We start from the raw sequence: 72089 nt of genomic DNA, 5'->3' as shown, positions 1-72089 counted from the left end.
CAAGTCATGTCAAGTCAAAAGGCTCAAGTCCAAGTGAAGTCACAAGTCATTGATGTTAAAGTCTAAGTCGAGTTGCAAGTCTCTTTACATTTTGTCAAGTCGAGTCTAAAGTCATCAAATTCATGACTCGAGTCTGACTCGAGTCCAGGTCATGTGACTCGAGTCCACACCTCTGGTAAATGGTAAATAAAAAGAGAATACAACAAATCCTTTTCAACTTGTATATTCAATTGAATAGACTGCAAAGACAAGATATGTCATGTTCACACTCAGAAACTTCTTCTTTTATGTGCAAATAATCATGAACTTAGAATTTAATGGCAGCAACACATTGCAAAAAAGTTGTCAGAGGGGCATTTTTACCACTGTGTTACATGGCCTTTCCTTTTAACAACACTCAGTAAAGGTTTGGGAACTGAGAAGACACATTTTTGAAGTGGAATTATTTCCCATTCTTGCTTGATGTACAGCTTAAGTTGTTCAACAGTCTCCCTTCTCATATTTTAGCCTTCACACATTTTCAATGTCTGGACTACAAGCAGGCCAGTCTAGTACCCGCACTCTTTTACTATGAAGACACACTGTTATAACACGTGGCTTTGCATTGTCTTGCCCAAATAAGCAGGGGCGTCCATGATAACATTGTTTGGATGGCAACATTTGTTACTCCAAAACCTGTATGTACCTTTCAGCATTAATGGTGCCTTCACAGATGTGTAAGTTACCCATGCCTTGTGCACTAATACACCCCCATACCATCACACATGCTGCCTTTTACACTTTGCGCCTAGAACAATCCGGATGGTTCTTTTCCTCTTTGGTCCGGAGGTCACAAAATCCACAGTTTCCAAAAACTATTTGAAATGTGGACTCATCAGACCACAAAACACTTGTATACTTTGCATCAGTCCATCTTAGATGAACTCAGGCCCAGTGAAGCCGGCTGCGTTTCTGGGTGTTGTTGATAAATGGCTTTGGCTTTGCAGAGTAGAGTTTTAACTTGCACATACAGATGTAGCAACAAACTGTAGTTACTGACAGTGGTTTTCTGAAGTGTTCCTGAGCCCATGCGGTGATATCCTTTACACACTGATGTCACTTTTTGATGCAGTACTGCCTGAGGGATCGAAGGTCCATAATATCATGGCTTACGTGCAGTGATTTCTCCAGATTCTCTGAACCTTTTGATGATATTACGGAGCGTAGATGGTGAAATCCCTAAATTCCTTGCAATAGCTGGTTGAGAAATGTTGTTCTTAAACAATTTGCTCAGGCATTTGTTGTTTGTGAATGACTGAGCATTTCATGGAATCTACTTTTATCCCCAATCATGGCACCCACCTGTTCCCAATTAGCCTGTTCACCTGAGAGATGTTCCAAATAAGTGTTTGATGGGCATTCCTCAACTTTCTGTTATGGTTGCAGGAGGAGTTGTGACGGCACAGAACCACAAGGGGGTGATGTTGCTCTATGTTTTATTATATATATGTACAATATATATAATAATACACAATACTAAATATAAACTAGAGAATAGAGTGTGAATAATTCAAATGTGTGTGTGAGGCTGTGTGTGTGATTAGCTGTAGTGTTTTACCAAATGAGGAGAAGGAACAAGGCTGGAAGGCAGTCCGTGAGCAGGCGGAGATAGTCAGGGAGAATGGCGAGGCGTCAGAGGTCCGTGTCCAAGCGGAGGTCGAGGATGAAGGGAGGCAGTCCAGTATCCAGAGAGGAACAACAGGGGATCCCAGGAGAACTCGGGAAAGCACTGCGGGAGGACAACACGGACATCAGACACGGAAACAAGGAAGTCACAGGGGGAAAGCGAGTACGCAGGATAGAAGCCAGACAAGGGGTGCCTACTAGGTACAGAAGACTAAGTTCCGGCCAGGATCCTTGTGTCCAGTGGTCTTTTTACAGCTCCCCTTCATCAGTCCCAGGTGTGCAGATTGCTGATCGCCCACAGCCCTTGCCGGCATGTTGGCAAACCCAGCTGCCGGAGAAAAGCGGGTTCGAGCCCGCGCCGTGACACTTTCTCAGTCCTCTTTGCCACTTGTGCCAGCTTTTTTGAAACACGTTGCAGGCATCAAATTCCAAATGAGGTAATATTTGCAAAAAATAACAACGTTTACCAGTTCCAACATTAAGTATCTTGTCTTTGCAGTCAATTGAATATAAGTTGAAAAGGATTTGTTGTATTGTCTTTTTATTTACCATGTACACAACGTGACAACTTCACTGCTTTTGGGGTTTGTACATTAAACAGCAACAATTGAAAATATAGGATATATATAAATATATGTCTAAACTGATGAATAATAACGCAGATTTGTTTTTAAATGTGTGCGTACATATTTTGAGCCTTTTTACAGCAAATCATACATTGGCGTCATGGTGACCACGCCCCTAACCACGCGTATTTTGGGGTAAATCCCCGGACTCATTGTTATCATTTTGTACTGAGACAGAGGTGCATCTTTATTGCTTTTGTCTCTTGCACTTTTGATTCTATAGTCATTTAGTCACAAAAAAAGCCTAAGTAAAAGATGGCTAAAGTCACACGAGGACCTTCCCCCACCCCCCCTCCTTTCTTAGCCTCACCGCCTCCGATATGGTAAAATGTTTCCTGTCTTTCTCTCTCTCGCTTCTGCACAAGTAGGTCAGAGACTCCAGCAGGGCTGAAAGTCTGTTGTGTGCAGAGCAGCTCCTTTAAATAAATCACCGTGCAATCAGCACTCACGTCTGAAGCTGGCAGAGATGGACTGGAGGTGAAGTCAGGTGACTTCAATAGTCAAGCGAGCAGTGCAAAGGGTTAAGCGGACAAGGAATCATCTTTTTGTTCCTTACTTCTTTTGACCTGATTGACAGTTTGGTTTCAACCCTTGTGTTTTGTGTCTGAAGACGTAATACTGCCGGACTTTCCGACAATTATTATTATTGCCACCTAATTTCCCCACTTTAGAGCCATTAGCCGGCCTACTTATGTAATGCAGTAATGGAACACCATCTATTTCCATGTTTATAATTGAGTAGCAGCGCACACGTGTTGTACAAAACCCCAAAAGCAGTGAAGTTGTCACGTTGTGTAAATGGTAAATAAAAAGAGAATATAACAAATCCGTTTCAATTTATAGATATTAATGATATTTCATGTTCACACTGGTAAACTTTGTTATTTTTTGCAAATATTAGCTCATTTGGAATTTGATGCCTGCAACATGTTTAAAAAAAGCTGGCACAAGTGGCAAAAAAGACTGAGAAAGTGGAGGAATGCTCATCAAACTGTTACGGCTCAGGCTCCTGCCAACGCCGCTCATCCGTCTGTGCGCACCTCGGGACACGCCCACGGGTGCGCACATCCAGGGACGCGCCGCGCGCGTCCCCGCCCTGCTGCAGCCACCAGCTGCAATCACTCGCTGGCAATCTGCACACCTGCGACTGATCAGGGCGAGATCAATAAAGGACCAGTGGACCCAAGGATCGTCGCGGGAACTTAGCTTTCTCATGGTGTACCGTAAGCCTTATGCGCTCTTACTATATTCGTGTTTCCTCTCCGTGCCTTGATTTGTCCCTTGTCTTCTCCCGTGTCCCCGCAGTACCCTCCGTCGCCTGCGTCTCAATTTCCCCTGGATCTCCCTCTGGACTCCGACTGCTTCCTTCGTTCCTCGACCTCTTGCTCGCCCCTGGATTCTGACGCCTCGCTCTCGCCCCGGATCAGCTGCCTGCCCCCTGGACTTCCGCGTATCTCGTTCAACACGTTGGTAACACTCACTTCAGTTAAATTCTACACATAGTCTTACACCATTCCCTTTTGTATTCTAGTTCACACTCCATTTCCTTAGTTTAGTAATATTGTTTATTATTATTTATATATATATATATATATGTTGACTATATATATATAATAAATAATTGTATATACCGCCCCCTGGTGTCTGTTTGCCGTCACCCCCTCTCAGTAAACACAACAGTAAGTTCCCGCCAAAATTATTAAAGGACCTGACGGCACAGTTCCTTAGCCCCTCCCCAGTGACTTTAGTTCCGCCCCTGTGAATTTTTTTTTTTTTTTTCTGCCTCTTGCCCCATTCACCATGTCTTTTTCTTTTTTTTCGCTTCAAACCAGAGGATTTGTCTTGTCCTGCCAAGCAGTCTTGGAAAGGCATGTTCAGTAGCGAGATAAGCAAGGAGGAATTTTCTCGTCGCCTGGACACCCTCCTCCCACCCTTAGAGACTCAGTCTACTGGAAGCGTCTGGAATCCGTCTTTGGAGGGGGGGAATGGTACCGACAGCCGTGCTGGTGAGGTAGCACAGCTGCGGCCAGCAAGACCGCTACCATCTATCTTTCAGTTTGCCTGGCCGCACCCACCAACCACGCTACCAGCACTTGTCCCCGAGCTAGCGTCCGAGCTAGCACCTGTCCCTCGGCTAGCGTCCGAGCTAGCACCTGTCCCTCGGCTAGCGTCCGAGCTAGCACCTGTCCCTCGGCTAGCGTCCGAGCTAGCACCTGTCCCTCGGCTAGCGTCCGAGCTAGCACCTGTCCCTCGGCTAGCGTCCGAACTAGTACCTGTCCCTCGGCTAGCGTCCGAACTAGCACCTGTCCCTCGGCTAGCGTCCGAACTAGCACCTGTCCCTCGGCTAGCGTCCGAACTAGCACCTGTCCCTCGGCTAGCGTCCGAGCTAGCACCTGTCCCTCGGCTAGCGTCCGAGCTAGCACCTGTCCCTCGGCTAGCGTCCGAGCTAGCACCTGTCCCTCGGCTAGCGTCCGAGCTAGCACCTGTCCCTCGGCTAGCGTCCGAGCTAGCACCTGTCCCTCGGCTAGCGTCCGAGCTAGCACCTGCCCCTCGGCTAGCGTCCGAGCTAGCACCAGCCCCTCGGCTAGCGTCCGAGCTAGCACCAGCCCCTCGGCTAGCGTCCGAGCTAGCACCAGCCCCTCGGCTAGCGTCCGAGCTAGCACCAGCCCCTCGGCTAGCGTCCGAGCTAGCACCAGCCCCTCGGCTAGCGTCCGAGCTAGCACCAGCCCCTCGGCTAGCGTCCGAGCTAGCACCAGCCCCTCGGCTAGCGTCCGAGCTAGCACCAGCCCCTCGGCTAGCGTCCGAACTAGCACCAGTCCCCAGGCTAGCCTCCGAGCTAGCACCAGTCCCCAGGCTGGCCCCCACGTCTCCACCAGCTCCCAGGCTGGCCCCCACGTGTCCACCAGCTCCCAGGCTGGCCCCCACGTCTCCACCAGCTCCCAGGCTGGCCTCGACCTCAGCACCTCGGCCTGCTCCGCCGACTCCAGCACCTCGGCCTGCTCCGCCGACTCCAGCACCTCGGCCTGCTCCGCCGACTCCAGCACCTCGGCCTGCTCCGCCGACTCCAGCACCTCGGCCTGCTCCGCCGACTCCAGCACCTCGGCCTGCTCCGCCGACTCCAGCACCTCGACCTGTTCCGCCGACTCCAGCACCTCGGCCAGCTCCTCAGCTGCCCTCCTCTCCTCCGGCTTTGACGTCTGTCGCTTCCACGCCGCCGATGACGTCTGCCGCTTCCACGCCGCCGATGACGTCTTCCTCCACGCCTGCCTCGCCCATGATGTCTTCCTCCACGCCGCCGCCGACGTCTGCCGCTTCCACGCCGCCGACGACGTCATATCCTCGTTTCCGGCGAGACGCACCATGGCGCCAATCACGTCCGCCTTCCCGACGGCCAAGATGGTGGCCGTCCCTTGGTCGCCCGCCTCGCCGGCTTCAGCGGCGTTCTTCTCGCCGCCGCCATCAGACTCGTCCTCGGTGGATTCGGGGACACTGGGGCCGGCGACCCACCACCAGTTCTCCCCTCCACCCTCCCTTGTTTCGTGAGTATGTTGGACATCTGGAATCTGTCCATAGGGGGGGGATACTGTTACGGCTCAGGCTCCTGCCAACGCCGCTCATCCGTCTGTGCGCACCTCGGGACACGCCCACGGGTGCGCACATCCAGGGACGCGCCGCGCGCGTCCCCGCCCTGCTGCAGCCACCAGCTGCAATCACTCGCTGGCAATCTGCACACCTGCGACTGATCAGGGCGAGATCAATAAAGGACCAGTGGACCCAAGGATCGTCGCGGGAACTTAGCTTTCTCATGGTGTACCGTAAGCCTTATGCGCTCTTACTATATTCGTGTTTCCTCTCCGTGCCTTGATTTGTCCCTTGTCTTCTCCCGTGTCCCCGCAGTACCCTCCGTCGCCTGCGTCTCAATTTCCCCTGGATCTCCCTCTGGACTCCGACTGCTTCCTTCGTTCCTCGACCTCTTGCTCGCCCCTGGATTCTGACGCCTCGCTCTCGCCCCGGATCAGCTGCCTGCCCCCTGGACTTCCGCGTATCTCGTTCAACACGTTGGTAACACTCACTTCAGTTAAATTCTACACATAGTCTTACACCATTCCCTTTTGTATTCTAGTTCACACTCCATTTCCTTAGTTTAGTAACATTGTTTATTATTATTTATATATATATATATATATGTTGACTATATATATATAATAAATAATTGTATATACCGCCCCCTGGTGTCTGTTTGCCGTCACCCCCTCTCAGTAAACACAACACAAACACTTATTTGGAACATCCCACAGGTGAACAGGCTAATTGGGAACAGGTGGGTGCCATGATTGCGTATAAAAGCATCTTCCATGAAATGCTCAGTCATTCACAAACAAGGACGGGGCAAGGGTCACCACTTTGTCAACAAATGCCTGAGCAAATTGTTTAAGAACAACATTTCTCAACCAGCTATTGCAAGGAATTTAGGGATTTCAGCATCTACGCTCCGTAATATCATCAAAAGGTTCAGAGAATCTAGAGAAATCACTGCACTTCGATCTCTCAGGTGGTACTGCATCAAAAACCGACATCAGTGTGTAAAGGATATCACCACATGGGCTCAGGAACACTTCAGAAAACCACTGTCAGTAACTACAATTGGTCGCTACATCTGTAAGTGCAAGTTAAAACTCTTACTATGCAAAGCCAAAGCCATTTATCAACAACACCCAGAAACTCTGCCAACTTCGTTGGGCCCGAGCTCATCTAAAATGGACTGATGCAAAGTGGAAAAGTTTTCTGTGGTCTGACGAGTCCAAATTTCAAGAATTTTTTTGGAAACTGTGTACATTGTGTCCTCCGGATCGAATAGGAAAAGAACCATCCGGATTGTTCAAAGTTGAAAAAGGCAGCATGTGAGATGGTATGGGGGTGTATTAGTGCCCAAAGCATGGGTAACTTACACATCTGTGAAGGTTCATTAATGCTGAAAGGTACATACAGCTTTTGGAGCAACATATGCTGCCATCCAAGCAACGTTATCATGGACGCCCCTGCTTATTTCAGCAAGACGATGCCAAGCCACGTGTTACATCAACGTGGCTTCATAGTAAAAGAGTGCGGGTACTAGACTGGCCTGCCTGTAGTCCAGACATTGAAAATGTGTGGTGCAATATGAAGGCTAAAATATGAGAAGGGAGACTGTTGAACAACTTAAGCTGTATATCAAGCAAGAATGGGAAAGAATTCCACTTAAAAAATGTGTCTCCTCAGTTCCCAAACCTTTACTGAGTGTTGTTAAAAGTAAAGGCCATGTAACACAGTGGTAAAAGTGCCCCTCTGACAACTTTTTTCAATCAATCAATCAATGTTTATTTATATAGCCCTAAATCACAAGTGTCTCAAAGGGCTGCACAAGCCACAACGACATCCTCGGTACAAAGCCCACATAAGGGCAAGGAAAAACTCACCCCAGTGGGACGTCGATGTGAATGACTATGAGAAACCTTGGAGAGGACCGCATATGTGGGTAACCCCCCCCCCTCTCTCTAGGGGAGACCGAATGCAATGGATGTCGAGTGGGTCTGACATAATACTGTGAGAGTCCAGTCCATAGTGGATCCAACATAATAGTAAGAGTCCAGTCCATAGTGGGGCCAGTAGGACACCAACCCGAGCGGAGACGGGTCAGCAGCGCAGAGATGTTCCCAACCGATGCACAGGCGAGCGGTCCACCCCGGGTCCCGAGGCGGGTGCCATCCAAGCAACGCTATCATGGACGCCGCTGCTTATTTTAGCAAGACGATGCCAAGCTACATGTTACAACAGCGTGGCTTCATAGTAAAAGAGTGCGGGTACTACACTGGCCTGCCTGTAGTCCAGACATTGAAAATGTGTGAAGGCTAAAATATGAGAAGGGAGACTGTTGAACAACTTAAGCTGTACATCAAGCAAGAATGGGAAAGAATTCCACTTCAAAAATGTGTCTCCTCAGTTCCCAAACCTTTACTGAGTGTTGTTAAAAGTAAAGGCCATGTAACACAGTGGTAAAAGTGCCCCTCTGACAACTTTTTTCAATCAATCAATCAATGTTTATTTATATAGCCCTAAATCACAAGTGTCTCAAAGGGCTGCACAAGCCACAACGACATCCTCGGTACAAAGCCCACATAAGGGCAAGGAAAAACTCACCCCAGTGGGACGTCGATGTGAATGACTATGAGAAACCTTGGAGAGGACCGCATATGTGGGTAACCCCCCCCCCCCTCTCTCTAGGGGAGACCGAATGCAATGGATGTCGAGTGGGTCTGACATAATACTGTGAGAGTCCAGTCCATAGTGGATCCAACATAATAGTAAGAGTCCAGTCCATAGTGGGGCCAGTAGGACACCATCCCGAGCGGAGACGGGTCAGCAGCGCAGAGATGTTCCCAACCGATGCACAGGCGAGCGGTCCACCCCGGGTCCCGAGGTGGGTGCCATCCAAGCAACGCTATCATGGACGCCGCTGCTTATTTTAGCAAGACGATGCCAAGCTACATGTTACAACAGCGTGGCTTCATAGTAAAAGAGTGCGGGTACTACACTGGCCTGCCTGTAGTCCAGACATTGAAAATGTGTGAAGGCTAAAATATGAGAAGGGAGACTGTTGAACAACTTAAGCTGTACATCAAGCAAGAATGGGAAAGAATTCCACTTCAAAAATGTGTCTCCTCAGTTCCCAAACCTTTACTGAGTGTTGTTAAAAGTAAAGGCCATGTAACACAGTGGTAAAAGTGCCCCTCTGACAACTTTTTTCAATCAATCAATCAATGTTTATTTATATAGCCCTAAATCACAAGTGTCTCAAAGGGCTGCACAAGCCACAACGACATCCTCGGTACAAAGCCCACATAAGGGCAAGGAAAAACTCACCCCAGTGGGACGTCGATGTGAATGACAATGAGAAACCTTGGAGAGGACCGCATATGTGGGTAACCCCCCCCCTCTAGGGGAGACCGAATGCAATGGATGTCGAGTGGGTCTGACATAATATTGTGAGAGTCCAGTCCATAGTGGATCCAACATAATAGTAAGAGTCCAGTCCATAGTGGGGCCAGCAGGACACCATCCCGAGCGGAGACGGGTCAGCAGCGCAGAGATGTTCCCAGCCGATGCACAGGCGAGCGGTTCACCCCGGGTCCCGAGGTGGGTGCCATCCAAGCAACGTTATCATGGACGCCCCTGCTTATTTCAGCAAGACGATACCAAGCTACATGTTACAACGGCGTGGCTTCATAGTAAAAGAGTGCGGGTACTACACTGGCCTGCCTGTAGTCCAGACATTGAAAATGTGTGAAGGCTAAAATATGAGAAGGGAGACTGTTGAACAACTTAAGCTGTACATCAAGCAAGAATGGGAAAGAATTCCACTTCAAAAATGTGTCTCCTCAGTTCCCAAACCTTTACTGAGTGTTGTTAAAAGTAAAGGCCATGTAACACAGTGGTAAAAGTGCCCCTCTGACAACTTTTTTGCCATGTGTTCATGATTATTTGCCAAAAAAATATATATTTTCTCAGTTCAAACATGAAATATCTTGTCTTTGCAGTCTATTCAATTGAATATAAGTTGAAAAGGATTTGCAAATTATAGTATTCTGTTTTTATTTACCATTTACACAACGTGCCAACTTCACTGGTTTTGTACATTCATACTACATTCTGTCAGCATTGCAGTTCAACTTCAGCATTCCCATAATTCCTTCAGGAATTGCCTCATCTAGTTGACATGTGATTTGGTCATTTTGATCCAATGGGGACACTGTGTGGACAGAAGCTGCAATGCACTATGCAGAAATAGCACAACCTGGAGTGGGGACTAAAGATGTGTGCTGTACATCAAGGCAGGAATGTAAACAATGAATCAAGGCTTTGTGAAAAGATGATCATTTGGAAATTTGGCAGCCATTCTCAGTCTGGCGTGAGTCAGCAACACACGCAAGGTTTTCAAGGAGGCTTTCTGTGTCATTTGTGGGGGAAGAACCGGCACAATCCAATTAGTGTAATTAAAGAGGAGCCCTGAAAAGAAACTAGGACTACTAAATGAAGGATTAAAGACCTGCTGACCTCTGCTGTCAGGTCAGCCTCTTGGTGGTGCTTCTGTTAAAAAAGGACACAGTACTAAGAGTTTCATGTTTGTGTTCAGCCAATTATTGCAAATTCTTAAATGATCATTTGACACCGACAAAAAGCGGTTAATACCAGACTGAATGGTTTGTGTTCATCCGAATTCACAAACAAAATTCGCTACCGTTCTAGTCTTGGATTATCTAATACAAAAGTGTTATCTTCCATTTGATGCCGCTGAATTTCCAGTTGATTGATGGGTGGAAAAAATGTGTAGACATTGCACACTTTTAATTGGAAGACAATTAGACGGGTGGGGGGAACTCTGAACTCCGAAGAAAAACAATAGTTAATTATTCAACTTTAATGACTCATTTATGACTGATCTTTTTTTTTAAAATTTTTATATTTAGGCAAAGCAACCACAAAAGAACACAAACTAATTGTCCTTTCTTTGCGTTTAGTTCTGCCCTCAAACACTACTAATAAAGTAGAGAATAAACTGGATTGTATCACAGAAAGTTCCTCAAATAAGTTGATTTACAAATGTATCTTTATGACACTGATTTTTTTGTTGTTTTTTAGATATTTTTTCCAAAGCTCTTATCGCCTCTTTGGGCTGTATAGAGCAGTATGTGTTACAAAACAAGTTAATCATTTCCCGCTGATCAACCACTATCAATTTGTGGCATTAATCTGCTAACTTCACCCTGTGTGTCCTTTGATCCTTTTTGGTCCTTAAACTTGGGGATTTGTCTAAATGTTTGAAACTACTACACTTGAATTTAGCAATTAAAATGCTCCTAAAAATTCAATTCTAAAGTTGGCCTTCAGAGGTTGAACCAACTCAGAAGATCTCTTGAGTATCTCAAGGATCAAATCCATAGGGGCATATTGTTGTTTTGTTTTGTTCAAACCACCACATAAGGGTCAAGAGTGAAGAAATGGAACAAAGTTGGCCTTCAGAGGTTGAACCAATTTAGAAGATCTCTTGAATATCTGAAGGATCAAATTCATAGGGGCATTCTGTTGTTTTGTTTTGTTTAAACCACCACAGAAGGGTCAAGAGTGAAGACATTGAACAAAGTTGGCCTTCAGAGGTTGAACCAATTCATAAGATCTCTTGAATATCTCAAAGATCAAATCCATAGGGGCATTCTGTTGTTTTGTTGTGTTCAAACCACCACAGAAGAGTCAAGAGTCTAGAAATGAAAAAAAGTTGGCCTTCAGAGGTTGAACCAATTCAGAAGATCTCTTGACTACATACATACTACGTGTCCAAAGGATATACAGTCGTGGTCAAACGTTTACATACACATGACCACAGAACTTTTCTCCAGGTCTTATCTTTGTCCATGTGATGTCAGATGAAACAAAAATGGAGCTGTTTGGCCACAATACCCAGCAAAATGTTTGGAGGAGAAAAGATGAGGCCTTTAATCCCAGGAACACCAATTCCTACCATCAAGCATGGTGGTGGTAGTATTATGCTGTGGGCCTGTTTTTCTGCCAATGGAACTGCTGCTTTACAGAGAGTAAATGGGACAATGAAAAAGGAGGATTACCTCCAAATTCTTCAGGACAAGCTAAAATCATCAGCCCGGAGGTTGGGTCTTGGGCACAGTTGAGTGTTCCAACAGGACAATGACCCCAACACACGTCAAAAGTGGTAAAGGAATGGCTAAATCAGGCTCGAATGAAGGTTTTAGAATGGCTTTTCAAAGTCCTGACGTAAACGTGTGGACAATGCTGAAGAAACAAATCAAATCAAATCAAATCAACTTTATTTATAGAGCACATTTAAAATTTACCACATGGGTAGCCAAAGTGCTGTACAATGAGCAGGTTAAAAGATAAAACGAGTACCGAGCAAACACAACACAACACAAACAGAACACGATAAAAAATAAATAATTAAAATAGAATTAATAAAAACATAAAAACATAAAAACAGGATCACAGCAGGTGTATTATGGGGCGCCATTGCAGGATGGATATCACTCAGTGTTAAAAGCCATGGAATAAAAGTATGTTTTTAAGAGAGATTTAAAAACAGGAAGAGAGGAGGCTTGTCTAACACTCAGGGGTAGGTCGTTCCAGAGCTTGGGAGCAGCAACGGCGAAAGCTCTGTCACCTCTAAGCTTCAGCCTTGTGTCAGGGACCGTCAACAGCAGCTGATCGGCTGATCTTAAGGATCGGGTGGGGCAGTAAGGCTGAAGGAGGTCGGAGAGATAGGTTGGCGCGAGGTTGTTTAGACATTTAAAAACAAATAAAAGGAGTTTAAAATGTATTCGGTAACGCACAGGGAGCCAGTGAAGGGACGCTAAAATAGGGGTGATATGCTCACGTCTGCGGGTCTGTGTTAGCAGACGAGCAGCAGAGTTCTGCACGAGCTGCAGGCGGGCGAGGGAGGCCTGGCTAATGCCAACATACAGGGCATTACAATAATCAAGACGAGTCGAGATAAAAGCGTGGATTAATTTCTCATGATCATGTCTTGATAGAAGCGGTTTCACTATCGCTATTTGGCGTAATTGATAAAAGCTTTTTTGAACGACGCTGCTGATTTGTTTTTCGAATTTAAAATCTGAGTCAAACTTTACCCCCAGGTTTGTGACAGAGTCGCTGAGATACGGGGTCAGAGTGCCGAGGTCAACGTTGGGGGAGGGAGAGCGACTTGGACCGAACAACATAACTTCTGTTTTATCTTCATTTAGGCTCAGGAAGTTAGCTGAAAGCCAGACTTTGATGTCGTGCAGGCAGTCAATAAGACGTTGAACCGTGTTATTTTGTGCCATGGGAAAATAAATCTGGCAATCATCGGCATAAAAATGAAATGCAATACTGTACTTCCTAAAAATAGAACCAAGGGGGAGAAGGTAAAGCGCAAATAAAATTGGGGCAAGGATTGAGCCCTGGGGGACCCCATGTGGTAAAGGAGCTGTGGACGACATAAAACTGTCTACTTTTACACAAAAACTCCTGTCAAAAACCATGTCAGAAAAGCAACACATTTAGCTGAACTGCACCAATGTTGTCAAGAAGAGTGGTCAAAAATTCAAGCAGAAACTTGTGGATGGCTACCAAAAGCGCCTTATTGCAGGTAAACTTGCCAAGGGACATGTAAGCAAATATTAACATTGCTGCATGTATACTTTTGACCCAGCACATTTGCTCACATTTTCAGTAGACTCGTAATAAATTCATAAAAGAAGCAAACTTCATGAATGTTTTTTGTGACCAACAAGTGTGTGCTCCAATCACTCTATCACAAAAAAATAAGAGATGTAGAAATGATTGGAAACTCAAGACAGCCATGACATCATGTTCTTTACAAGTGTATGTACACTTTTGACCGTGACTGTATATCAGCTCGATGTTTGACTTAAGAACGTTAACATATTCCTAAACACCAGTGACGTGCGGTGAGGTTCATGACTGGTGAGGCACTGACTTCATCACAGTCAGATTTACAAACATATGAACCCTAAAGAGTATCTTATTCACCATTTGATTGGCAGCAGTTAACGGGTTATGTTTAAAAGCTCATACCAGCATTCTTCCCTGCTTGGCACTCAGCATCAAGGCTTGGAATTGGGGGTTAAATCACCAAAAATTATTCCAGGGCGCGGCGCCGCTGCTGCCCCCTGCTCCCCTCACCTCCCAGGGGGTGATCAAGGGGATGGGTCAAATGCAGAGGACAAATTTCACCACACCTAGTGTGTGTGTGACAATCATTGGTACTTTAACTTAACTTTAACTTTACACATACAAACTGTAGCACACAAAAAAGCACATTTAATAAAAAAACTTTATTATGGTCTTACCTTTACTTATAAATGAAGACCATGCGCCGCTGTTGTGCTGGATTAATACACCCCCGCCGTAGAATGCACCCCTGACGGATCAACTAAAGCCCTCACTTAAACTTTCCACGTGCAAGATTGAATCTATTTAAAAAAGTGTAACCGAGGGTTTATAAATGTCGCCTATACTGTATGAAACTACAAAATAACAAACACGGAGGCTCCAGTTTACACGAGGACCACTTTATTTACCTTCTTTCAAAAACCTCCGCTCCACTCCAACGTGTCATCACTTCCGCTCTTAGCGCCTTCAAAATAAGAGCTCAAGGCATATACTGTATAACAGCGCATAACAGGAACTTAACATCACAAAGAGGAAAGCCCATAAAAATAGGTTACAAAAGTTATTTAATAAGAAGCCAAAAAGTGCAAAAACAATAATGTTCGTGTTGGAGGAGTTGTGAATTAGGTACACCTGCAGTCTGCAGGTGTACCTAATGTTGTGGCCCTGCAGTCATTCACAACTCCTCTAACACGAACATTATTGTTTTTGCACTTTTTGGCTTCTTATGAAATAACTTTTTTAAATAGATTCAATCTTGCACATGGAAAGATTAAGTGTGGGCTTTAGTTGATATAACACTCCCGTCAGGGGGTGCATTCTACGGCGCGGGTGCAGGAGGCGGGATTACTGCGAGCCTCAGCCAGTGCGTCTTTTGGAGCCGTTTTATGATCGCTCAGCCAAAGAAACGCGTTACACACATACAGTTGTTGACAAAATACACTGTACATTATATACCTCAGCTAACTAAACTATGGAAATGTATAATATAATTCATATAGCAATACGGTCTCACTGCACAGCAGGCCAGCAGTTAGCCGAGTCCGCAATCCATGGTGAGGCACAACGCAGTGACGTGCCTCAACTGGCTGCTGTTCACCGCACCGTCTCTTCTCAGTATTTGAACGGCAAATGTGAAAATTCAGCGATTTTGAATAAAAATAATCTAAAACTGGTGAAGTTAAATGAAAAATAACTTTATAGTATAATCACTGGATACATATAACAATTTAATAAACATTTTTTCATTTTCCTTTTTTTTTTTCTTTCCATGATGGCAGGTGAGGCCCCGCCTCACCTGCCTCTAGTGACTGCACGTCACTGCTAAACACAGTTTGTACAGTTCATTGACCCTAATTCTTCTTGTTTCCATTAATTCCTTTGGGACACTTTTCTAAAATAAATCTAGACAAACTGGATTTTACTGGTGTCCCGGAATTGATTGTCCGCATTGGAAAAGCATGTCTATTTGCTCGGCATGAGAGCAAATACTGATAAATGAGCCTCATGATGGACATGTGGCCTCTTGAAGTTGGCTGCACAGTGTGTTCATTCGTTATACACGACGCTAATTTGTTTAGCCACAGCCTGCTACTGGCTACAAGCTTGTCCAAGGACAATGACTGGGTGATCTAATGGAATTAAGACGGATAGTCTTCATCTGAAATAGATCACCACCTTAGTCCTTCCTTGACTACCTATTTTTAAATCCCATTGACGCAGGAGAAGTGGCCTTCTAGAGGGATTAGACAAGAGCTAGGGGAGGTTATAAATGGATGTAGGAGGAGGATTCAGGATAGAAATCAGACAGGACACAACACATTAACCCCAGCAAGGTGTTGTCCTCCTGACTCAGAGCAGACATCTAACCCACCTGGGGAGGTTTGCCTTCGAGGAAAACAACCAACCATGGAACCTGTTGCTCAGACGGTGACCGCCACCGCGGCCTTAGACCGGGACTCATTCCCCAGGAAAGCCTTGCGAGCGGCCCCGAGAGGCGCGTCGTCTCATTTCGTGGGGAGCTCCATTATCATCCTGTCTTCGTTCGCAGTGTCCACGCTGGCCATGAACTGTGGGAAAAAGATGCAGGAGTCTCGACACAAAGCTGGTGACAACTAGCCGCAGTTTAGCGGACTGTAGCTCAAAGTGATGTGTCGTCATACGTTTGGTGTCTTCTGTGGCTCGTGTGGACACATGGCCAGGCAGACGGTCCACTTCAGATGGGTTCAGAAACGGCGACTGCACGAATTTGGCTACCATCTCAGGGACCAACGCCTTAAGACCGTGCAAAAAAAAGGGACAGTATGTCACATTTGCTTGCTGCTTATTTATGTTCTACATCTCAATTGTGAGATGTAGAACATAACAATGCTGAAAGTGTATTTTTTGTTGGATAAGTTTGAAATTGTGTCATATTTACAGCAAGGTTGAGGTCAAATCTCGCAAAGTGTCTATTGCATGAAATGTGTCTAACACATAAAAGCCAGAGGCTGGCATTTAATACCTGTATTTTTCTAATTATGAGGATGTTTCTGAATTAGATTTGTTTTTCTTATTGTCAGAATTATTGTATGTAAGTTATCTCAAAACGTTGTGTTCCCATGAGTTCCCGGCAAGGAGACAAAAGCTGTCTTTGATCTTACCAATCAAAAGGCTTGTAAAACTCCACTGTGTACAATGGGAAGTGACATGAACGTGTCGGTTTCTTTGATCTATTGTGATCCACAGGAAGATCTTGTCTTGACCCGAGATCTACAAAGCGGAGAGGAAGCAGGACCTGACGCAGCTCCTGGCACCTTTTCTTTGAACTATTTGTGACCGACGGCAACAGCGGTTTATGACCCCCCTCCCTTTAGAAACAGCTGATGATGCTATGTAATCAGGGAAAGTCCAAATAAAAGAGGAGGCGTAGAACTCTCTTGTCAGAGCGTGGTGGAAGACTGTACAAGTGTACAGCCCAGGCGTTTCTCCTCATGAACCAAATTGAATCCTGTCTGTTTAATTCCTTGCTTCTTGTCTGTTTAGTAGATGTCATCGGGGTTTGAACCTGACATTTATGTGTATCAGAATGTGAAGCTCTATTTTATTGAAGTGATGTGTTTACACCCACCAAAAAATTGTATTGTATTTGCAAACATGACTTAAAATACTATTCAATCAGTCTTGTTTTGTCAGCCATGTACAGAAACAACAGTATTCCTGAAACATCAAGGTCTGTCATATTGCCAATAGAGAGAGCATTAATGTAATTACAAACAACATATTTTTCAGTTTTCAAATGTTGGGAGACAAATATAAATATAAAAGGGTGGAGTGCCATCTCCGGGTTGGGGAGGAGATCTTGCCCCAAGTGGAGGAGTTCAAGTACCTCGGAGTCTTGTTCACGAGTGAGGGAAGAGTGGATCGTGAGATCGACAGGCGGATCGGTGCGGCGTCTTCAGTATTGCGGACGCTGTATCGATCCGTTGTGGTGAAGAAGGAGCTGAGCCGGAAGGCAAAGCTCTCAATTTACCGGTCGATCTACGTTCCCATCCTCACCTATGGTCATGAGCTTTGGGTTATGACCGAAAGGACAAGATCACGGGTACAAGCGGCCGAAATGAGTTTCCTCCGCCGGGTGGCGGGGCTCTCCCTTAGAGATAGGGTGAGAAGCTCTGTCATCCGGGAGGAGCTCAAAGTAAAGCCGCTGCTCCTCCACATGGAGAGGAGCCAGATGAGGTGGTTCGGGCATCTGGTCAGGATGCCACCCGAACGCCTCCCTAGGGAGGTGTTTAGGGCACGTCCGACCGGTAGGAGGCCGCGGAGAAGACCCAGGACACGTTGGGAAGACTATGTCTCCCGGCTGGCCTGGGAACGCCTCGGGGTCCCACAGGAAGAGCTGGACGAAGTGGCTGGGGAGAGGGAAGTCTGGGCTTCCCTGCTTAGGCTGCTGCCCCCGCGACCCGACCTCGGATAAGCGGAAGAAGATGGATGGATGGATGGATGGATACTGTACATACAAATACACACAATTATTCATACATGTGCACACACATAGGTACTTACCCACATACATAAGTACATACGCTCCAACATACATACACACTCAAGGTACTGTGGAGAATGCATATATGTTTAAGAGTTCTTTCTGTACTCATAGGTATGTTTAAAACAGCTAGTGTTTTTCTATTTGTGCTCTTTCTATTTTTTATCTTATGTCCGCAAGTAAACTATGTGTGTTACCTTGAAGGCTTGCACTGTCGGAGATGGAATACTTCCTTTTGTCTTATCTGTAGTAGAACAATGAGGCCGTGTTCCTTTCCGGCCGGACAGGTGGGGGCTTTCTTCATGTGCAAGAAGTTGGCTTTTCCGTTTGAGTGTCAGATCAACTAGAGTAGCCGATATGAATGTATTGGTTAAGCTGATCTCCTAAAGCTTTAGTAAAACTTGAAAATATTCCTATTCTGTCTTGATGGTCCTTCTTACTCAGCATATATGTCATCGAAAGAACTTGGGATTGACCAGTAATTTAGATTCCCTGGGAGGAAGAACTGGTCTGACGCAACAGTACATACATCCACAGGCACATTAACTGTACAGACATACATATACACATACAAGCACATGATATGCATACATACTCTTGCAAATAATCACGATTAATCAAACATATTTTACCCAGTTTCCCCTAGGGCAGACCTGGGCAAATTAAGGCCCGAGGGCCGGATGCGGCCCGTTAAGCTTTTCAATCTGGCCCGCCGGACATTCGGCAATTTTTTTTTTAGATCTTTAAGATGGAAACTGTAGCTGCCATTATGATGTGCAGCTGCATTTTTGTTGCGTTTCGCTTTAATATAAAACATGTGGATGGAGAGGGAGTGTGACGTTCATATGTTGTCAATACTCAGTGTTTTATCCTTCATAGTTAATATTGTAATTCCCACATTCTTTATGTTCATGTACATTCTGGGTGTCCTTCATAGTTAATATTGTAAATCCCACATTCTTTATTTTCATGTACATTCTGGGTGTCTCATTCAGTAAAAAAAATGTAAAATCCCATTCCGTTTTTTTAAGGCGGTCTGTCATAACGTTTTTAGCATTCGATCAGACATTATTGTGAGGTTTTGTATTAGTGCTCCTAAAAATAGATATATTGGCCTCCAGACAATTTTTTTTTTCTAAATTTGGCCCCTCGAGTCAAAATAATTGCATGATATACTAGTTACTGTGGTAATCCAATTAGTTACTATGGTAATCTAAGTCACAGCAGCTCAGACAAGGCACCAAGCAGTGTGGGTGGGGGGCGTTTCCACAGAGTGTTTCCAGAGCGGCCAGCCTGAAATGTGGGTGTCAGGGACAGACGCGGAAGGAGATTTTTACAAACCCCGTTTCCATATGAGTTGGGAAGTTGTGTTAGATGTAAATATAAACGGAATACAATGATTTGCAAATCATTTTCAACCCATATTCAGTTGAATATGCTAAAAAGACAACATATTTGATGTTCAAACTAATAAAAAAACTTTTTTTTTGCAAATAATCATTAACTTTAGAATTTGATCCCAGCAACACGTGACAAAGAAGTTGGGAAAGGTGGCAATAAATACTGATAAAGTTGAGGAATGCTCATCAAACACTTATTTGGAACATCCTGCAAGTCTGCAGGCTAATTGGGAACAGGTGGGTGCCATGATTGGGTATAAAAACAGCTTCCCAAAAAATGCTCAGTCTTTCACAAGAAAGGATAGGGGTGAGGTACACCCCTTTGTCCACAACTGCGTGAGCAAATAGTCAAACAGTTTAAGAACAACGTTTCTCAAAGTGCAATTGCAAGAAATTTAGGGATTTCAACATCTACGGTCCATAATATCATCAAAAGGTTCAGAGAATCTGGAGAAATCACTACACGTAAGCGGCATGGCCGGAAACCAACATTGAATGACCGTGACCTTCCATCCCTCAGACGGCACTGTATCAAAAACCGACATCAATCTCTAAAGGATATCACCACATGGGCTCAGGAACACTTCAGAAAACCACTGTCACTAAATACAGTTGGTCGCTACATCTGTAAGTGCAAGTTAAAGCTCTACTATGCAAAGCAAAAGCCATTTATCAACAACATCCAGAAACGCCGCCGGCTTCGATGGGCCCGAGATCATCTAAGATGGACTCATGCAAAGTGGAAAAGTGTTCTGTGGTCTGACGAGTCCACATTTCAAGTTGTTTTTGGAAATATTCGACATCGTGTCATTTGGACCAAAGGGGAAGCGAACCATCCAGACTGTTATCGACGCAAAGTGTAAAAGGCAGCATGTGTGATGGTATGGGGGTGCATTAGTGCCCAAGGCATGGGTAACTTACACATCTGTGAAGGCACCATTAATGCTGAAAGGCACATACAGGTTTTGGAACAACATATGCTGCCATCTAAGCGCCGTCTTTTTCATGGACGCCCCTGCTTATTTCAGCAAGACATTGCCAAGCCACATTCAGCACGTGTTACAACAAAGCGGCTTCGTAAAAAAAGAGTGCGGGTACTTTCCTGGCCCGCCTGCAGTCCAGACCTGTCTCCCATCGAAAATGTGTGGCGCATTATGAAGCGTAAAATACGACAGCGGAGACCCCGGACTGTTGAACGACTGAAGCTCTACATAAAACAAGAATGGGAAAGAATTCCACTTTCAAAGCTTCAACAATTAGTTTCCTCAGTTCCCAATCGTTTATTGAGTGTTGTTAAAAGAAAAGGCCATGTAACAGTGGTGAACATGCCCTTTCTCAACTACTTTGGCACGTGTTGCACCCATGAAATTCTAAGTTAATTATTATTTGCAAAAAAAAATAAAGTTCATGAGTTTGAACATCAAATATCTTGTCTTTGTTGTGCATTCAATTGAATATGGTTTGAAAAGGATTTGCAAATCATTGTATTCCGTTTATATTTACATTTCCCAACTCATATGGAAACGGGGTTTGTACATCAACAATCTAATTCGTCTGAGTGGCTTGACAGGACAAAAAAAAAAGGTTTTCCCCTTCAGAAAACAAGAGTCAAGTTCAAGCAAGGGTTCAAAACAGACTTTCTAAAACATGTTTATATAAGTAAAACAAATAAAGACATTCCAACATGTTTTGAGTGCTGGTGCAAAGACATTATTGCTCACAGTGTTTAATACACAAGGCATGCAAGACCTTCAAAGTCCTCAGAGAGTGTCAATGCTCTTCAGCCTGCGCTCGGTGAAGAAGCGGTGTGTCTGGGTCTGGTTGTTGCTGCCACCTGCTGCACTGAAGTAGGACAACATGGCTTGCCGCTGCGCTGTCTTCTCCCCGTCCTCGTCATCGTCCCTGAGGGATTGAACAGGGGATTGTGTGGTTAGGGCTGGACCATTGTGGCAGAAATACTAATCTCCGCTTTTTTTGATTGATATTAAAACTGCGATTAACAACACGATTATTCACTCTTTTGAAAACATGAGTAACAACTGCACTGCAAAAAGTGAAATCTAAGTAAGATGAAATATCTCAAATAAGGGTGATATTTGCTTATTTTCTGTCTAATAAGATACTTCTTCTAACTAAGCAGATTTTATGTTAAGAGTGTTTTACTTGTTTTAAGTGTTTTGCTCCTAAATGATCTCAGTAAGATATTACAGCTTGTTGCTGAGATTTGATGACCTATATTGAGTAAAACATGCTTGAAACTAGAATATCAACTGTTGCAAAGCTGTGTCATCAACACTCACAAGTATAAAACTACTTTTTTAAATAATAATTTCTTATTTCAAGCATGAAAAAAAATCTTGATTTTGACACAAATGTGTCTCATATTAAAACAGATGACAGCCAAATGGACTTTGCGGTTTTATTTTCAATGACACAAGAGAAAATAGGTACTCATATAGTAGTACATTTGGCACAGTACAGCAAACTGACAGTTAATATTTAAACATTTAACATGTGACATTTCTAACGATTTTGAACAGAAATAGTTTATGCACATTCAGATAAATTCTTCAAAATTACAATTAAAAAAAATTTGGCCGGGGGCTGGGCTGTATATATGCGCACTAATTGACTGGAAGAGCACGCACTTGGCGCGATGATGTCATGTTATCCATGGAAAAATGCATCTTTTGACCACATGATTTGCCTGAGCGGCTGGAGACCCCGAGAGTAACAAGCGCTTGCCTTGTTGCCTTTCCATTAAGAACAATAAATTAGTTTTTAGCGCATATCATTATGTCAAGATAATGGCACTAGCATTTACTTCATTTAAGAATATTTTTCAACATATTGAGCAAAAAGGTCTCTTTTTTTTTTCTACCAAGAAAAGTGCACTTGTTATTAGTGAGAATATTCTTATTTTAAGCTATTTTTGGGTTCATTGAGGTTAGCTAATTTTGCTTGTTTTGGAAAGTCTTGACAAGCCACATTTTCTTGTTCTATTGGCAGATAATTTTGCTTAGTTCAAATAAAATACCCCTAATTTTTGTATTTTTTTTTTCTTGTTTTTGAACACTGACTTTTTGCAGTGTGGATATAAATAGTAACAAATAAACAACAACAACTAAAGACATAATACAAACAACAATACATTTAAAGGCCTACTGAAATGCGATTTTCTTATTTAACCGGGATAGCAGGTCCATTCTATGTGTCATACTTGATCATTTCGCGATATTGCCATATTTTTGCTGAAAGGATTTAGTAGAGAACATCGACGATAAAGTTCGCAACGTTTGGTCGCTGATAAAAAAGCCTTGCCTGTACCGGAAGTAGCAGACGAGTAGCGTGACGTCACAGGTTGTGGAGCTCCTCACATCTGCACATTGTTTACAATCAAGGCCACCAGCAGCGAGAGCGATTCGGACCGATAAAGCGACGATTTCCCCATTACCGTATTTTCCGCACTATTAGCCGCACCTAAAAACCACAAATTTACTCAAAAGCTGACAGTGCGGCTTATAACCCGGTGCGCTTTATATATGGATTAATATTAAGATTCATTTTCATAAAGTTTCGGTCTCGCAACTACGGTAAACAGCCGCCATCTTTTTTCCCCGTAGAAGAGGAAGTGCTTCTTCTTCTACGCAAGCAACCGCCAAGGTAAGCACCCGCCTCCATAGAACAGGAAGCGCTTCTTCTTCTACTGTAAGCAACCACCCGCCCGCGTAGAAGAAGAAGAAGCGCGCGGATATTACGTTTCATTTCCTTTGTGTGATTACATCTGTAAAGACCACAAAATGGCTCCTACTAAGCGACAGGTTTCCAAGACGCAATCTCTCCATCCGCACACGGACTACTATTTCACAGCAACTGCCTAAAGACTTTCAAGAAAAGCTGGCTACTTTCCGTGCATATTGTAAAAACAAGATAGCTGAAAAAAAGATCCGGCCAGAGAACATTATCAACATGGACGAGGTTCCACTGACTTTTGATATTCCTGTGAACCGCACTGTGGATACAACGGGAGCACGTACGGTGAATATTCGCACCACAGGGAATGAGAAGTCATCCTTCACTGTGGTTCTAGCTTGCCATGCTAATGGCCAGAAACTTCCACCCATGGTGATATTCAAAAGGAAGACGTTGCCAAAAGAGACCTTTCCAGCCGGCGTCATCATAAAAGCTAACTCGAAAGGATGGATGGATGAAGAAAAGATGAGCGAGTGGTTAAGGTAAGTTTACGCGAAGAGGCCGGGTGGCTTTTTTCACGCAGCTCCGTCCATGTTGATATACGACTCCATGCGCGCCCACATCACGCTGGTTTTTAATATATTATTAAAGTTTGACTGACCTATCTGACTGTTTTTTTGACATTCCTTTAGCGCAGTTAGATGCGGCTTATAACACGGGGCGGCTTATAGGTGGACAAAGTTTTGAAATATGCCGTTCATTGAAGGCGCGGCTTATAACCCAGGGCGCCTTATGGTGCGGAAAATACAGTAATTTGAGCGAGGATGAAAGATTTGTGGATGAGGAAAGTGAGAGTGAAGGACTAGAGGGCAGTGGGAGCGATTCAGATAGGGAAGATGCTGTGAGAGGCGGGTGGGACCTGATATTCAGCTGGGAATGACTAAAACAGTAAATAAACACCAGACATATATATACTCTATTAGCCACAACACAACCAGGCTTATATTTAATATGCCACAAATTAATCCCGCATAACAAACACCTCCCCCCTCCCGTCCATATAACCCGCCAATACAACTCAAACACCTGCACAACACACTCAATCCCACAGCCCAAAGTACCGTTCACCTCTCCAAAGTTCATACAGCACATATATTTCCCCAAAGTCCCCAAAGTTACGTACGTGACATGCACATAGCGGCACGCACGTACGGGCAAGCGATCAAATGTTTGGAAGCCGCAGCTGCATGCGTACTCACGGTACCGTGTCTGCGCATCCAACTCAAAGTCCTCCTGGTAAGAGTCTCTGTTGTCCCAGTTCTCCACAGGCCAATGGTAAAGCTTGACTGTCATCTTTCGGGAATGTAAACAATGAAACACCGGCTGTGTTTGTGTTGTTGATACAGTCGGCCGCAATACACCGCTTCCCACCTACAGCTTTCTTCTTTGCTGTCTCCATTGTTCATTGAACAAATTGCAAAAGATTCACCAACACAGATGTCCAGAATACTGTGGAATTTTGCGATGAAAACAGACAACTTAATAGCTGGCCACCATGCTGTCCCAAAATGTCCTCGACAATCCGTGACGTCACGCGCTGACGTCATCATACCGAGACGTTTTCAGCAGGATATTTCGCGAAACAATTTAAAATTGCACTTTAGTAAGCTAACCCGGCCGTATTGGCATGTGTTGCAATGTTAAGATTTCATCATTGATGTATAAACTATCAGACTGCGTGGTCGGTAGTAGTGGGTTTCAGTAGGCCTTTAAATAGCATAAAACAATTACATTCCCTTCTTGCCTTTTAGATTTGTTTTACTACCATAGAGTGTATGCTTTTCATAAATTGATTTGTAATAAAATATTTGCAAAAAAAAAAACTTCATATTTATTTATTGAAATACATCTTTGGACAATTTTGGCCATTATTTTAAGTCCAAGCATAATAATTGTGTAAATGTATCAATAAGTGCTTTAAAGGGGAACTGCACGTTTTTTTGGAATGTTGTCTATCTTTCACAATCATTATGAAAGACATGACGACGGATGGATTTTTTTATTAAAGCATTCTAAATATTAAATAGACTAAGTTTGCTTACAGCGGAGCGAATAGGAGCTCCACTATTCCGCCCATAAAATCTGATAAATAACCATTCAAAAAGCGGCAACAATACTCCATTTACATTTGGTGACTTGAATATTAACAAGTATTAGTGATATTGTTATTATAAGCGCTAACGGAGAAAATGTATTTAAAGCGACGCCATGATCACTTCTTAAGTCCTTTTGTTTACATCATCGAGTGGTCTGCTGCTTCCTCGCTTCCTTGCTCCCTGTAAATGTTTAATAGATCATAAATCCTGCCTCTCACCTGGAAAGTAGATGGCTGAGGATGTAATTCGACAAGTTGGGACACCATTTAAGACCTGGATCTGGCGAGAATGACACAAAAAGTGCGTGTTCCCCCTACCGCCCCCTCGCCACGTTTCTTCACAAGGATTATGAGTCATTCTTCATCTAAACGGGAATATATGAACATCCTGGCAGTTGGCATCCTAATGACAGCAGACATTGTACAGTAAGTGATGTTTTCTTATGTTTCTTAGCTCTCACAAAGTCTGCAGTGAGAACAAATCAGTGATGACGAATTTATTTAATATTTATTGGCGCTTTTTGAATGGTTATTTGTCAGATTATTTATCGGATTTAACCATTTAAAAAGCGCCAACAATACTCCGTTTACATTTAGTGACTTGAATATTAACAAGTATTAGTGATATTGTTATTATAAGTGCTAACGGAGAAAAACTATTTATAGCGACGCCGTGATCACTTCTTGAAGTCCCTATGTTTACATCATTGAGTGGTCTGCTGCTTCCTCGCTTCCTTGCTCCCTTTAAGTTTATTCTAGATCACAAATCCTGCCTCTCACATGGAAAGTAGATGGCTGAGGATGTAATTCGACAAGTTGGGACACCATTTAAGACCTGGAACTGGCGAGAACCACACAAAAAGCGCTTGTTCTCCCAACCGCACTCTCGCCACGTTGCTTCACGAGGATTATGAGTCATTCTTCTTCTAAATGGGAATATATGATCATCCTAGCAGTCGGTATCCTAATAACAGCAGACATTGTACAGTAAGTGATGTTTTATTATGTTTGTTAGCTCTCATAAAGTCTGCAGTGAGAAGAAATCAGTGATGACGAATTTATTTAATATTTATTGGCGCTTTTTGAATGGTTATCTATTACATTATTTATCTTATTTAACCATTCAAAAAGCGCCAAGAATACTTCATTTACATTTGGTGACTTGAATATTAACAAGTATTAGTGATATTGTTATTATAAGCGCTAACGCAGACAGATTATTTATAGCGGCGCCATGATCACTTCTTAAGTCCCTATTGTCAGAAATATTGTATATAAGTTACCACACAACTTTGTGTTCCCACGAGTTCAGGTCACCCTGCGAGAAGACAAAAGCTGTCTTTGTTCTTATCAAGCAAAACGCTTGTAAACCTCCACTGTGTGCGATTGGATGCGAAGTGGAGGTGTCGGTTTCTTTGATCTATTGGACAGCCACAGGAAGACCTTGTCATGACCCGAGAACTACAAAGCAGAGAGGGAGCAGAACCTGACACCGCTCCAGGCACCTTTTCTTTAAACTTGATGACCGAGTGCGGCAGCTGTTTATGACCCCCATCCCCTTAGAAACAGCTGCAGCCATGTAATCAGGAAATGCCCAAATAAATGTGGCGTGGAGTTCCCTCCTCAGAGCGGTGGGGTGACGCTGTACGAGGGTGCAGGCACACATGCGCTCTCCTCATGAGCTAAATTGAATCCTGTTTCTGTTTGATGCTTCTTGTCTTGTCTAATAGATGTCATCAGTGTTTGAACCTGACACCTATGTTTACATCATCAAGTGGTCTGCTGCTTCCTCGCTTCCTGTAAATTTATTCTAGATCATAAATCATGCCTCTCACCTGGAAAGTAGATGGCTGAGGATGTAATCTGACAAGTTAGGACACTTTGACCGCCATTTAAGACCTGGAACTGGCGAGAACGACACGAAAAAGCGCTTGTTCTCCCCCCTAACCCATGTTTCTTCACGAGGATTAAGAGTCATTCTTCATCTAAACGGGAATATATGAACATCCTAACAGTCGGCATCCTAGGGACAGCACACACTGTACAGTAAGTGATGTTTTATTATGTTTGTTGGGTCTCATAAAGTCTGCAGTGAGAAGAAATCAGTGATGATGAATTTATTTAATATTTATTGGCGCTTTTTTAATCTTTATTTATCAAATTTTTGGGGGCGGAATAGTGGAGCTCCCATTTGCCACTGTAAGCACATTTTAATTTATGTTTATTTAATATTTACAAAGCATTAAAAAAAATCCATCCGTCGTCATGTCCTTCGTAATGATTGTGAACGATAGGCAAAATTCCCCCCAAAAAGTGCAGTTCCCCTTTAAGTACATTATGCTTGTGTAAGGTACTGTTTGAAACCTTTATTTTGTTAGCGCAGTCAGACCGGATGTTGTGCACAGCGCTGTTATTGTGAAGGGGGGAAGTGTGCTGCTGTTCTGAGCTTGTTGAGTTTGAAGACGACTTGAGGCCATTTTAAAGGGGAACATTATCACAATTTCAGAATGGTTAAAACCATTAAAAATCAGTTCCCAGTGGCTTATTATATTTTTCGAAGTTTTTTTCAAAATTTTACCCGTCACGCAATATCCAGTGTTTCCCACACATTCATTTATTTGTGGCGGCCCGCCACAAAATAATTATGTCCGCCACAAATGGATTTTTCGGCTTTTGACTCGCTCGACCGCTCATAAAAGCAATGGGACTGTCTGTGAATGTTGCTTGTAGTTACACCTCCGGTGCAGTAGGTGGCGGTATGCATTGTAACTCCGCCAATAGCACTTAATTCACCTGGTGGGCCAGAAGAAGAAGAAGAAGAAGAGGGACGGACGGACGGGACCAAAATACTCGCCGACTACTTTTCATAATGATGGCGCTTCCTACGTTTCTACCTCAAACGTCCAAAAGCTGCTGAAAGCCTTGATCCAGGATGTCATGGGGAAAAAAACTTAAATGGTGCCTTTTGGCGATAGTTAGCAGCTTGGTGGCTCATAGCCGGCTAGCTAACGCTTGCTAGCGTGGTAGCATTGCTTCATTTTTACAGGTGTTTTAGGTAGATAGGTTATAGCTGCATCGCTCGCGGCTCGTCATATATTTAATGTTAATCCGCGATTTCACCGAGTGTTTCACTGACGGTTTCGCCTGACGCTGCTTCATTAACACCGCCGCTGTTTGACTCGGTCACCTGTTTTCATACCGACGAGCTAACGTGTCCAGGTTATAACCCTGTTGTCAATAAACACACATGGACTGAAGCTAAATTGTCCACTGTCCACTGCAGCATGTGAATGCAATGAAAAGAATAAAATCTGAGCCAACCAGCTGTTAAAATGTTGTCCAGGTTAATGTTTTATTAAAGGCCCTTCATTTCAAGATTTCAACTGTGATTGGGCTTTAAACAGGTGGATGACCTGTTCAGATGGGTGTAACTGCTACTGGTCAAATAATGTGAAATAGCATTTAATTTTACATGTATGCAATGCAATTTAAATGTAATTATAGATAATAATAATAATAATAAATACTGTGTAGTGTTGTAAACAGTCAACGGGAAGGATTCTAGTAAGATATAAGCCATGATCACTACACAGCCAGAAAAAAAACCTAGGCAGGACAAGTAAAAATATTGGGGCAAGTAGATTTGAGAAGTCGGGCAAGTAGAAAAAAACCTTAACGTTGAACCCTGCATGTGTTGAGCTGCTGGTTAGACGGCACTGTACATAGAGCGCTTCTGCTCGTTAGTAATAAATTCTAATGTTGGATGTTCACTCCTTCACACAGATGAGTATAGAAAAATATTTTCAACGGCCGAAAAGGGCTGGACTTGGAGAGGAGGTAGGCCTACAGTCCGGACCACAGGTGCGACCTGTTCAGCAGGAGGAGGAGGAGGAGGAGGTTGACTGACTGTGGCAGGACACCTCTGCCTCTGTTTCACTTCATGTTGCTGGTAAATAATATGGTTGTAGTAGTAGGCTAAAGTTAAATTATTTAGTATTCACTAATTAAAGGGGCAGAGCTTTAAGAGACATTTTAGCTTTTATATTTTATAAGATATATTTTTTGTAAGAACCACAATTAATAAATATATTTCAGTGAATCACTAATTGTTCAAATCTGTATATAAATATGTACATAAAATGTTGTAATTATATTCCAACTCCGCGTTCTTCTTGGTCATCGCCGCTGCCGCCAAACCCCCCCCCCCCCCCCCCCCCGCCGACCACACCACCACAAATAGATGCCTGTCCTGTGGGAAACACTGATATCCCTAAAAAAAAGCTTCAAAGTGCCTGATTTTAACCATCGTAATAAACACCCGTCCATTTTCCTGTGACGTCACATAGTGAAGCCAACACAAACAAACATAGCGGAAAGAACAGCAAGCTATAGCGACATTAGCTCGGATTCAGACTCTGATTTCAGCGGCTTAAGCGATTCAACAGATTACGCATGTATTGAAACGGATGGTTGTAGTGTGGAGGCAGATAGCGAAAACGAAATTGAAGAAGAAACTGAAGCTATTGAGCCATATCGGTTTGAACCGTATGCAAGCGAAACCGACGAAAACGACACGACAGCCAGCGACACGGGAGAAAGCGAGGACGAATTCGGCGATCGCCTTCTAACCAACGATTGGTATGTGTTTGTTTGGAATTAAAGGAAACTAACAACTATGAACTAGGTTTACAGCATATGAAATACATTTGGCAACAACATGCACTTTGAGAGTGCAGACAGCCCAATTTTCATCAATTAATATATTCTGTAGACATACCCTCATCCGCGCTCTTTTCCTGAAAGCTGATCTGTCCAGTTTTGGAGTTGATGTCAGCAGGCCAGGGAAGGTAGGGTCGATGTGAGCCAAGACATCCAGGGGGTTTAGCTCGCTCGTCTGCGGGAACGAACTGCCGCCATTGCTTGCCGTGCTACCGAGGTCCTTTGTCCCTGAATTGCTCACACACCCCGGCAGATTCAATGGGGGTCTGGCGGCAGATTTCTTTGACTTTATCGTTGGAAATGCATCTGCTTTGAGTGTCGCAGGATATCCACACATTCTTGCCATCTCTGTCGTAGCATAGCTTTCGTCGGTAAAGTGTGCGGAACAAACGTCCAATTTCTTGCCACTTTCACATCTTTGGGCCACTGGTGCAACTTGAATCCGTCCCTGTTCGTGTTGTTACACCCTCCGACAACACACCGACGAGGCATGATGTCTCCAAGGTATGGAAAACAGTCGAAAAAACGGAAAATAACAGAGCTGATTTGACTCGGTGTTTGAGAAAATGGCGGATTGCTTCCCGATGTGACGCCACGTTGTGACGTCATCGCTCCGAGAGCGAATAATAGAAAGGCGTTTAATTCGCCAAAATTCACCCATTTAGAGTTCGGAAATCGGTTAAAAAAATATATGGTCTTTTTTCTGCAACATTAAGGTATATATTGACGCTTACATAGGTCTGGTGATAATGTTCCCCTTTAAATAAAAGAGAATCTCTCAAGTTGCGAGTGCTATCCTGTTTATACATTGACCTTACATCCATGATGTCGTTCACAACAACACAAGCAGATGAGATGTGTTGTAGCTGTACGGATTGTTCTTGCTCGCTTTAGCGGTCTAGTTTCAAGTAGCTATTTCAGGAGTGAATGACACAAACAAATGTTCCTTCTCCTCACAATGACAACATTTCACTGGCCAATTCATTTTATTGGCCAATTCTGTGATTCCGTCCGCGGTTACGCCTTACTTTTTTGCTGAGTTCAATGATTATTGATTAGGCATACTAGCGTCGTGTCAAACAAAAAGTAGCAACCATGGTGAGATCCAAAACTTCTCGTACGCGTGTTTTTTTTTCACTCATTCACTCCTCATCCGTTTCAGTTACAAGCACAGGAAACTGCATGCACATCGCACGGCCCATTAAGCGTTTTGGTTTTTTTTCCCGATTAGAATATCTTTATGATCCTGAGAAGATCAAAATCGAAAACAATCATTCATCAATTCGGGTCAAACGTTTCACGCAGTCATTAAGAAATCAAAGCTATTTCAGCTTTCACACATTAGCAAGTTGAATGTTTGAATCAAAACCGGAGCTAATTTTAAAGCATTTTTTCCCTTTCTTTTTGTCATTATGGACATGGGAAAAAGCAAGAAAGTTGTTATGCTTTCAATCAATTATTATTCAAACATGTCCACATTTATGGCCTATATTTATCACCAAGGGCTCGGACACAGTGAATTATATTGGAATGCTGGTCAATAAATCATATCCTTTAAATCTCTGCATAATGCTCTGAGTCAAAGTCAAACACGTTGTGGAGCACTTACCAATGGACGGTCACCCCCTTGCTGTCAATTAAGGCTCTGGCTGTGCTCCAGCTGAAGCGCACAAACTGGGGGTAGCCAAACAGCGGGTCCAGGTACTTCAGCAGCCACGCTTTGGTCTTTGGGTCTGCGGGCGCAAACGTGTGGCATGAAGAGGCTTATTCAAAAACTGCAGCTGTGATGATCAAAACACCTGACGTCCTGCTGTTAGGCTGATTTCTTACCGTTTGGGTATCCTGAGCCATAGTCACTATCCACCTCTGCCAGGTCCTCAAGGAAGGTCCATTTTTTCACAGCATGATCCCTGGCCACCTGATCAGAAACATGCAAATATTAAACTGTCTGCCTAAAAATGTACTAAAAGGACTCGGACAAATCCAATGTAGCTGTTAACGCACTTTTTGTGTCTTTTTACGCATTGAAATCAGAAAGGACGAGCATTTACGGAAGTCCACGCGTCCCCAGGGCGCAGATTTATTTTATTTTTTTACCAACCCTGCCTTCTGGGACAGAACTCAAAACTCCGGTTTGCCTGTTTGTTTGTTTTTAAATCAATTATGGATAGGATAGGTCTTTATTGTCATTGCACAAGTACAACGAAACTTGGTTTTCAGCACAAACCCGTTCAAGATTAGACAAACAGTGTACAGGGTTACAGAACAGAAACGCTGATGGGTCACCACAAGGCGCCCTGTAAAAGATGGGAAAAAGGTAAACTCTGGGGAAGGATGAGTAAAAAAATACAATCTAGACTGGGCTCCCTCTGGAGTGGTAAAAACCTCCACAGCAAAGCACATATACATATTACAACGTACATCTCGTGATATCTAGCAACAGAGGGGAGGGAGTGGGGGGCCATGGTGGCAGGCTGCAGCTCTCAGGCGCTGCCCATCCTTCCATCACCCCTATGGGATTTGCGTCGAGGGCGTTGGATTTGGGGGTGGGGTATGTGTGCGTGGCGTATATTTTTGTGGATGCATGTGTGTGTAAGCCTGCCGCGTGTCTCTGTTCTGCGGCCTTAATGTCGTGCAGTCCAAAGTCAACAACAACAGGTGTGTGTCCATGAGAGACAACAAGGGAGTTTGTTGTGTCTCTATCCGAACATGACATGACAATCGACAATGTCCCCACAAAGAAGGATAAAAACAACTGAAATATTCTTGATTGCTAAAACAAAGCAGGTGTGGGGAATAGCGGTCAAGGAAGACATGAAACTGCTACAGGAAAATATCAAATAAAGAGAAAAAGCCACCAAAATAGGAGCGCAAGACAAGAACTAAAACACTACATACAGGAAAACAGCAAAAAACTCCAAAAAAGTCAGGGTGTGATGTGCATACTTGCCAACCCTCCCGGATTTTCCGGGAGACTCCCGAAATTCAGCATCTCTCCCGAAAACCTCCCGGGACAAATTTTCTCCCGAAAATCTCCCGGAATTCAGGCGGACTCAGGTCCTCCACAATATAAAAAAGCGTACCTGCCCAATGACGTTATAACTGTAGAATGATGGAGGGCGGGTTCTTGGTTTCTTATGTGGGTTTATTGTTAGGCAGTTTCATAAACGTCCTCCCAGCGCGGTAACAACACACAACAACAGCGGTCACTTTTTTGTATACCGTAAAGCAGTTCGTCTGCCGTAAACAGCAACGTTGTGACACTCTTAAACAGGACAATACTGCCATCTAGTGCATTTGATGAAAGCACTTTTGTGCCTGCCACACAGCAATGCATCAGAGAGGGTGTTAAGCATGGTTCGAAAAATAGTGACAGATAATAGAACAAGGATAGACAATTCAACCCTTAACTCAACAATGAGTAGATGAGTGTTATGTGTGTGTATATGTGTAAATAAATGAACACTGAAATTCAAGTATTTATTTTTATATATATATATATATATATATATATATATATATATATATATATATATATAATAAAATATATATATGATAAAATAAATATATATATATATATATATATATGTATACATATATCTAGAATTCACTGAACGTCAAGTATTTCTTACCGGTATATATATATATATGTCTTAATAAGGTTATCCAAAAAATAGTGCTCGATACCGTAGTAGAGCGCAATATATGTATGTGTCTGATGATTGAGGGTACCCCCCTCATGAAACAGGCCTGTAGAGATGAAATAGTCTTGTGATTTTTTTTCCCCCACACATACATATATATATATATATATATATATATGAAATACTTGACTTGGTGAATTCTAGCTGTAAATATACCCCTCCCCTTTTAGCCACGCCCCCGTTCCACCCCGACCACGCCCACCCCCACCTCCCGAAATCGGAGGTCTCAAGGTTGGCAAGTATGGTGATGTGACAGGTGGTGACAGTACACCTACTTTGAGAAAGAGCTATATTGATGCATGCTTGGTTATGCTTTAAAGTCATATCCAACAATTGCGAAAACGACTTTTTACTGTCAACTGAGTTTCGTTTTTTAATGATTTCTGCTGGTGGTGTGCCTCCGCATTTTTTCTAAGAAAAAAATGTGCCTTGGCTCAAAAAAGGTTGAAAAACACTGCTGTAGGGGTCTTACCTTTGCACAGATACTGGCTGAGCTGACAATTGGGAAGAGGGAGTCAGCTTTGGGCCTCACTGTCACACTGATGCCAGGGAACTGCTTGGAGAGCTTCTCTTCATACTTCTCAGCAGGGCCAACCGTGTCCACAAACACCTTCAAATAGAAGTGACATTATTCTCATTGTTTTATGGCCTTTTCTCGATGCTGTGACTAACCTCGTCCCTCCTCCAGGATTCAAACGGTAAACCAGTTCAATACAAACCATTGACGTACCTCTGTGAGCTGTACGCCGCTGTCCAACGCAAACTGAACTAAACCGATGGCTGCGTCATGTGACAGGGTGTTCAGGTTACACTTGGTCCTGTCAAAAGAGACTTGTGGTCGTGTCTGCTGAACATACACATGCTGTACAGCGTCGGTCACACATACCTCTGTAACATACTGGTGGAGATGGTGTTGGGGGACAGAATGTGCAGGGCCCAGCCGATGAAACCTTTGGCTTCATCCAGATTTTGGAATAGGTTTTCTCGTTCTGCCTCTGATAGAGTTTTGGAATCTGTCCAAAAAACACACAAAATATGTTAAAAATAAAGGATAGAATATAGTGTACATGTATGCGCCTATATACTATTGATTAGAACAGTGGACAATATGATGTGTCGGTGGTTCGAGACGCATGGAAATCAGACAATATGACGTGTCTGTGGTCCTAAACATGTACGGACCAGACAATATGACCTGTTGGTGGTCCTAGATTGTGCGGACTAGACAATATGACCTGTTGGTGGTCCTAGACTTTTGTGGACCAAACAATAAGACCTGTCAATGGTCCTAGACTCGTGCGGACCGCACAATATGACGTGACGCTGGTCCTAGACGCATACGCACCGGACGATATGAGGTGGAGATGGTCCTAAACGCATGGAGACCAGACAATATGACGTGTCTGTGGCCCTAAACATGTGCGGACCGGAATATATGACACGTCGGTGGTGCTATATTGTGCGGACCAGATAACATGACCTGTTGGTGGTCCTATACGCGTGTCGACCGGACAATATGAACTGTCAATGGTTTTAGACTTTTGCAGACTGGACAATATGATGTGTCTGTCGGTGGTCCTAGACACGTGGGGACCAGACAATATGACATGTCGGTGGTCCTAGACGTGTGGGGACCAGACAATATGACGTTTTTGCGGTCTTAGACGTGTATGGACCTGACAATATGACCTGTTGGTGGTCCTAGATGTGTGTGGAACGGACAATATGACCTGTTGGTGGTCCTCTACGTGTAGGGACCAGATAATATGACGTGTCGGTGGTCCTAGACGTGTGTGGACCTGACAATATGACGTGTCGGTGGTCCTAGACACGTGGGGACCAGACAATATGACGTGTCGGTGGTCCTAGACGTGTGTCGACCAGACAATATGACGTTTTTGTGGTCCTAGACGTGTATGGACCTGACAATATGACCTGTTGGTGGTCCTAGATGTGTGTGGAACGGACAATATGACCTGTTGGTGGTCCTCTACGTGTGGGGCCCAGACAATATGACGTGTCGGTGGTCCTAGACGTGTGTGGAACAGACAATATGACGTGTCTGTGGTTCTAAACATGTGCGGACCAGAAAATAGGACGTGTCGGTGGTGCTAGATTGTGCGGACCAAACAATATGACCTGTTGGTGGTCCTAGACTTTTGCGGACCAAACAATAAGACCTGTCAATGGTTCTAGACACGTGTGGACCAGACAATATGACGTGTCGGTGGTCCTAGACATGTGTGGACCAGACAATATGACCTGTTGGTGGTCCTAGACGTGTGGGGACCAGACAATATGACCTGTTGGTGGTCGTAGATGTGTGTGGACCAGACAATATGACCTGTTGGTGGTCCTAGACATGTGTGGACCAGACAATGTGACCTGTTGGTGGTCCTAGACATGTGTGGACCAGACAATATGACCTGTTGGTGGTCGTAGACGTGTGTGGAACGGACAATATGACCTGTTGGTGGTCCTAGATGTGTGTGGACCAGACAATATGACCTGTTGGTGGTCCTAGACGTGTGTGGACCTGACAATATGACCTGTTGGTGGTCCTAGACTTTTGCGGACTGGACAATATGACGTGTCGGTGGTCCTAGACACGTGGGGACCAGACAATATGACGTGTCGGTGGTCCTAGACGTGTGGGGACCAGACAATATGACGTTTTTGTGGTCTTAGACGTGTATGGACCTGACAATATGACCTGTTGGTGGTCCTAGATGTGTGTGGAACGGACAATATGACCTGTCGGTGGTCCTTGACGTGTGGGGACCAGACAATATGACGTGTCGGTGGTGCTAGACGTGTGGGGACCAGACAATATGACGTGTCGGTGGTCCTAGACGTGTGTGGACCGGACAATATGACATGTCAGTGGTCCTAGACGTGTGGGGACCAGACAATATGACCTGTTGGTGGTCGTAGACGTGTGTGGACCGGACAATATGACATGTCGGTGGTCCTAGACGTGTGGGGACCAGACAATATGACGTGTCTGTGGTCCTAGACGTGTGTGGAACGGACAATATGACGTGTCTGTGGTTCTAATCATGTGCGGACCAGAAAATAGCACGTGTCGGTGGTGCTAGATTGTGCGGACCAGACAATATGACCTGTTGGTGGTCCTAGACTTTTGCAGACCAAACAATAAGACCTGTCAATGGTCCTAGACTCGTGCGGACCGCACAATATGACGGGTCGGTGGTCCTGGGCTCTTGCGGATCGCACAATAAGCCGTGTCGGTGGTGCTAAATTGTGCAGACCAGCCAATATGACGTAACGGTGGTCCTAGACGCGTACGGACCGGACGATATGAGGTGGAGATGGTCCTAAACGCATGGAGACCAGACAATATGACATGTCTGTGGCCCTAAACATGTGCGGACCGGAATATATGACACGTCGATGGTGCTATATTGTGCGGACCAGATAATATGACCTGTTGGTGGTCCTATACGCGTGCAGACCGGACAATATGAACTGTCAATGGTCCTAGACTTTTGCGGACTGGACAATATGACGTGTCTGTGGTTCTAAACATGTGCGGACCACAAAATAGGACATGTCGGTGGTTCTAGACGTGTGTGGACCTGACAATATGACGTGTCGGTGGTCCTAGACGTGTGTCGACCAGACAATATGACGTTTTTGTGGTCCTAGACGTGTATGGACCTGACAATATGACCCTCTTGGTGGTCCTAGATGTGTGTGGAACGGACAATATGACCTGTTGGTGGTCCTAGACGTGTGTGGAACGAACAATATGACCTGTTGGTGGTCCTAGACGTGTATGGACCTGACAATGTGATCTGTTGGTGGTCCTAGATGTGTGTGGAACGGACAATATGACCTGTCGGTGGTCCTTGACGTGTGTGGACCAGACAATATGACGTGTCGGTGGTGCTAGACGTGTGGGGACCAGACAACATGACGTGTCGCTGGTCCTAGACGTGTGGGGACCAGACAATATGACGTGTCGGTGGTCCTAGACGTGTGTGGACCGGACAATATGACGTGTCTGTGGTTCTAATCATGTGCGGACCAGAAAATAGGACGTGTCGGTGGTGCTAGATTGTGCGGACCACACAATATGACCTGTTGGTGGTCCTAGACTTTTGCGGACCAAACAATAAGACCTGTCAATGGTTCTAGACACGTGTGGACCAGACAATATGACGTGTCGGTGGTCCTAGACATGTGTGGACCAGACAATATGACCTGTTGGTGGTCCTAGACGTGTGGGGACCAGACAATATGACGTGTCTGTGGTCCTAGACGTGTGTGGACCTGACAATATGACCTGTTGGTGGTCGTAGATGTGTGTGGACCAGACAATATGACCTGTTGGTGGTCCTAGACATGTGTGGACCAGACAATATGACCTGTTGGTGGTCGTAGACGTGTGTGGAACGGACAATATGACCTGTTGGTGGTCCTAGATGTGTGTGGACCAGACAATATGACCTGTTGGTGGTCCTAGACGTGTGTGGAACGGACAATATGACATGTCGATGGTCCTAGACGTGTGGGGACCAGACGATATGACGTGTCTGTGGTCCTAGACGTGTGTGGACCTGACAATATGACCTGTTGGTGGTCTTAGATGTGTGTGGACCAGACAATATGACCTGTTGGTGGTCCTAGACATGTATGAACCAGACAATATGACCTGTTGGTGGTCGTAGACGTGTGTGGAACGGACAATATGACCTGTTGGTGGTCCTAGATGTGTGTGGAACGGACAATATGACCTGTTGGTGGTCCTAGATGTGTGTGGACCAGACAATATGACCTGTTGGTGGTCCTAGACATGTGTGGACCAGACAATATGACCTGTTGGTGGTCGTAGACGTGTGTGGAATGGACAATATGACCTGTTGGTGGTCCTAGATGTGTGTGGACCAGACAATATGACCTGTTGGTGGTCCTAGACGTGTGTGGAACGGACAATATGACATGTCGATGGTCCTAGATGTGTGGGGACCAGACAATATGACGTGTCTGTGGTCCTAGACGTGTGTGGACCTGACAATATGACCTGTTGGTGGTCTTAGATGTGTGTGGACCAGACAATATGACCTGTTGGTGGTCCTAGACATGTATGGACCAGACAATATGACCTGTCGGTGGTCCTAGACGTATGTGGAACGGACAATATGACCTGTTGGTGGTCCTAGATGTGTGTGGACCAGACAATATGACCTGTTGGTGGTCATAGACGTGTGTGGAACGGACAATATGACATGTCGATGGTCCTAGACGTGTGGGGACCAGACAATATGACGTGTCTGTGGTCCTAGACGTGTGTGGACCTGACAATATGACCTGTTGGTGGTCTTAGATGTGTGTGGACCAGACAATATGACCTGTTGGTGGTCCTAGACATGTATGGACCAGACAATATGACATGTCGGTGGTCCTAGACGTGTGTGGACCGGACAATATGATAACTCTAACCCTATAATTTGAGATACGAGTGTTTTCATTTATAACTTTGGTCTTAAAACTAATTGTGCTGGTAAATTGAAGTACCACTGTTCAGTCAGACTCCTAGTAGAAATGTCCGTCTGATGGATTACCTGCCACTTTCAAGTCCTTCAGCGCCTCCTTTTTGGAAACGGGGCAGAAGCAGATTCCATACACCATTGGCCCTGGATCACAAACATGACAGACAAAAGTACAGTGAGCAAACATGACAACACAATAACAATACCACTGAGGGTCGTTACAATATGTTATCAGATCCTGCTGTTTTCTTGTGTTTATTGCTTGTATTCCGTCACCTGACTTCTTCCCGGAAGTGAAAATCAGTGGTGGTCAACCAAGCAAAGATGCAAGCAACATGCAAACTATCTGAGTACAAAAAAGGCTTAAATCTTCCTGCAAAAATCAAATCCGACCAAAAAAAATAACTATGCAATGGAATAGATCTTTATACCTTATCAAAGAAACATTTGTGGAGTGATATCAAGGATTATACGTCGGTCAAGTTCCCAGACATATGGAACTACTGTGCTCCAGACATCATTCTACACGACAATACAGATGAAACTTGGAAAAACATGGAGTCTACAACTTCTTTGTGTGTGTTTCTGGGTCAAGGTTATTGGTATCAAGACTCTCCCGGATAAATATGCATCGTTTTTGCTCGGGTAAAGTTGCACTTCATGATTTAACTTCGCGTTTACTGCCATGTTTGTTGTTGTTGTTGTTGCACGCGCCGTTTACGAGTAGTGTGTTTTTCCCCGTCTTTATCAAAATATAACTATAGATGTCAACATTGTGTATGTGCTGAAAGATTAATTTATGATTGTTTATCAAAATATAACTATAGATGTCAACATTGCGTATGTGCTGAAAGATTCATTTATGATTGTTTATTAAAATATAACTATAGATGTCAACATTGTGTATGTGCTGAAAGATTAATTTATGATTGTTTATCAAAATATAACTATAGATGTCAACATTGCGTATGTGCTGAAAGATTCATTTATGATTGTTTATCAAAATATAACTATAGATGTCAACATTGTGTATGTGCTGAAAGATTCATTTATGATTGTTTAACAAAATATAACTATAGATGTCAACATTGTGTATGTACTGAAAGATTCATTTATGATTGTTTATCAAAATATAACTATAGATGTCAACATTGTGTATGTGCTGAACGATTCATTTATGATTGTTTAACAAAATATAACTATAGATGTCAACATTGTGTATAGTTAAAGTAGCAATGATTGTCACACACACTAGGTGTGGCAAAATTATTCTCTGCATTTGACCCATCACCCTTGATCACCCCCTGGGAGGAGAGGGGAGCAGTGAGCAGCAGCGGTGGCCACGCCCGGGAATCATTTTTGGTGATATAACCCCCAATTCCAACCCTTGATGCTGAGTGCCAAGCAGGGAGGTAATGGCTCCCATTTTTATAGTCTTTGGTATGAATGTGCTGAAAGATTCATTTATGATTGTTTATCAAAATATAACTATAGATGTCAACATTGTGTATGTGCTGAAAGATTAATTTATGATTGTTGCCTTTGGTAAAAAAAAAAAAAAGGAAAGAAGAAAGTGAATTAATGTTTATAACTGAATACATTTATATACGCATAAAAATGTTTTTTTTTAATGAATTAAGTAACATTTATGACAACCTTTTCCCAAAACACAATATAGAATGTGAGATATAACAGGATAATGCATACATGTGTCATTTGTTTTCAAAATGGCTACAAAAAAATGGGACCCCAAAAATGTGATGGCATCGACATCGATAATTTCTTAACGAACATCATCCCTATCCTCCTTCTTTTATTTATTTATATATATATATATTTATATATATATATATATATACATTTATATATATATATATATATATATATATATAGATATATAAAATAAAATAAATATTTGCATTTCAGTGAATTACAGCTCTATATATATAGAGAGAGCTGTAATTCACTGAAATGCAAGTATTCATTTTATTATATATATATATATATATATATATATATATATATATATACATATATATATATATATATATAAATATCTGTAATTCACTGAAATTCAAGTATTTCTTTTATATAAATATATATGTATATATAAGAAATACTTGAATTTCAGTGAATTACAGCTACATATCCATTTTCTACCGCTTTATATCTCCCTAATTCTGAGGTCTCAAGGTTGGCAAGTATGGTGGGACCCCATTTTTATGACTTGATGGGGTCCCTGGGACCCCATTTTGAAAATTCCTAGCGCCAACACTGTTAATGTATTGTAATGCAGTTAATAATAATAATAATAATAATAATAATAATGACAATGATAATAATAATAATAGTAACACAGCTCATACCCAGCACAGGTCCCCTGCCAGCCTCGTCGATGCCCAGGCAGCAGTCTTCAGTCTTGCAGAGATCAGGAATTGTGGAAGCTAACCGACAGCTGACCGAGTTATCGGCGTCAAAGTCACTGATATCCATAACTTCTGCTGAAGAACAGATTAAATCAAACATCGTTATGTCGACCATCTCTAATGTCATGACAACGATCATTGACGGCTATTGTTGCTAGGCAACAAAAACCACACCTCGGTTCTTTACTTGAGCTTCGGCATTAAGGAGTTTAATTGTTATTGAAATGAGAACCATGACACGACAATGAATGTGTAAATTACTTAGATTTAACTCAGTCTTACCTTATAGAACAAAAACACGACCTTTTAAACGCAACGCCGTATTGTTTCTCTTGGTTTATAGTACAGGGAAAACGGAAACACTCGAATTTTCAAGTGGAATTCGCGCCTTGGGATGACGTCACTGACATGACGCCAGAGGTGTATGTGATACTGCCACCCGATGGCCTGGAGGTATACCGGCAGGCAGCAACTATTATTGGAGGCTGAAGGTGATCTGTGTTATTTGTTTTATTTGTGTTTAAATATATTTTGGAAACTATGAATAAAATAAAACGAAGCAATAACATCACGTAACTTAAAAAATAAATACAAAAAATATATATGTTTTTGATAGAGACAACAAAGAGGAGGAACATGACATAGCTCAAGTTAATGGTATATTTTATTCATAATTGATTGATTGAAACTTGTATTAGTAGATTGTACAGTACAGTACATATTCCGTGTAAGTTTTTCAACTTGTTTAAGTCGGGGTCCACATTAATCAATTCATGGTACAAATATATACTATCAGCATAATACAGTCATCACACAAGTTCATCATCAGAGTATATACATTGAATTATTTACATTATTTACAATAATGTAAATGATGAGTGATGAGTGTTTATGATGTTGTTTTATTTTATTATGGATGCAATTATATTTTATTATGGATGCAATTATATATGTATCCTGAAATTGATACTAAATTTACTATAATAGAATAAATACAATAACATAAAATAAACAACACTTTTCAAAAATGTTTGTAATCATCTTGTCTATAATCATTTATTTATTTTCGTCAGAAGAGTGTCCAAAAAACATAGAATCATGTACGTATGTGGCAGAATGTGCATGAAATAATACATTTTGAAATATGCATATTAACCTGCTTGGGGGCAGTGGGTCGAAATGAATCTTAAGTAATTTTGTTTTATTTGTATTTGAATATATTTTGTAAACTATGAATAGAAGAAAACCAAGCAATAGCATCATGTGACTTAAAAAAGAAATACAAAAAAATATATGTTTTTGACAGAGACAACAAAGAGGAGGAACATTTTAATTTAATGGTATATTTTATTCACATAAACTGCATTTGATGAAATTATGAGTGTTTACGATTTTGTTTTATTCTATTATGGATGTAATTATATATGCATCTTGAAATTTAAACTAAATTGACTATAATAGAATAAATACTATAACATAAAATAAACTATACTTTTCAAATGTTCTCGTAATTAGAAAATAATTTCGGTATATTTGATGGAATTTTTACCTATCCATCTATCCACCTTTCCATCTAATATATCGAATATGTTGTCTGATTACAAGAACATTTGAAAAGTATATGAATAAGAAGACATAATGAAACTTTTTGAGCAAAATAAAATAAGCTAATATTGTTATATAAGGTCATCATGCATTATGCTGTTGATTAAAAATTACATTATTACATTATTGCTTCTTCAAGCTCCTTTTTGGACGCACACCATATTATTTTATAATATTTATTTTCTTTAAATGGTATAGAGATGGAGAGTATTTTTGGCAGTTGCAATCAAAATAAAGGATACGTATATTATATATTATCTTAATATTCCATTTGTTTGTTGCATGTTATCAACTCCATATATTTAGTTTTGACAATTTTTATGATTTTTTTTTCCTCCTGTCTATAATTTTTTATTTGTCAGAAGAGTGCCCAAAAAAAGAAATAATTATGTACATATGTGGCAGAATGTGCATGAAATAATATGTTTTGAAATATTCATATTAACCTGCTTGGGGGCAGTGGGTGGAAATGGATCTTAAGTAGATTTGATCAGACATGCATTTATTCAGGTGTAGAGTAGAGGGCAGTGTGAGAGGAAAGCCATTACTGGGCTGAAAATTGGCCAGCTCTCTGGACTCTTAACACCCTCCCCTTCTCTCACTTTATATCCCTCTCATTTGCTGAATGGCTCTCTTTGTCTTCTTTTTTTTTTTTTGCAGTAAAACGCAGTGCCCAGCCGATTAAATTGAGGAATTAGTCGTCAATTTTAGCCGACTGTGCACACAAACGCACTGAACAGCTTAGGCTGCAGGGGCGCTGATTGTGTTATTATTATTATTATTATTATTATTACAGTTCACACGTCAGCAGCGTGTTTGGAAATGACTTACTGCAAAGTGCGGAATGAAATGTGAAAGTCATATTGAAAGAGCAATGGGCAAAGAGGAATGGTTGAAACTGGCCAAAGATACGTAGGTGTGGCCAACTTGTGACACCGTAGTCAAAAATACTTGAGGCAGCAATTGCTGCCGGAGGTCCATCAGCAGAGTATTTACCAGAGGCTGTCAATAATTTTGTATTTTTGTACTTTTTATTTTTAATACATTTGCAGAAAAAAAATTGACAAAAAAAACATTTAACATTATCGTCGTCAAAAATTATGTTGTTTCAACGTTGTATTTGTGTTGTAGAAAATTGGTTGGGAAATGACCAAAATTCAATGGTCAAATCAACGTCACGACCTGCCATTGAATAAACGTCGTCAAAAAGCATGTTGTTTCAACGTTATGTTTGAGTCGCCCAAGGTCAGAACCGGACATTGATTAAACGTCGTCAAAAAGCATGTTGTTTCAATGTTGTATTTGTGTTGTAGAATATTGGTTGAGATATGACCAAAATTCAACAGTCAAATGAACGTCACAACCTGATTATGAATAAACGTTGTTAAAAAGCATGTTGTATCCACGTTGTATTTGTGTTGTAGAAAATTGGTTCGGAAATGACCAAAATTCAATGGTCAAATCAACGTCACGACCTGACATTGAATAAATGTCGTCAAAAAGCATGTTTTTTCAACATTATGTTTGTGTTGTAGAATATTAGTTGAGATATGACCAAAATTCCACTGTCAAATCAATGTCAGAACCCAATATTGAATAAACGTCGTCAAAAAGCATGTTGTTTCAACGTTGTATTTGTGTTGTTGAATTTTAGTGGAGATATGACCAAAATTCAACCGTCAAATCAACGTCAGAACCCAACATTGAATAAATGTTGTCAAAAAGCATGTTGTTTCAACGTTGTATTTGTGTTGTAGAATATTGGTTGGGAGATGACCAAAATTCAACCGTCAAATCAACGTCAGAACCCAACATTGAATAAATGTTGTCAAAAAGCATGTTGTTTCAACATTATGTTTGTGTTGTAGAAAATTGGTTGGGAAATGACCAAAATTCAATGGTCAAATCAACGTCACGACCGGACATTGAATAGACGTCGTCAAAAAGCATGTTGTTTCAACGTTGTATTTGTGTTGTAGGATACTAGTTGAGATATGACCAAAATTCAACCGTCAAACAACTTCAGAAGCCAACATTGAACAAACGATGCCAAAAAGAATTTTGTTTCAACGTTGTATTTGAGTTGCCCAATGTCACAACCTGACATTGAATAAACGTTGTTAAAAAGCATGTTGTTTCAACGTTGTACTCGTGTTGTAGAATATTAGTTGAGAAATGACCAAAATTCAACAGTCAAATCAACGTCATAACCTGATATTGAATAAACGTTGTTAAAAAGCAGGTTGTTTCCACGTTGAAATTGTGTTGTCGAAAATTGGTTGGGAAATGACCAAAATTCAATGGTCAAATCAACGTCACAACCTGACATTGAATAAACGTAGTCAAAAAGCATGTTGTTTCAACGTTATGTTTGTTTTGTAGAATATTGGTTGAGATATGACCAAAATTCAACCGTCAAATGAACGTCATAACCTGATATTGAATAAACGTTGTTAAAAAGCATGTTACTTCAATGCTGTATTTGTGTTGTAGAATATTAGTTGAGGTATGACCAATTTCAACCGTCAAATCAACGTCACAACCTGACATTGAATAAATGTCGTCAAAAAGCATGTTGTTTCAACGTTGTATTTGTGTTGTAGAATATTATTTGAGATATGACCAAAATTCAACCGTCAAATCAACGTCACATCCCAACATTGAATAAACGATGTCAAAAAGCATGTTGTTTCAACGGTATGTCGGAGTTGCCCAATGTCACAACCTGACATTGAATAAACGTCAAAAAGCATGTTGTTTCAACCTTGTATTTGTGTTGTAGAAAATTGGTTGGGAAATGACCAAAATTCAATGGTCAAATCAACGTCACAACCTGACATTGAATAAACGTTGTCAAAAAGCATGTTGTTTCAACGTTGTATTTATGTTGTAGAAAATTGATTGAGATATGACCAAAATTCAACCGTCAAATCAACGTCAGAAGCCAACATTGTGATTACTTATGGAGTATATTGTGAATAAATTGAGAACAGGAAGTGAAAAAAAGTTTTAGCAACTGTTATGTAAAAGAAAAGGGGTTGGATTAAATAAGCTCTGCTTTTTCCTACTCCTTTTCGAAAATGTTGAAAAGAGAAACTGGAAATTGTGATGTATCATGTTGTATGCTTGCATGTTCGTAATAAACTCAAACTCAAACTCAAACTCAAACATTGAATAAATGATGTCAAAAGCATGTTGTTTCAACATTGTATTTGTGTTGTAGAAAATTGGTTGGGAAATGACCAACATTCAACGGTCAAATCAACGTCACAATCTAACATTGAATAAACGTTGTCAAAAAGCATGTTGTTTCCACGTTGTATTTGAGTTAGCTAATGTCACAACCTGACATTGAATAATCTATAGTTTTTTGGTTCTGGTGTTGATTTGACCATTGAATTTTTGTCATAGCTCAATCAATATTCTGCAACACAGATAAGACGTGGAAACAACATGCTTTTTGACAACGTTTATTCAATGTCAGGTTGTGACATTCATTTGACTGTTGAATTTTTGGTAATTTCCCAACTAATATTCTACAACAAAAATACAACGTTGAAACGACATGCTTTTTTACAACATGTATTCAATGTTGGGTTCTGGTGTTGATTTGACCATTGAATTTTGGCCAGAGCTCAACCAATTTTCTACAACACAAATACAACGTGAAAACAACATGCTTTTTAACAACGTTTATTCATAATCAGGTTGTGACATTGATTTCACTGTTGAATTTTGGTCATATCTCGACAAAATTTTCTGCAACATAGATTGTGTTGTAGAATACTGGTTGAGATATGACTAAAATTCAACAGTCAAATGAACGTCACAACCCAACATTGAATAAACGTTGTCAAAAAGCATGTTGTTTCAACGTTGTATTTGTGTTGTAGAATATTAGTTGAGATATGACCAAAATTCAACCATCAAATCAACGTCAAATCCCAACATTGAATAAACGATGTCAAAAAGCATGTTTTTTCAACGTTACGTTTGCTTTGCCCAATGTCACAACCTGACATTAAAGAAACGTCATCAAAAAGCATGTTGTTTCCACGTTGTATTTGTGTTGTAGAAAATTGGTTGGGAAATGACCAAAATTCAATGGTCAAATCAACGTCAAAACCCAATATTGAATGAACGATGCCAAAAAGCATGTTGTTTCAACGTTATATTTGAGTTGCCCAACGTCACAACCTGACATTGAATAAACGTTGTCAAAAAGCATGTTGTTTCAACGTTGTATTTGTGTTGTAGAAAATTGGTTGAGATATGACCAAAATTCAATGGTCAAATCAAGGTCACAACCTGACATTGAATAAACATCATCAAAAAGCATGTTGTTTCAACGTTGTATTTGTGTTGTAGAATATTAGTTGGTAAATGACAAAAATTATATGGTCAAATCAACGTCACAACCTGACATTGAATAAATGTTGTTAAAAAGCATGTTGTTTCCACGTTGTATTTGTGTTGTAGAAAATTGGTTAGGAAATGACCACAATTCAATGGTCAAATCAACGTCACAACCTGACATTGAATAAACGTCGTCAAAAAGCATGTTGCTTCAACGTTGTATTTGTGTTGTAGAAAATTGGTTGGGATATGACCAAAATTCAACCGTCAAATCAACATCAGAAGCCAACATTGAATGAACGATGTCAAAAAGTATGTTGTTTCAACGTTGTATTTGTGTTTAAGAATATTAGTTGAGATATGACCAAAATTCAACCGTCAAATCAACGTCAGAAGCCAACATTGAATGAACGATGTCAAAAAGCGTGTTGTTTCAATGTTATGTTTGAGTTGCCCAACGTCACAACCTGACATTGAATAAACGTTGTCAAAAAGCATGTTGTTTCAATGTTGTATTCGTGTTGTAGAAAATTGGTTGGGAAATGACCAAAACTCAATGGTCAAATCAACGTCTCAACCTGACATTGAATAAACGTTGACAAAAAGCATGTTGTTTCTACGTTGTATTTGTGTTGTACAAAATTTGTTTGAGATATGACCAAAAATCAACCGTCAAATCAAAGTCAAAACCCAACATTGAATGAATGTTGTCAAAAAACATGTTGTTTCAACGCTGTATTTGTTTTGTAGAATCTTGGTTGGGAAATTACCAATATTCAAATGTCAAATCAACGTCAGAACCTGACATTGAACAAACGTCGTCAAAAAGCATGTTGTTTCAACGTTGCATTTGTGTTGTAGACTATTAGTTGAGATATGACCACAATTCAATGGTCAAATCAACGTCAGAACCCAACATTGAATGAACGATGTCAAAAAGCATGTTGTTTCAACGTTGTATTCATGTTGTAGAATATTAGTTGAGATATGACCACAATTCCACTGTCAAATCAACGTTAGCACCCAATATTGAATAAATGTTGTCAAAAAGCATGTTGTTTCAACGTTGTATTCGTGTTGTAGAAAATTGTTTGGGAAATGACCAAAACTCAATGGTCAAATCAACGTCACAACCTGACATTGAATAAACGTTGTCAAAAAGCATGTTGTTAGTACGTCGTATTTGTGTTGTGGAAAATTGGTTGAGATATGACCAAAATTCAACCGTCAAATCAACGTCAAAACCCAACATTGAATGAATGTTGTCAAAAAGCATGTTGTTTCAACGTTGTATTTGTGTTGAAGAATATTGGTTGGGAAATTACCAATATTCAAATGTCAAATCAACGTCAGAACCCAACATTGAATAAACGTCGTCAAAAAGCATGTTGTTTCAACGTTGTATTTGTGTTGTAGAAAATTGGTTAGGAAATGACCACAATTCAATGGTCAAATCAACGTCACAACCTGACATTGAATAAACGTCGTCAAAAAGCATGTTGCTTCAACGTTGTATTTGTGTTGTAGAAAATTGGTTGTGATATGACCAAAATTCAACCGTCAAATCAACATCAGAAGCCAACATTGAATGAACGATGTCAAAAAGCATGTTGTTTCAACGTTGTATTTGTGTTTAAGAATATTAGTTGAGATATGACCAAAATTCAACCGTCAAATCAACGTCAGAAGCCAACATTGAATGAACGATGTCAAAAAGCGTGTTGTTTCAATGTTATGTTTGAGTTGCCCAATGTCACAACCTGACATTGAATAAACGTTGTCAAAAAGCATGTTGTTAGTACGTCGTATTTGTGTTGTGGAAAATTGGTTGAGATATGACCAAAATTCAACCGTCAAATCAACGTCAAAACCCAACATTGAATGAATGTTGTCAAAAAGCATGTTGTTTCAACGTTGTATTTGTGTTGAAGAATATTGGTTGGGAAATTACCAATATTCAAATGTCAAATCAACGTCAGAACCCAACATTGAATAAACGTCGTCAAAAAGCATGTTGTTTCAACGTTGTATTTGTGTTGAAGAATATTGGTTGGGAAATTACCAATATTCAAATGTCAAATCAACGTCAGAACACAACATTGAATAAACGTCGTCAAAAAGCATGTTGTTTCAACATTATGTTTGTGTTGTAGAGAATTGGTTGAGATATGACCACAATTCAATGGTCGAATCAACGCCAAAACCCAACATTGAATAAACGTTGTCAAAAAGCATGTTGTTTCAACGTTATGTTTGTGTTGTAGAATATCGAGGGGAAAAAATGGAATAAGGCTGTAACATAACAAAATGTGGAAAAAGTGATGCGAATACTTACACAAAAAATAATAAAGAAAATGTCTGGCATGGTTCATTCTTTTATAAATAAATTGATTTAATAGGTGACAACAATAATTTTTCAACATTGCTTTTTCTTGTAAGGAAGCAAAATGCTCAACGTATGGCAAACACTTTACAAAACTATTTGGGAATGATACAAAAATGGAGGAAAGAAAAGGCGTGACATCATTAACACGAACAATAACTGCATGGTCAGTATAAAATGATGAAATATGCGTGATATAGCAAAGGTGTAATATTCACATTGCCCAAGAGGAAGTATAGTAGCCCTATAGGAGCGACCGGCCAAGTAGGACCCATGCAGAACAATCGTACATGTGATTCCAAGTAATCCTTAAGTCGCACCCAAAGCTGGCCAATTATCTCAAGGGATTTGATTGAGACTTTGTACTATAGCTCATTACCACAACTCAGCAAATTGTTACAAAGCAAGGAGAAAAATAAGCAAGACAGTTCGTTGAAAGTGGACTTTTTTCTTTTCTCTCTTCGAATGGCACAATTAAGGTGAGAGTGAGAGTTGAGGTAAAAAGTGTCCGAGACGGAGCGAAAAAAGCTGTCGTATCTTTTTGAAGAGCTCTCTTTCCCTCTGGTATTCCTATGTTGTTCCCGTACGTACGTGCTGCAGGTCAGCCAAGCGGTGAGAGGACGAAGACACACATCGTGAGGAGTTAGACAAATACGAAGCAGTGGAAGTGTGTTATAAGGTCAGTCACAATAAAGTTACACTCTAGCATACTACTTATAGAAAAGAACACAAAACAATCCGAAAAGACTCCTTTAGTTTGGTTAATAAATGGGATGATGTCAGTGTGAACCTACACAACATCTATAGGTTGTATTCAGTCATGTGACTTTTCAACGGGCTGTCAAAACCAACATGGAGTTTCCAACGGTTTCACCCAGCAGGCACGAGACGTTGATACGACGTTGATTTTACGTACACGTCCTTGGAAAATGACTTCGAAACAACGTTGCGAAATAGTTGTATTTGTAAACAAAGACAATGTCGGTGTCTAACGTTGGATCCGCGTTGTCGGTTGTGAAATGACCGGATTTCAACTGTCAAATCAACACACAATCTGACGTTGAATAAAGGTTGTCAAAAAGTGTGTTGATTCAACGTTATGTTTGCGTTTCCCAATGTCACAACCTGACATTGAGTAAACATCGCCAAAAAGCATGTTGTTTCCACGTTGTATCTATGTTGCAGAATATTGGTTGAGATATGACCAAAATTCAACCGTGAAATCAACGTCGGAACCTGACATTGAATGAACGTCGTCAAAAAGCATGTTGTTTCCACGTTGTATTCGTGTTGTAGAATATTGGTTGAGCTATGGCCAAAACTCAATGGTCAAATCAACACCAGAACCCAACATTGAATACGTGTTGTCAAAAAGCATGTTGTTTCAACGTTGTATTTGTGTTGTACAAAATTGGTTGAGATATGACCACATTTCAATGGTCAAATCAACGTCACAACCTGACATTGCATAAATGTGTCAAACAGCATGTTGTTTCCACATTGTATTTGTGTTGTAGAATATTTTTTGAGAAACGACCAAAATTCAAAGGTCAAATCAACGTCAGAACCTGGCATTGAAAAAACATCTCGAAAAAGCATGTTGTTTCAACATTGTGTCTGTGTTGCAGAATATTGGTTGAGATATGACCAATATTCAACGGTAAAAACAACGTCACAACCTGACATTGAATAAATGTTGTCAAAAAGCATGTTGTTTCAATGTTGTATTTGTGTTGTAGAAAATTGGTTGGGAAATGACCAAAATTCCACCATCCAATCAACGTCAGAACACAACATTGAATAAACGTTGTCAAAAAGCATGTTGTTTCAATGTTATGTTTGAGTTGCTCAATGTCACAACCTGACATTGAATAAACGTTGTCAAAAAGCATGTTGTTTCAACCTTATATTTGTGTTGTAGAAAATTGGTTGTGATATGACCCAAATATTCAATGGTCAAATCAATGTCACAACCCAACATTGAACAAATGTTGTCAAAAAGCATGTTGTTTCAACATTATGTTTGCGTTGCCCAACGTCACAACCTGACATTGAATAAACGTTGTTAAAAAGCATGTTGTTTCAACGTTGTATTTGTCTAATAAAAAATGTATTGGGAAATGACCAAAATTCAATGGTCAAATCAACGTCACAACTTGACATTGAATAAACGTTGTTAAAAAGCATGTTGTTTCAACGTTGTATTTGTGTTGTAGAATATTGGTTGTGATATGACCCGAATTCAAAGTTCAAATCAATGTCACAACCTGACATTAATAAATGCATCAAAAAGCATGTTGTTTTAACGTTGTATTTGTGTTTTAGAATATCGATTGAGATACGACCAGAATTCAATGGTCAAATAAACGTCACAACCCAACATTGAATAAATGTCAAAAAGCATGTTGTTTCAACGTTGTATTTGTGTTGTAGAATATTGGTTGAGATATGACCAATATTCAACGGTAAAAATAACGTCACAACCTGACATTGAATAAATGTTGTCAAAAAGCATGTTGTTTCGACGTTGTATTTGTGTTGTACAATATTGGTTGAGATATGACCAAAATTCAATGGTCAAATAAATGTCAGAACCCAACATTGATTAAATGTCAAGAAGCATGTTGTTTCAACGTTGTATTTGTGTTGTAGAATATTGGTTGGAAAAATGACCAAAATTCAATGGTCAAATTAATGTCACAACCTGACATTGATTAAATGTTGTCAAAAAGTATGTTGTTTCAACGTTATGTTTGTGTTGTTAAATATTGGTTGGCAAATGACCAAAATTAAACGGTCAAATCAACGTCACAACCTGACATTGAATAAACGTCGTCAAAAAGCATGTTGTTTCAACGTTGTATGTGTATTGTAGAATATTGGTTGAGATATGGCCAAAATTCAATGGTCAAAACAACATCAGAACCCAACATTGATTAAATGTCAAAAAGCATGTTGCTTCAACGTTGTATTTGTATTGTAGAATATTGGTTGGGAAATGACCAAAATTCAATGGTCAAAACAACGTCAGAACCCGACATTGATTAAATGTCAAAAAGCATGTTGTTTCAACGTTATGTTTGTTTTGTAGAATATTGGTTGAGATACGACCAAAATTCAATGGTCAAATAAACGTCAGAACCCAAAATTGATTAAATGTCAAGAAGCATGTTGTTTCAACGTTGTATTTGTGTTCTAGAATATTGGTTGAGATACGACCAAAATTCAATGGTCCAAACAACGTCAGAACGCAACATTGATTAAACGTTGTCAAAAAGCATGTTGTTTCAATATTCTATTTGTGTTGTAGAATATTGGTTGAGATACGACCAAAATTCAATGGTCAAATAAACGTCAGAACACAACATTGATTCAATGTCAAGAAGCATGTCGTTTCAACGTTATGTTTGTGTTGTAGAATATTGGTTGAGACACGACCAAAATACAATGGTCAAATAAACGTCACAACCTGACATTGAATAAACGTTGTCAAAAAGCATGTTGTTTAAACGTTGTATTTGTGTTGTAGAATATTGGTTGAGATATGACCAATATTCAACGATAAAAACAACGTCACAACCTGACATTGAATAAACGTCAAAAAGCATGTTGTTTCAACGTTGTATTTGTGTTGTAGAATATTGGTTGAGATACGACCAAAATTCAATGGTCAAATTAACGTCAGAACCCAACATTGAATAAATGTCAAGAAGCATGTTGTTTCAACGTTGTATTTATGTTGTAGAATATTGGTTGGAAAAATGACCAAAATTCAATGGTCAAATCAATGTCACAACCTGACATTGATTAAATGTTGTCAAAAAGTATGTTGTTTCAACGTTATGTTTGTGTTGTAAAATATTGGTTGGCAAATGACCAAAATTAAACGGTCAAATCAACGTCACAGCCTGACATTAAATAAACGATGTCAAAAAGCATGTTGTTTCAACGTTGTATTTGTGTTGTAGAATATTGGTTGGGAAATGACCAAAATATTCAATGGTCAAATCAACGTCAGAACGCGACATTGATTAAATGTCAAAAAGCATGTTGTTTCAACGTTATGTTTGTGTTGTAGAATATTGGTTGAGATACGACCAAAATTCAATGGTCAAAACAACATCAGAACCCAACATTGATTAAATGTCAAGAAGCATGTTGTTTCAACGTTGTATTTGTGTTGTAGAATATTGGTTGGGAAATGACCAAAATTCAATGGTCAAATATGTCAGAACCCAACATTGATTAAACGTTATCAAAAAGCATGTTGTTTCAACGTTGTATTTGTGTGGTAGAATATTAGTTGAGATACGACCAAAATTCCATGGTCAAAACTAACGCCAGAACTCAACATTGAATAAACGTCGTCAAAAAGCATGTTGTTTCCACGTTATGTTTGTGTTGTAGAAAATTGGTTGAGATATGACCCGAATTTAAAGGTCAAATCAATGTCACAACCTGACATTAATAAATGTGTCAAAAAGAATGTTGTTTTAACCTTGTATGTGTGTTGTAGAATATTGGATGGGAAATGACCAAAATTCATTGGTCAAATAAACGTCAGAACCCAACATTGAATAAATGTCAAAAAGCATGTTGTTTCAACGTTGTATTTGTGTTGTAGAATATTAGTTGGGGAAATTACCAAAATTAAACGGTCAAATCAACGTCACAACCTGACATTAAATAAACGTTGTCAAAAAGCATGTTGTTTCAACGTTGTATTTGTGTTGTAGAATATTGGTTGAGATATGACCCGAATTCAAAGGTCAAATCAACGTCAGAACCTGACATTAATAAATGCATCAAAAAGAATGTTGTTTTAACCTTGTATGTGTGTTGCAGAATATTGGTTGAGATACGACAAAAATTCAATGGTCAAATAAACGTCAGAACCCAACATTGATTAAATGTCAAAAAGCATGTTGTTTCAACGTTGTATTTGTGTTGTAGAATATTGGTTGAGATACGACCAAAATTCAATGGTCAAATAAACGTCAGAACCCAACATTGATTAAATGTCAAGAAGCATGTTGTTTCAACATTGTATTTGTGCTATAGAATATTGGTTGGAAAAATGACCAAAATTCAATGGTCAAATCAATGTCACAACCTGACATTGATTAATTGTCGTCAAAAAGTATGTTGTTTCAACGTTGTATTTGTGTTGTAAAATATTGGTTGGGAAATTACCAAATTGTAAAGGTCAAATCAACCTGACATTAAATAAACGTCGTCAAAAAGCATGTTGTTTCAATGTTGTATTTGTGTTGTAGAATATTGGTTGAGATACGACCAAATTTCAACGGTCAAATCAACATCAGAACGCGACATTGATTAAATGTCAAAAAGCATGTTGTTTCAACGTTATGTTTGTGTTGTAGAATATTGGTTGAGATACGACCAAAATTCAATGGTCAAAACAACATCAGAACCCAACATTGATTAAATGTCAAGAAGCATGTTGTTTCAACGTTGTATTTGTGTTGTAGAATATTGGTTGGGAAATGACCAAAATTCAATGGTCAAATATGTCAGAACCCAACATTGATTAAACGTTATCAAAAAGCATGTTGTTTCAACGTTGTATTTGTGTGGTAGAATATTAGTTGAGATACGACCAAAATTCCATGGTCAAAACTAACGCCAGAACTCAACATTGAATAAACGTCGTCAAAAAGCATGTTGTTTCCACGTTATGTTTGTGTTGTAGAAAATTGGTTGAGATATGACCCGAATTTAAAGGTCAAATCAATGTCACAACCTGACATTAATAAATGTGTCAAAAAGAATGTTGTTTTAACCTTGTATGTGTGTTGTAGAATATTGGATGGGAAATGACCAAAATTCATTGGTCAAATAAACGTCAGAACCCAACATTGAATAAATGTCAAAAAGCATGTTGTTTCAACGTTGTATTTGTGTTGTAGAATATTAGTTGGGGAAATTACCAAAATTAAACGGTCAAATCAACGTCACAACCTGACATTAAATAAACGTTGTCAAAAAGCATGTTGTTTCAACGTTGTATTTGTGTTGTAGAATATTGGTTGAGATATGACCCGAATTCAAAGGTCAAATCAACGTCAGAACCTGACATTAATAAATGCATCAAAAAGAATGTTGTTTTAACCTTGTATGTGTGTTGCAGAATATTGGTTGAGATACGACAAAAATTCAATGGTCAAATAAACGTCAGAACCCAACATTGATTAAATGTCAAAAAGCATGTTGTTTCAACGTTGTATTTGTGTTGTAGAATATTGGTTGAGATACGACCAAAATTCAATGGTCAAATAAACGTCAGAACCCAACATTGATTAAATGTCAAGAAGCATGTTGTTTCAACATTGTATTTGTGCTATAGAATATTGGTTGGAAAAATGACCAAAATTCAATGGTCAAATCAATGTCACAACCTGACATTGATTAATTGTCGTCAAAAAGTATGTTGTTTCAACGTTGTATTTGTGTTGTAAAATATTGGTTGGGAAATTACCAAATTGTAAAGGTCAAATCAACCTGACATTAAATAAACGTCGTCAAAAAGCATGTTGTTTCAATGTTGTATTTGTGTTGTAGAATATTGGTTGAGATACGACCAAATTTCAACGGTCAAATCAACATCAGAACGCGACATTGATTAAACGTCGTCAAAAAGCATGTTGTTTCAACGTTATGTTTGAGTTGCTCAACGTCGGGACCTAATTCAACAAGTTCTCAACGTTGTTTCAATGTCTCGTGCCTGCTGGGCAACACCCGAGAACAACGCAAGCACGGGGCGTTTTTTTCTTGGAGAAATGCAAAGTTCCTCCTTGAAGGCTTTGAGCACAGACGCTGGCTGGCCCACGACTTTGAGTCTCACATGATTCAACACAACCTCTTGGCTCCTCTCCACTTGCTGTACATCTCCACTCCAACCTTCCTGATGGCACACCTTCTTTTCAAAGGATTCTAATGATTGGCTGCACACTGAGCCCCTACAGGATGCTTTTTATCAGCTAAAAAAGTAAAAACCTCAAATTGTACAAGAACATGGCGTGGACACACACACACACACACTCTCTCACACACACTCACACACACACACGTCAGGCGAAGCCATTAACACACTCTAACACGCTTCCCATATTTCCCTCGGCTCCACCCCCGCCCCTCAGGGTCTTGTGAGTGTGGTGTAAACAGGCTGCTCCCAGTGTGTGGGGCTGTGGGAGGGGGCCACGCCGGAGGGGTCTCCTATGGTGGTGTACAGAGGCCTCTGTGTAGGGCCCATGTAGGAGAAGGCGGAATACAGCCCGGGGGCCTGACTGGAGTGGGCGTAGTACGCCCCGGGCGCCTGGTGGTCCCCGTACTCAAACTGCGCTCTGGAGGCCAGCGAGGGGAACGCCGAGCCGTAGTGAGGGAGGCTGAGCGGGGTGTAGGTGACGTGGGTCCCCGAGGAGGGCGACGACGAGGCCTCGGCGTAGTGGCCCCCGGTCGCCGACTCGCTTTTGATCTGGGTTTTGGAGGGGTCGGAGGACGAGGGCGAGGCCTGGGTCTGCTGCTGCTTGGAGAGCCAGGCCGAGTGGCCGCTGGCCGCGGCCAGGGCGTAGGCGTAGGACGAGGCGGAGGACCCCGCGGCGGGGGCTCCGGGCGCGCCCTGGGGGTGCCCGTTGGGTGGCAAGTACTGGTCGAACTCGTTGACGTCGAAAGGCTCAATGTTGGCCATCACCTCGTGGCTGATCTCGCCGATGTCCATGGTGCCAAAGTCGATGTGGGGCTTGGAGCCAGACGACGAAGGGCCGCCGGACACCCCCTCGCCCAGGGCTCCCCTGGGTCCCCCCGATCCTCCGGCTGCCCCCTCCCTCTTGCTGTCGGACAACTTGCCGGACTGGAGCTCTGTCTTTGGGGTGGTGGGGGGAGTGGGGGGGCTGTGACCCTGACCTGGGTGATGAAAAGAGACTTAGCTTGACACACCCATGCAAACATCAAACACACTCAAGGATTTCCATCAGGATCGATAACAAATATGAAACTAAGAGGGATGAGAATCTCAGAGTGACTCATCGAGTATTAATTATTGCATCGTTTTCTAAATCGGAACAGAGAATTAGAAAGTGAGATTGCTAGATAACGAGTAGCTACAGTACAGAAAGTACACTTAATATTACTGAATGGATGGATGGATACTTAGATGGATTGATATAGAGCAGGGGTCCCCAAACTACGGCCCGCGGGCCAGATCCGGCCTGCCAACGTCCAAAATCCGGCCCGCGGGAAGTCCCAAGTTTAAAACAATTATCTTGTTATTTTATTTTATTTATTTTTTATTATATATTTTTTTAAATCTGTCCTTTCTAATTAATTTTCTACCGCTTGTTACTCTCGGCGTCTCCTATATTATTCGGAATAAAAAATATATTTAAAATAATGTCAAAACAGGTTACAAAGGCTACTCAAATTTGCTCATTACATTAGAAAAAATCCCAACATTTTTTATTTATTTTTTTAATCGATTTTTGAAATTATTATGAATCAATTTAGAATATGGATTTTTTTTTAAATCGCAATCTGGATGTGAAGCCATTTTTTTAAGCACCCCTATTAAATGTTGTAATTCTAATCATAAACAATATCATTTTCTATACCGATTATCCTCACTAGGGTCGCGGGTAAGCTGGAGCCTATCCTATACGTCACGGGTACCCAAAGGTTTTGACTTGAGGGCCGCATTGGGTTAAAAATAGGCCGGGGGCCGGGTTTTATATATATATATATATATATATATATATATATATATATATATATATATATATATATATATATATATATACAAACGTTTGTGTATATATATATATACATATATATATATATATATGTATATATATATATATATATATATATATATATACACAAACATTTGTGTATATATATATATGTGTATATATATATATATACATACATACATATATATATATATATATATATTTATATATTCCGAGCGCGATGATGTCACGTTATCGATGGATAAATGCATTTTTAGATAATATGATTTGCCTGAGCGGCTAGGAGACACAGAGAGTAACAAGCGGTAGAAAATTGAATAGTAAGGACAGATAAAAAAATAAAAAAAATGCTTTTTTTAACTTGGGACTTCCCATGGGTCGGATTATGGATGCTGGCGGGCCCGCGGGCCATAGTTTGGGGACCACTGCTATACGTTTATAACAATGTAACCCCGAGAGGGACACGCGGTAGAAAAAGGATGGATGGACGTGAAATGCCTTTCTTTTCGATCTCATTTTGTTCATTACAAAAAAAAAAGAAATCCTTGATTTTTCAAATTTATATGAATCGATTAAGAATATGAATAAAAAAATTGAAAAAAATCGCAATATTTATGTGAATTTTTAAGCACCCCTATTAAATGTTATAATTTTAATCATAAACAATATAATTTTCTATTCCACTTATCCTCCTATACGTTTATCATTTAATAACCATGTGACATGCCGGTCTTTCCCATCTCCTCCACCTTGACCCCTTAGGGACGCCGTACTTCCTGTTTATGTCGCCAATGCAGAAGTAGGTGACGTTGCCAATGCGGGATATCGTTCTTTTAAAGTGTCTCTCTGAACAGTAACTTATATGTTTATAGCCTTAATACCCTTCAGAAAACAATGTCTGTAAGTTAATAAGTTGTCTAAAAGTTAAAGTGACAAAAAAATGATGTTGCCAATGCGTAAGCGAGTTATGTCGCCAATGCGGGATATCGTTCTTTTAAAGTGTCTCTCTGAACAGTATATGTGTATAGCCTTAATACGCTTCAGAAAACAATGTATGTACGTAAATAAGTTGTCTAAAAGTTAAAGTGACAACATTTGCTCATTATAAAAAAAAAAAAATCCTAAATACATTTTTTTTTTATCGATTTTTTAAATTTATATGAATCGATTTAGAATATGAATAACACATTTAAAAAAAAAATCGCAATTTGGATGTGAAGCACCCCTATTAAATTTTTAATCATAAACAATATAATTTTCTATACCGCTTATCCTCCTATACGTCCTATACGTTTATCATTTAATAACCATGTAAAAAGCCCGTTTTTTCCATCGCTTCCGCCCTGACTCTTTAAGGACGCCGTACTTCCTGTTTATGTCGCCAATGCGGAAGTAGGTGACGTCGCCAATGCGGAAGCGAGTTATATCGCCAATGCGGAAGCGAGTTATATCGCCAATGGGCGAGGGCGGACCTACGTCACTTCCGCCCTCCAATCCCCTAGCAACGCGGTCGCCATATTGAATTCGTTGAAAACAAACCAGCTCACAGCGAACACAGCATTGACAGAAAAGGCATTTAACGAGGTTTCACGGCATTTTAAACTGTTCTAAATGGCGTATGATTATGTAAATAGTCTTTCCAGTGAGGCTAGGTTAAGATACGAGTTAAAATGTTCTGTAGTTGGATTAAACGACTACCCTTACCGCCTTCCAGCAGATGCGTGGACTGATAATCCTACACAATGGCCGGACATGGAATTTGGAAATCTTTATGTCTACCTCACAAGCGCACCAGGTCGGTTGTTAGCTTCGGTTGTTATATAATGAATAAATCACATAAAAATGGTTAAATCACCCAAGGTATGTTGATAAATGATAATAAGGATGACACGGTGGCTACCAGTATCTGTATATTTATTATATCTGTAGAGAGCTCATTCAAATTCAGTTCAGTATTATGATTTATTATTTGCTGAATTACTGGAAATAGCCTTTATACCGTATGTTATTGTTGTGCAACAACAACAACTTCAGCTGTCGAACGTTATTCAGTAAACATTCAACGGGTTCAACATTAGCATGGACCAAGTTGTGGTTAAGAAGGTGGATTTTTGTTCCTTATATTTACCAGAAACGAAGTGATCCGAACACACGACCCGGGATTTTGGGGGACTCCAGTGAGAACCGTCCTCGTTTTCCCGGTGTAAAGCTGCGAGCCATTTGTCTCGTCTCTGTGGGCTTTTAGCACGCTTTGGCAGAACAAAATACGACCTTTGTTTTCCCTGTTTCCAGTTGTGGTTTGCACAACCAAAAACAACACAGTCTTTTGGCATTTTGGAGGCAGAATGACGGGTTTAATCAGCGCAGGTCGACAGGTTAAAGAGTAATGGCGACGGTTTGTTTTCAACGCCAGTCAGGTTGCTATGGCTCGAAGAACCCGTATGTAGCTCAGTTGCCCGGATGTCGGCCCTGCCCCATGCGGGATGTCGTTCCTTTAAAGTGTCTCTCGGGACAGTAACTTATATATTTATAGCCTTAATACGCTTCAGAAAACAATGTCTGTAAGTCAATAAGTTTTTTAAACGTTAAAGTGACATAAAAATTAGGTCACCAATACGGAAGTGAGTCATGTCGCCAATGCGGGATATCGTCCTTTAAAAGTGTCTCTCCGGACAGTAACTTATATGTTTATAGCTTTAATACGCTTCAGAAAACAATGTAAGTAAATAAGTTGTTTAAAAGTAAACAATGTAAGTAAATAAGTTGTTTAAAAGTAAACAATGTAAGTAAATAAGTTGTTTAAAAGTTAAAGTGACAAAAAAATGATGTCGCCAATGCGGAAGTGAGTGACGTCGCCAATGCGGTATATCGTTATTTTAAAGTGTCTCTCTATATGTGTATAGCCTTAATACGCTTCAGAAAACAATGTCTGTAAGTAAATAAGTTGTCTAAAAGTTTAAGTGACAAAAAATGATGAGTAACGCTGCTGTGTTGTCTGTCTAATTGTAAATAATGCAGACGAGGCGTCGCATGCTCGACACTACTGTTGCATGCTGGGTAGTGTAGTCCTTATTTTCCCGAGCTCATAACATCACAGCTGCGACTTCTATTTGAACCGGGATGAAGCGCCACCTACTGGCCGGGTGATGGTGGTGATGGTGGTGATGATGGTGCAGGTCGCTCAGCGGGGAGCCAGGGCCGCCGTTGTGCTCCAGATGCAGGCTCTTGTAGTGTGACTGGGAGTGGCTGGCCCCTTCTTCCCCCGGGCTGTCCGACTCATTAGCGGGCGTGAGTTTGCCGTTTTTGCGTCTCCGGGGCTGGTACTTGTACTCCGGGTAGTCCTTCTTGTGCTGCTTCCTCAGCCTCTCCGCCTCCTCGATGAATGGCCTCTTGTCACTCTCGTTGAGCAGCCTGCAGAAAGGAAAACAAGGAGGTTTAAAAAAAACAAAAAAACTCTGGTAAGTTCGTGTTGCAAATGTGTGCAAATAAGACGTGTTGGCGCCGTGCGTAAAGACGCGCTGGCGCCGTGCGTAAATGGAGACGCAGGCGTAATTGGAGCACAAATTAGACCGGCTCCTGCAAACAAACTTAGTTGGATGTTTGTCTTTTTAATCTGGCATCACAATTTTACTCCTTTTGGCGCAAATTGCGCAGGAAATGAAGTGCTACTGTGTGCGTTCTTTCACCAACCTCCACAGTTTGCCCAGGGTCTTGCTGAGCTCGGCGTTGTGCAGATGCGGGTACTGGTCGGCCAGCTTCCTCCGGGCGGCCTGGGCCCACACCATGAAGGCGTTCATGGGCCGCTTGACGTGCGGCTTGCTCTTGTTCCCGTTGTTGACGCGCACCGGCATGGGCACCAGAGTCCAGTCGTAGCCGTCCAGGACCTGGCTCACCGCCTCCCGGATGCCGATGGGGAAGCGATCGTCCTCCTCCTCCGACTTGATCGCGGACCTGTCGTCCCTGCCACCCTCCGCCACGCAGAGCGCCGTCAGCTGGGGCGCGGAGCCGCTCAGAGGTGAGTCGCGACCGGGCGGCGCTCCGGCGCGGGCCGGGGAGAGGGAGTGAGCGTCGTCCGAGCCTCCGGGGCTCAGCTCCGCTTCGGACAGGCTGTGCTCCTCTCCGGACATTTTTTCTGTGTTACTTTTAACACTACACAAAGTTGAAAAGTAAATCTAACTTAAAAATATATTTTTTTAACGGATGTCTGTTATTGTCGACTGTTTAATACAAAGCCATTCTGGTGCGTAAAAGTGTCCAGATCCTTTTTACGAGTGGAAATCTGCTACACCTGCAATAGAACATACACCAGAAAAAGTAATTACACCAACGCGTAACGTTCGAATTAATACTAGTTGATAAGAATTTGATCAAATCATAATTATTTTTTTTACGAGTGGAAATCTGCTACACCTGCCCGAAAAAGTAATTATACCAACTCGTAACGTTTGAATTAATACTAGTTGATAAGAATGTTATAAAATCATAATTAAAAAGTAATATTTTGTGGCAATATGATAAAAAAAAAAGGCATAACTTACCAATGTAGTCGTGCGGCGGTTCAACATGGGAGTGTGTGTGGTGCTGGCCGGGGAGCCGATGAATGGCTGCTCTGTGTGGCGACACCGGAGCTTAAAGAGCGCCTTGTGAGGAGGGAGAAAGAAAAAAAAAAAGTGGAGATTGAAAGTAGAAAACATTCTCAGAGAGGCAGCATTCCAACACATCACGTCGACCCCGCCCCCCTCCGCGCGAGCCCGGCTCCCTGATTGGCGCGCGCCGGGCGCGCCGATTGGACGAGAGCGCGGATGGCGTTCAAACCGGCCTGTGGATGTGCGTCGCCCGCAACATTTCCAACAGTGAAGAGGTGAGATTTGACATCGGAGTCGCTTTAAATGACTCCACAGTGAGCCCATTTAGAGGCAGGGAGAAGGCCAGCTTTGTTGCAAGTGTTGACACGCTACATCAAACAAATAAACAATCATCTACTGACTTATTACCTTCTTGTGGCCACGCTCCAACACAAAGGATACATCTAGTTTTATAGGAAATGTTGAATTACACTCCTTACAATTAGATCACCTGTTGAAAATGTCCATTTATACAAATATATGTATGTATGTTTAACAGACAATGAGTTTGACTTGCTATGTTCGACGTAAAAAAACCAAAATAAGGATTAACTAAAAAATATAAACGAGCACTAAAAATAACTAATATGTGCAAGGCTAATAAATAATAATGCCAAGCAAGAAGATGACGACGTGAACATGAGCTGGTACATTCACAGAGACAGATTAGTTCCAGAGTTATTTTTGTGAATAAGTCAAAGTGGTTTTCAACAGAATGAATGTCTGCAGGCTAAAATTGCTTGCATATAACAAAAGAAAGAGAAAAAAAGTACATATTTTTATGTGCTACAGCTTGTCAACGTATTATTTCTGATTGCAGGTAAAAAAAAAAATGCTGCATACTGAGACAAAAGTAATTAAAATTGTTTTTTTTGGTGTAAAGATCTACACATATATATATATATATTTATTTATTTATTTATTTATTTTTTATTATTTAACATTTCTGTATTGGTTTTCAGACACACATGACAGGAATTGTCAAAAATACATGCAATAAAAAAATAGAGCTCCAGCACCCCCGCGACACCGAAGGGACAAGCAGTAGAAAATGGATGGATAGAAAAATAAGGATAATGTTAATTTAAAAATGAAGTAAAAAGAAACCACAAACAGGTATTCACATAAAACCACGGGTTGCTGCAGGCCCGAATGGCCATAGAGAGATATAGCAACCAACAAGCGCACAAAAGGCTCATCAACCACCCACATTTCAAATGTGTTTCAATCAGGGTTATTTTGGAGATCAGCCCCTCTAACATATCTCAGAAAGGCACCCCAAAGTTATATTTTAATATTTTAAATGATTTGATTGCCATTTACGGTTTCTTGCAGGTTGAAGTGCACTTGAAAGAAAGTGTTGGGAATAATTGTAATTTTATGCAACAAACACAATTGTGTTTATTTATTAGTTAATAATGTATGTCCCTCATTCAGGTCTAATTCAACACACATTAACCAATTAAAAAAGAAGCTTTATCAGGAGTAAAATTATGGAACAGATGGAGCAAAGTGCTTTTTCCTATTCTTTTTCAGACATTGAATGAATATGTGCATGTACATTTGTTATAATAGAGTAAAAGAGGGCACAAAAGTAAGTAATTTAATTAATTAGTGTGTCGAAATGTGGGGAAATAACTACAAAAGTACACTTCGCTCACTTACCATGTTACAAAAAAGGTAAGTTAGAATAATACATATTGTTGACTATAGGGAACATTCAAATATCCATCCATCCATCCATTTTCTACCGCTTATTCCCTTTGGGGTCGCGGGGGGCGCTGGAGCCTATCTCAGCTACAATCGGGCGGAAGGCGGGGTACACCCTGGACAAGTCGCGACCTCATCGCATTCAAATATGTATTTTATAAATCCAAAATACCGAAATTCAATGATTGGGTGCATTTGCAAACAGCTAGAATGATGTACAAACTTGCAGTAATGTAGAACAATTCTTAACAAAAGAGGAGAAATATACTTTTAAAGCATTTGTATACACGTGCAACACTTAAAACCTTTACCATATCAATATGTCCAAATAAATTATGGACAATGTACTAAAATGATCCACTTTAAGAAACTGTTCAAACTCAAAGTGTTTATTTACAAAGTAATATTTATGACAAACGTCATGAACTTATTGAAAATAAGATATCATTTATGTCAGTATGTTAACCATAGATGACATAGCTACTTATTTACAAGAACTAGAGTTCAAATTGTGTTACTAATTGAGAACAGGAAGTGAACATACGTGTTCGTAATTTCTATGAAGTGGAAAACAAGGTTTCATTGGTTGCCGCTCATAAACTATTGAAAATAAGATATCATGTATGTCATTATGTTAACCATAAATGACCTAGCTATTTATTTACAAGAACTAGAATGATAATTGTGTTACTAATTGAGAACAGGAAGTGAACATACGTGTTAGTAATCGCTATGAAGTGGAACCAAAGTTTTCATTGGTTGCCGCTCATAAACTATTGAAAATAAGATATAATTTATGTCATTATCCATCCATCTATTTTCTACCGCTTGTCCCTCCTGGGGGGTAGCATTGTGTTAACCATAAATGACCTAGCTATTTATTTACAAGAACTAGAATGTAAATTGTGTTACTAATTGACAACAGGAAGTGAACATATGTGTTAGTTATTTCTATAAAGCGGAAACCAGGGTTTCATTGGTTGCCGCTCATAAACTATTGAACACAAGATATCATGTATGACATTATGTTAACCATAAATGACCTAGCTATTCATTTACAAGAACTAGAATGCAAATTGTGTTACTAATTGAGAACAATATGTGTTACTAATTGAGAACAAGAAGTGAACATACGTGTTCGTAATTATTATGAAGTGGAAACCAAGGTTTCATTGGTTGCCGCTCAGAAACGATTCAAAATAAGATATAATTTATGTCATTATGTTAACCATAAATGACTTAGCTATTTACTTACAAGGACTAGAATGTAAATTGTGTTACTAATTGAGAACAGGAAGTGAACATACGTGTTAGTAATTATTATGAAGTGGAAACCACCATTTATGTCATTAAGCTAACCATAAAAGACCCAGCTATTTATTTACTAGAACGAAAATGTAAATTGTGTTACTAACTGAGAACAGGAAGCTAGTGAATATACGTGTAAATAATTGCTATGAAGTGGAAACTAAGGTTTCATTGGTTGCCGCTCATAAACTATTGAAAATAAGATATCATTTATGTCATTATGTTAACCATAAATGGCCTAGCTATTTATTTACTAAAACTAAAATGTAAATTGTGTTACTAATTGAGAACAGGAAGTGAACATACGTGTTAGTAATTGCTATGAAGCGGAAACCAACGGTTGGTTGCCGCTCATAAACTATTGAAAATAAAATATCATTGTTAACCATAAATGACCTAGCTATGTATTTACTAGAACTAAAATGTAAATTGTGTTACTAATTGAGAACAGGAAGTGAACATACGTGTTAGTAATTATTATGAAGTGGAAACCACCATTTATGTCATTAAGTTAACCATAAAATACCCTAGCTATTTATTTACTAGAATGAAAATGTAAATTGTGTTACTAATTTTTGAACAGGAAGTGAACATACATGTAAGCAATTGCTATGAAGTGGAAACCAAGGTTTCATTGGTTGCCGCTCATAAACTATTAAAAATAAGATATGATTTATGTCATTATGTTAACCATAAATGACCTAGCTATTTATTTACTAGAACTAGAATGAAAATTGTGTTACTAATTGAGAACAGGAAGTGAACATACGTGTTAGTAATTATTATGAAGTGGAAACCAAGGTTTCATTGGTTGCCGCTCATAAACTGCGCAGAACACCAAATACAGTATTACGGTAGTCGTTTTTTCTGGAGCGAGACTGATGCGGTCGAGTCTCGGCCTGATGGAGTTTTTGCACACGCTCGAAGGCCGCGATTTGTGCAGATCAGCTCGGCCTGCATGGGAGGTGGGGTGGGGTGGGGTGGGGGGAGGAGCGCGCGCATGCACGCTGCAACAATGGCTCTTGTGTCCCGCCATATCGGCCTCTCCATGGCTCTTGCGCGTCTCTCTTTGCTTTCTTTGTCCGCGTCTCAGGTGAATTGTAGCCATGTGATCAAACGCCCAAGCCTCTATCCATTAAATGAAAAAAATGGGGAACAAAAAGCAGTTTTGTGCTTGCAAACATGAAAAAAAAAATGATAACAGAGAGCGATGTGTGCGTCTTTTCTCCCCCTTATGTCCAGCATTGACACTGGTCGCGCACACGCAAAATCCTCCTCAGCAGGACTGGATGTCCCTGGCTCACCCTGCGACATTTACCCTTTTTTTTGTTGTTGTTGTTGCACATTTATCTTTCTTTTTGTGCGCATCGTGTGGATTTATAACGCCGGGGAACGGAGAGGGGGGGAATGAGGGATGCAGGTACAGTCGGGAAAGGAGTGGGGGGCGAGGCCGGGACGGGGGGGTATACCTTCTGGCGGCACCCCGTCCATCAACTGGCATCACCGGAGCACGGACGTGAGTGTTGTGTTGTTGTTTGCTGCCTCCACGTCTCCCGCGTTAATTCGCCTCCACTTGGCGCGGCGCGCGAGGGGAGGAAGCTGCGGTTTTCCCCGCGCGGAGACGCGGGACCTCATGCGCGACCCCCAGGGAGCGAGTTGGGGGTCGCTGTAATTAACACTTGTCATGAAGTGGAAGTCATTTATTCGCCATTCAAGATCAGCCTTTTGGAAGCAATTCGTCAATATTTATTTTTATTTAATGCAGTTGGCAGCAACGAAGTGTCAATAAATAGAATTAAATATACTTTTTTTTTGCATGTATGAATATAACATGAATATATCGAAATAAATCTTACATTATGGCACTGTTTTTGTAAATTGTTTTTTTTTTTTTAATTGTTTTGAAAATAGGCCTAACAGTTAATTCCGTCCCTCCGGTATTCGAAATACCAATAAAGGGTGTTTATGTTGTAATTTATATTCTTTCATAATCTATATTTATCTCACGGTTTTCGATTTTTTTCGTTATTATCAAGTTCAAACTTTCGTTCAGAATAACTTGAATTTGTTTGACTTATTTTTATTACTTTATTGACTGGGACCCTTTTGTGTCCTCAGGACCTTTAAAGTCCACCAAAATTGAGGGACCCTAATGGTTGCAATAATATTGTATTGGTTTTGAAAATGAAAAATGTCAAAATGGCCTTAGCATAATTACATTTTTTTAACTTTAATTTTTTTTAAACTTATTGTTAACACTTTATTAACTGAGACCCTTTTGGATCCTCAGGACCTTTAACGTCCACCAAAAGTGAGGGGATCCTCCTCGGTGCAATAAATATTGTATTGGTTTTGAAAATGAAAAATGTCAAAATGGCCTTTGCATAATTACATTTTTTAACTTGATTTTTTTATTTGTTTAACTTATTTTTAACACTTTATCAACTGAGACCCTTTTGGGTCCTCAGGACCTTTAACATCCACCAAAATTGAGGGGATCCTAATGGTTGCAATAAATATTGTATTGGTTTTGAAATTGAAAAATGTCAAAATGGCCTTTGCATAATTACATTTTTTAACTTGAATTTTTTTTTTTTACTTATTTTTAACACTTTATTAACTGAGACCCTCTTGGGTCCTCAGGACCTTTAACTAACGTCCATCAAAATTGAGGGGACCCTAATGGTTGCAATAAATATTGTAATGGTTTTTAAAATGAAAAATGTCAAAATGGCCTTTGCATAATTACATTTTTTATTTTTATTTTAGCAGAAATAAATCCAGCAATGTATGAATATGACATTAAATATATCGAAATATATCTTACATTATGGCACTGTTATTTTAATTTGTTTTTTTAAATTGTTAAAACAATGTTTTAAAATTAGGCCTAACAGTTAAATTGACAATAAACGGTGTTTATTTTGTAATTCATATTCTTTCATAATTTATATTTATTTCACGGTTTTCGATTTTATTCGTTTTTATCAAGTTCAAACTTTCGTTCAGAATGAGCTCCATGAAACATATAATCCCATAATTAGACACACTTTAATGATCCACAAGGGAACTTGTTTAGACTTTTTGACTAATATTTGAATATGTACAAAATCACCACCAGTTCATTTTAAATATTAGTAATGCTGCTATTATTTAAAATATTGGCACCATTCTGTGGCTAAATTAAGCATTTTTTCCCGACCATAGGCCTAAATAATTTTCTTTATCTTGCAATATTTATTGGCACCGCATCAAAATAGCCAAAGTGACATGCATGGAAGATGAGATTGATCAAATGTTTTGTTCTTTCCTTCTAGCCTGCAGTTTGTTGTCTTTCATGGCCTTCTTCTTTTATTTACGTCAGATTTGTGGCTAGAAATGCAGCGTATTCAGCCTCCTATTCAAAATTCAAAAATTAAATTAATATAAAACATGCATACAACCGTTTTATTGCTTGTTTGAAAAAAAGAAAAAGAAAAAAAGAATTGCATTTAACTGTATTAGTGGAGCATATATGACATGTCCAAAATTAAAAATTAATCTATATTATAAACTAACTATACACTTGTCTAAATGTAACCATGCTTAACAGAATCGAAACAAAACTAAAAGGAATCAAAGTCAATAAAAACGAATTTAAACAAATCACACATACAATTTAACTCACATATAAAGAAAGCCTAATTGCGTCCATAATTCCACCTGGGGGCCATTTGTAGCCTGCAGCTCCTTTTGTGTTGGTCCTTGGCACTTTCTAAAAATTCAACAAGACAAGAAAACTAAATTAAAACATGCTAAAACTGGGGGGGAAAAGAAAAAACGTGTAATAACTTTTACATGCTTTGGCTTTCTGTGTTTCGTCTGAAGTTGGTTTTAAGTTGTTTGCAGCACTAAAATACCCAATCCGTTTTTTTCGGGTTTTTTTTGTCATTAAAGCAGCACTTAGTTGAAAAAGTTTGGACACGCCTGCCCGAGCCACAGAGAACATTTAGACCAGGGGTGTCCAAACGTTTTGCCTCCAAGGGCCAAAGTCAAAATGTGCCAATGGTCCGCGGGCCAAACAGCGATTTTGTTTTAAAACCACGCAATAGCGTGGTTTGTAGCATCATATATATATATATATATATATATATATATATATATATATATATATATATATATATATATATATATATATATATATATATATATATATATATATATAATAGTCGAGGTTGTCACACAGCCTTGTGACTAAATCTGTTAGCATACAGTACTGTACATTTTTAACCTCAAAACATTGTAATAGGTCAATTTTCTGCAGATACCTTTTAACTAGTTAGCCAGTAAAAAAAAAAACATATATATATATATATATATATATATATATATATATATATATATATATATATATATATATATATATATATATATAAAGATTTTCCAAAAAACTGGCAGCTCGGTCCCTAGAATTTTACCATAAATTTAGAAATTTACAGGTACCTTATATTCAAACATAACTAGATAGCCTGCAAAAAATAAAATACAATAATAATAATGTAAAGATTTTACCAAAAAATAATAACAAATGGCAGCTGGGTCACTAGAATTTTACCACAAATTTACAGGTACCTTATAATCAAAGGGAACTAGTTAGCCTGTAAAAAAAATAAAAAATCTAAAGATTTTAGAAAAAACAAAAACAAACTGGCAGCTCGGTCACTAGAATTTTACCATAAATTTACAAATTTACAGGTACCTTATATTCAAACGTAACTAGATAGCCTGTAAAAAAACAAAAATAAATAATAATGTAAAGATTTTCCCAAAAAAACACACACAAAAAACTGGCAGCTGGGTCACTAGAATTTTATGATAAATTTACAAATTTGTAGGTACCATATATTCAAACGTAACTAGTTAGCCTGTACTAAAAATACAAATCTAAAGATTTTACAAAAAAATTGGCAACTCGGACACTAGAATTTTACCATAAATTTACAAATTTACAGGTACTTTATATTCAAACGTAACGAGTTAACTACACAGTCAATGTAAACTAAACAACATGTAACATTATACATGAAACTAAACATGTTACATAATAGTATACAACATAAAGTAAACAACATGCAACATTATATAGTCAATGTAAACTAAACAACATGTAACATTATACATGAAACTAAACATGTTACATAATATTATACAACGTAAAGTAAAAAAACATGTAACACTACACAGTCAATGTAAACTAAACAACATGTAACATTATACATTAATCTAAACAACATGTTACATAGTATTATACAACGTAAAGTAAAAAAACATGTAACATTATACATTAATTGAAAAGTAAACAACATGTAACATTATATAGTCAATGTAAAGTAAACATGTAACATTATACATGAACCTAAACATGTTACATAATATTATACAACGTAGAGTAAACAACATGTAACATTATATAGTCAATGTAAACTAAACATGTTACACAATATTATACAACATAAAGTAAACAACATGTAACATTATACAGTCAATGCAAACTAAACAACATGCAACATTATACATTCAATGTAAAGAAAAAAAGTTGCAATGTTGACTACTACTAACACAAAGCTGCCATGTAGGCAGTTTTTTTGTCTGTAAAACTGTATTTGTTAAAAAAAAAAAAAAAGAATAACA

General features: G+C 40.4%; 3 protein-coding genes across 4 annotated transcripts; 1 reads left to right on the top strand and 2 right to left on the bottom strand.

Annotated features, from left to right (window-relative positions):
- The first annotated feature begins 5508 nt into the window (after positions 1-5508).
- LOC140679485 (uncharacterized) lies at positions 5509-6420 on the top strand. The gene is made up of 2 exons (XM_072914952.1): positions 5509-6106; positions 6189-6420. The coding sequence occupies exons 1-2, from the start codon at positions 5509-5511 to the stop codon at positions 6284-6286; spliced, it is 696 nt and encodes a 231-aa protein (XP_072771053.1). The 3' UTR covers positions 6287-6420.
- Positions 6421-21091: 14671 nt separating this feature from the next.
- rnaseh2a (ribonuclease H2, subunit A) lies at positions 21092-42071 on the bottom strand. Of its 2 annotated transcripts, none has more exons than XM_061977365.1 (9): positions 41950-42071; positions 41608-41739; positions 39314-39385; positions 34612-34738; positions 34456-34543; positions 34198-34335; positions 31852-31939; positions 31631-31754; positions 21092-21356 (listed from the first exon to the last, which is right to left on the bottom strand). In XM_061977365.1, the coding sequence occupies exons 2-9, from the start codon at positions 41732-41734 to the stop codon at positions 21215-21217; spliced, it is 906 nt and encodes a 301-aa protein (XP_061833349.1). In that variant the 5' UTR covers positions 41735-41739; positions 41950-42071; the 3' UTR covers positions 21092-21214. The 2 variants fall into 2 exon arrangements, with proteins under 2 accessions (XP_061833349.1, XP_061833348.1); XM_061977364.1 differs by having other exon boundaries at positions 41608-41742; positions 41950-42070.
- Positions 42072-49376: 7305 nt separating this feature from the next.
- LOC133617178 (transcription factor SOX-10-like) lies at positions 49377-63374 on the bottom strand. Its single transcript, XM_061976983.1, has 4 exons — positions 63315-63374; positions 62467-63064; positions 61913-62187; positions 49377-57934 (listed from the first exon to the last, which is right to left on the bottom strand). Exons 2-4 carry the CDS (start codon positions 62901-62903, stop codon positions 57168-57170), a joined length of 1479 nt encoding a protein of 492 aa, XP_061832967.1. The 5' UTR covers positions 62904-63064; positions 63315-63374; the 3' UTR covers positions 49377-57167.
- Between the last annotated feature and the right edge of the window lie 8715 nt (positions 63375-72089).

Source organism: Nerophis lumbriciformis, linkage group LG16 (genome assembly GCF_033978685.3).
Source record: "Nerophis lumbriciformis linkage group LG16, RoL_Nlum_v2.1, whole genome shotgun sequence".
Taxonomy (NCBI): Eukaryota; Metazoa; Chordata; class Actinopteri; order Syngnathiformes; family Syngnathidae; genus Nerophis; species Nerophis lumbriciformis.
The sequence above is the reverse complement of the archived record's forward strand: the minus strand, read 5'-3'. Positions and strand labels throughout refer to the sequence as shown.

Coding starts and splice junctions, on each gene's coding strand:
- LOC140679485 (XM_072914952.1), top strand. CDS start 5,509: ATGACGTCTGCCGCTTCCACGCCGCCGATGACGTCTTCCTCCACGCCT. Junction 6,107..6,188: donor TAGCTTTCTCATGGTGTACC/GTAAGCCTTATG, acceptor GTGTCCCCGCAG/TACCCTCCGTCGCCTGCGTC.
- rnaseh2a (XM_061977365.1), bottom strand. CDS start 41,734: ATGGATATCAGTGACTTTGACGCCGATAACTCGGTCAGCTGTCGGTTA. Junction 34,739..39,313: donor GAAGGACTTGAAAGTGGCAG/GTAATCCATCAG, acceptor TTTTTTGGACAG/ATTCCAAAACTCTATCAGAG. Junction 34,544..34,611: donor TCCACCAGTATGTTACAGAG/GTATGTGTGACC, acceptor CTCTTTTGACAG/GACCAAGTGTAACCTGAACA.
- LOC133617178 (XM_061976983.1), bottom strand. CDS start 62,903: ATGTCCGGAGAGGAGCACAGCCTGTCCGAAGCGGAGCTGAGCCCCGGA. Junction 62,188..62,466: donor ACCCTGGGCAAACTGTGGAG/GTTGGTGAAAGA, acceptor TCCTTTCTGCAG/GCTGCTCAACGAGAGTGACA. Junction 57,935..61,912: donor TCACCACCATCACCCGGCCA/GTAGGTGGCGCT, acceptor TTCATCACCCAG/GTCAGGGTCACAGCCCCCCC.